This window comes from Mirounga leonina, unplaced genomic scaffold (assembly GCF_011800145.1).
Source record: "Mirounga leonina isolate KUSES-001 unplaced genomic scaffold, KU_Mleo_1.0 Mir_150, whole genome shotgun sequence".
NCBI lineage: Eukaryota > Metazoa > Chordata > Mammalia > Carnivora > Phocidae > Mirounga > Mirounga leonina.
The window spans coordinates 2,621,756-2,693,844 of NW_023270374.1; the positions used below are offsets into that span (position 1 = coordinate 2,621,756).

The following is a 72,089-nucleotide window of genomic DNA, read 5'->3' on the forward strand; positions in this document are numbered from 1 at the left end:
AAAAGAAAGTGATTATTTGTAGAAAAGCATAAGTGATTTTAAGCATGTGCACATATCCACACACATCTGTGCACACACACACATCTTGGATTCTAGTTTGGCTTCTGCTGCTAACTGGATGTTTCAGCTTGGTCAAATTATTTAATCGTTCTGGATCTGGTTTTTTGCCTTTGTGAAATGAGGGGTCAGAGCAAATGACCTCTAGGTTCCTTGCAGCTGGAGTGTGAAAATGACTGTTCACAAATGGCTTTGCATGGATATTTTCAGAGTAGACTTTAATGATGCACATAAGTGTATGTCTGCGTCTATGTGCTCTTTGAGCATTTCTGAATAAAATCTTTTATTCTAAACATTTTTCCACATGTACCCCCGTGTATGTGCATTTGTTTATAAATTACAGTTATGCACTACTGTCATTTCAGTATGAAGATTTCGTAAAGTTTTGTTTTTGCCTTATTTTTTAGTTAGAAAATGACACCGTCACTGACTTGGACTCCCTGCTGGGTGACCCCATTGCTGTTGACATCTTCCTGATGTCCCAAAGCGGTGCCCAGTGTTCCCCTTGTTGAATGTTGAGGGACGAGGGTTTGGTAAAGGCAGTGACTTTAAAATTATAACCAAAGAGTATGCCCAATTCTGTCACATACTCTTGAGCATAAAGACCAACTTGGGTTGGCTCTGCTGGCCTTTCCAAACCTGTCCTGCCCGCAGATCATGAGGACCACCTCGTATGGCTGCCATCTGTGACTCTGTCCATCCTGGTGAGGCAGCTTTCCAGTGGGCGTGCTCATGGCTAGAGTGGCAGGAATGACTGAAGATCATATGATAGTGTTTACAGCCCCTTTCCATCCTCTTTTGACCCAATTTTTTCTCCTGAATTAAGGAGTCAGAAATGAAAGAGTTCTCCAAAATTCTCCAGATGCCTCGCTTTAAACATGGGAGAGAAATTAACGGTTGAAGTCACAGATAACGTCCAGGAGCTACAAAGTATTAGCAGACCTGTGTGGTTGTGGGTTTGTATTAATTTGGGGATCTTGACTGACAAGTTACAGGGCAGGGACCCCACATTCCAGTAACATCCGGGAAAGGTGGGGGATTTCCACTCTCCAGGGCTTTGGAGCAATCCCTCAAAACTCTGGACTCTTAACTACCATGAAGCCCCTCGGCCCTCTTCTGACGGTCCCTGTAGCCAGCTTTGTGAGCTGAGAGCCTGGGCCACCTCCTTCCGTCTTAACACAACACAGTTTAAAACCTGTTCATATTTTGCTACTTCTCCTCTCATGCATCGTGAAGTTAGATCTTACTAACATCTTACCTGGGTATCACTGAAGACAGGCTCTGAAAGTGAGACAGGACATTATCTGTGACTTCAACCTTCCCTAAAGTTTTAAAATCACCATCATCTTTGTGATAACCCAGCATTCCTGCTTCCTAATTTAGTAATCTTTCAGAAAGGAGATTCTTAACAAGTGATGTTTGACAAGAGGACAATTATGCAGAGTGAATGCCTTGCTATTTAGAGCAGCGCCAGTCCCCAGGGGCCAACAGGGGCCAGCTCATTCACACTGAGCCCCACAGCCCCTGGCTCACACAGCCGCTTCTGCCGGGGGGACAATGATGAAGTTCGTAAGCCACAGGACACATGCGGTTTGCAGTGTATCTGATAAGCCCTGTCCCCACTTGGCACCACAGCTTCTGTTTGATGGCTTAGGGGGTCCACAGGCAGCAGAACCCTGGGGCCCCCGCAAGGCCAAGTTGGCCCCCCGCAGACAAACTGAAAGCCATGTATTGTGTGTGCTCTAAATAATCACTGACAAGCAAGGCCCACACAGTTTCCTGGTCCTTGATTCTAATTGAATGAGCAATTTGACGAGCTTCCTGCAATCCCTCTCTGTACCAGCAGAACACCCTCGACTTCCATATTAGGCTTGAACTGGAGCCCCTGGGCTGAAGGGCAGCTGTACTTTCCCACTCTGATCTGCAGGGCTTGAACTAACGGTGGCCTCGCACTAAGATTCAATCATTCCACCCTTAGGTGTGTCTACTCCTGCAACCCAGCACCAAACAGGCTCAGCCCTTAAAGGTCGTCTGCCTCACATGCTACTCCTTCTCTTTCCAACCAGATTTCCAGCACTGTGTGCCTCATTCTCAGTGAGCCGGAGCCTGCACTGGCTCCCACTTGCTTGTGAGAGCAGATTGTCAAATCTGGGGGAATCGTGCAAGCTGCTTATTAAATACGGCCGTTAATAAAATAAACTATGTAAACATCAATAAATAAATTGTATTGAAACAAAGGTAACCATTGTTTCAAACTTACCAGTGTCTGATTATTCTTACAACAATCTGTGTGCTGCAGGTTATTCAGCACCTGAAGGGTGAAAACGCTCTATGATAGTGTATCCTCACATACCTTCCCTGTCCCTGTTCGGTGTCATTTGGCACACAGAAACCAGCCACAGTAGAAGTATTTACACCACAGACAGAGGCAAATGCTACAAGTAAGGGCTTTTTTTTTTTTTCCTGGAGAGGAGGTGCTTAGTCATTTAGCAGGACCCCACCGTGAGGATGTTCCCAGGTCATTGCTATGCCGTATAGAGCCCTGCACAGCGCTGGGCACTTGGAGGACATTCCCCAACAACGTTCTGTAGAGAAGCTCCTCTGAAGCTTCTCTGAAATCTCTTACCTTGGGAGAACTTGCTGGGTGTCTCTGAGGACAGGACCAAGCCAAGGTACTTGCAGATCCATCTCCATCTATGTGGTCACCTGCGTGGTGATCCTTCCACTTGTCCCCAGCCCTGCCTCCCCGTCCCACGTTGCTGGGCTTTGTGCTCCACGAGTCATGGGCCAGGTGGCTTAAGAGGCAAAGGGCCTGGAGTTCAAAGCCTGCCTCGGTCATGATCTTGGTGCAGGCCCCTGGTTGCTGTGTACCCCAGTCTCTTCATCTGTTAAGGGGACGATCTTAGGGCTCCCTTTCCAGGGTTGTCATGAAGCTAAAAAGACATAAAAAGAAATGATCAGAGTAGTCATGACTGGTCTTATAATTGCCCTGGCCTGACACCCTGGCCCCCCTCAACGGAGCTGCCTTAACCTGTCTGAGTAGGCCTTATGTGGCTTCCAGGTGTGATGGGATGCTGGAGGTGTGCAAGCCCGGGGGTCTAGCCACATACAGCACACTGCAGGGGCATCCAAGGTACACCTCAGCAGGCCTGGATCATATCAGAGGTAAAAGTTACTGTTTGGTCACAAAGCTGGGAGGGCAGAGTGCCAATCCAAATGTCCTGTGGACACTCACATTGCGAGCCACAGGCTGACTGGGCCAGCCTCCACCCCTCGAGGGCTCTGGAGCCAAATCAGCACAAAGACCCTCATTCTGCATTCTTTCCCTGCCCTCCACCCCCCGCCCCGGCCCTGGCCTCACCTCGCAGCCACCCACCTCCGTGGCCATCCATCCAGGCCTCTGGTCATTTCTATCCACAGCGAGCTGATAGGTAATCGAGCACGTCAGTCAGCACTCAGCTTCTAAAGCCAAGCAAACATAACATTTCCCAAACACCTTTTTACTTTAACAAAAGCACCCTTCATGCTGAACTGAGAGTCTGCAGAGATGCACTCAGCTCTCTGACAGGCCGTTATCAGAGTCAGGACGATTGCATGATGCCGAAACTGAGGAGTTCCAAGGAGGCTAGGAAGGGAGAGAAACATTTCACTGTCATCACCTAATTCCGCACGACAGCCGTGAGTCGATCTCTCCTCATCTCGTGTAATGAACGTGTTCCGGTGCTGTTGGCCACGTACATTTGTCTCTTCAGAGCAAATCTGATTTCTCTGCTCATTTTCTTTTTTTTTTTTTTAATTTTTTTATTCTTATATTATCCCCATACATTGCATCATTAATTTTAGATGTAGTGTTCCATGATTTATTGTTTGTGCATAACACCCAGTGCTCCATGCAGAACGTGCCCTCCTCAATACCCACCACCAGGCTAACCCATCCTCCCACCCCCCTCCCCTCTAGAACCCTGTTTGTTTTTCAGAGTCCATCGTCTCTCATGGTTCGTCTACCCCTCCGATTTCCCCCCCTTCATTCTCCCCCTCCTGCTACCTTCTTTTTCTTCTTTATTTTTTTTCTTAACATATATTGCATTATTTGTTTCAGAGGTACATATCTGAAATTCAACAGTCTTGCACAATTCACAGCGCTTACCAGAGCACATACCCTCCCCAGTGTCTATCACCCAGTCACCCCATCCCTCCCACCCCACCCCCCACGCCAGCAACCCTCAGTTTGTTTCCTGTGATTAAGAATTCCTCATATCAGTGAGGTCATATGATACATGTCTTTCTCTGTTTGACTTATTTCACTCAACATAAGACCCTCCAGTTCCATCCACGTCATTGCAAATGGCAAGATCTCATTCCTTTTGATGGCTGCATAATATTCCATTGTATATATATACCAATTCTTCTTTATCCATTCATCTGTCGATGGACATCTTGCCTCTTTCCACAGTTTGGCTATTATGGACATTGCTGCTATAAACATTGGGGTGAACATACCCTTTCGGATCCCTACTTTTGTATCTTTGGGGTAAATACCCAGTAGTGCAATTGCTGGATCATATGGTAGCTCTATTTTCAACGTTTTGAGGAACCTCCATACAGTTTTCCAGAGTGGCTGCACCAGCTTGCATTCCCACCAACAGTGTAGGAGGGCTCCCCTTTCTCCGCATCCCCGCCAACATCTGTCGTTTCCTGACTGGTTAATTTTAGCCATTCTGACTGGTGTGAGGTGGTATCTCATTGAGGTTTTGATTTGGAATTCCCTGATGCTGAGCGATATTGAGCACTTTTTCATGTGTCTGTTGGCCATTTGGATGTCTTCTTTGGGAAAATGTCTGTTCATGTCTTCTGCCCATTTCTTGATTGGATTCTTTGTTCTTTGGGTGTTGAGTTTGATGAGTTCTTTATAGATTTTGGATACCAGCCCTTTATCTGATATGTCATTTGCAAATATCTTCTCCCATTCTGTTGGTTGTCTTTTGGTTTTGTTGACTGTTTCCTTTGCTTTGCAAAAGCTTTTTATCTTGATGAAGTCCCAATAGTTCATTTTTGCCCTTGCTTCCCTTGCCTTTGGCGATGTTTCTAGGAAGAAGTTGCTGCGGCTGAGGTCCAAGAGGTTGCTGCCTGTGTTCTCCTTTAGGATTTGGATGGATTCCTGTCTCACATTGAGGTCTTTCAACCATTTGGAGTCTATTTTTCTGTGTGGTGTAAGGAAATGGTCCAGTTTCATTCTTCTGCATGTGGCTATCTAATTTTCCCAACACCATTTGTTGAAGAGACTTTTTTTTCCATTGGACATTCTTTCCTGCTTTGTCGAAGATTAGTTGACCATAGAGTTGAGGGTCCATTTCTGGGCTCTCTATTCTGTTCCATTGATCTATGTGTCTGTTTTTGTGCCAGTACCATACTGTCTTGATGATGACAGCTTTGAAATAGAGCTGGAAGTCTGGAATTGTGATGCCGCCAGCTTTGATTTTCTTTTTCAACATTCCTCTGGCTATGCGGGGTCCTTTCTGGTTCCATACAAATTTTAGGATTATTTGTTCCATTTCTTTGAAAAAAGTGGATGGTATTTTGATGGGGATTGCATTGAAAGTGTAGATTGCTCTAGGTAGCATTGACATCTTCACAATATTTGTTCTTCCAATCCATGAGCATGGAACGTTTTTCCATTTCTTTGTGTCTTCCTCAATTTCTTTCATGAGTATTTTATAGTGTTCTGAGTACAGATCCTTTGCCTCTTTGGTTAGATTTATTCCTAGGTATCTTATGGTTTTGGGTGCAATTGTAAATGGGATCGACTCCTTAATTTCTCTTTCTTCTGTCTTACTGTTGGTGTATAGGAATGCCACTGACTTCTGTGCATTGATTTTATATCCTGCCGCTTGACTGAATTCCTGTATGAGTTCTAGCAGTTTTGGGGTGGAGTCTTTGGGGTTTTCCACATAAAGTATCATATCATCTGCAAAGAGTGAGAATTGACTTCTTCTTTGCCGATTTGGATGCCTTTGATTTCTTTTTGTTTTCTGATTGCTGTGGCTAGGCCTTCCAATACTATGTTGAATAGCAGTTGTGATAGTGGACATCCCTGCCGCGTTTCTGACCTTAGGGGGAAAGCGCTCAGTTTTTCCCCATTGAGAATGATATTCGCTGTAGGTTTTTCATAGATGGCTTTTATCATATTGAGGTATGTACCCTCTATGCCTATAGTCTGAAGAGTTTTGATCAAGAAAGGATACTGTACTTTGTCAAATGCTTTTTCTGCAACTATTGAGAGGATCATATGATTCTTGTTCTTTCTTTTGTTAATGTATTGTATCACGTTGATTGATTTGCGGATGTTGAACCAACCTTGCAGCCCAGGGATAAATCCCACTTGGTCGTGGTGAATAATCCTTTTAATGTACTGTTGGATCCTATTGGCTAGTATTTTGGTGAGAATTTTTGCATCCATGTTCATCAGGGATATTGGTCTGTAATTCTCCTTTTTGATGGGGTCTTTGTCTGGTTTTGGGATCAAGGTAATGCTGGCCTCATAAAATGAGTTTGGAAGTTTTCCTTCCATTTCTATTGTTTGGAACAGTTTCAGAAGAATAGGTATTAATTCTTCTTGAAATGTTTGGTAGAATTCCCCTGGGAAGCCATCTGGCCCTGGGCTTTTGTTTGTTAGGAGATTTTTGATGACTGCTTCAATTTCCTTAGTGGTTATAGGTCTGTTCAGGTTTTCTATTTCTTCCTGGTTTAGTTTTGGTAGTTGATATATCTCTAGGAATGCAGCCATTTCTTCCAGGTTAATCTAATTTGCTGGCATAGAGTTGCTCATAATATGTTCTTATAATTGTTTGTATTTCTTTGGTGTTGGTTGTGCTCTCTCCTCTTTCATTCATGATTTTATGGATTTGGGTCATTTCTCTTCTCTTTTTGATAAGTCTGGCCAGGGGTTTATCAATCTTGTTCATTCTTTCAAAGAACCAGCTCCTAGTTTGTTGATCTATTCTACTGTTCTTTTGGTTTCCTATTTCATTGATTTCTGCTCTGATCTTTATTATTTCTCTTCTCCTGCTGGGTTTAGGCTTTATTTGCTGTTCCTTCTCCAGCTCCTTTAGGGGTAGGGTTAGGTTGTGTACTTGAGACCTTTCTTGTTTCTTGAGAAAGGCTTGTATTGCTATATACTTTCCTCTTAGGACTGCCTTTGCTCTATCCCAAAGATTTTGAATATTTGTGTTTTCATTTTCATTGGTTTACATGTATTTTTTTAATTCTTCTTTAATTTCCTGGTTGACCTATTCATTCTTCAGTAGGATGCTCTTTAGCCTCCATGTATTTGAGTTCTTTCTGACTTTCCTCTTGTGATTGAGTTCTAGTTTCAAAGCATTGTGGTCTGAAAATAGACAGGGAATGATCCCAAACTTTTGGTACCAGTTGAGACCTGATTTATGACCTAGGACGTGATCTATTCTGGAGAATGTTCCATGGGCCCTAGAGAAGAATGTATTCCATTGCTTTGGGATGGAATGTTCTGAATATGTCTGTGAAGTCCATTTGGTCCAATGTGTCATTTAAAGTCTTTATTTCCTTGTTGATCTTTTGCTTAGACGATCTGTCCATTTCAGTGAGGGAGGTGTTAAAATCCCCCACTATTATTGTTTTGTTGTCGATGTGTTTCTTTGCTTTTGTTATTAATTGCCTTATATAATTGGCTGCTCCCATGTTCGGGGCATAGATATTTACAATTGTTAGATCTTCTTGTTGTATAGACCCTTTAAGTAGGATATAATGTCCTTCCTCATCTCTTATTATAGTCTTTGGTTTAAAATCTAATTTGTCTGATAGAAGGATTGCCACCCCAGCTTTCTTTTGGTGTCCATTAGCATGGTAAATGGTTTTCCACCCCCTCACTTTCAATCTGGGGGTGTCTTTGGTTCTAAAATGAGTCTCTTGCAGACAGCATATTGATGGGTCTTGTTTTTTAATCCAGTCTGATAGCCTGTGTCTTTTGATTGGGGCATTTAGCCCATTTACATTCAGGGTAACTATTGAAAGATAGGAATTTAGTGCCATTGTATTGCCTGTTGACTGTTACTGTATATTGTCTGTGTTCCTTTCTGGTGTATGTTGCTTTTAGGCTCTCTCTTTGCTTAGAGGACCCCTTTCAAGATTTCTTGTAGGGCTGGTTTTGTGTTTGCAAATTCCTTTAGTTTTTGTTTGTCCTGGAAGCTTCTTATCTCTCCTTCAATTTTCAATGACAGCCTAGCTGGATATAGTATTCTTGGCTGCATATTTTTCTCATTTAGTGCTCTGAATATATCCTGCCAGTCCTTTCTGGCCTGCCAGGTCTCTGTGGATAGGTCCATTTCCAATCTAATGTTTCTACCATTGTAGGTTACATATCTCTTCTCCCAAGCTGCTTTCAGGATTTTCTCTTTGTCGCTGAGACTCGTAAGTTTTACTATTAGATGTCGGGGTGTTGACCTATTTTTATTGATTTTGAGGGGGGTTCTCTGTGCCTCCTGGATCTTAATGCCTGTTTCCTTCCCCAAATTAGGGAAGTTCTCTGCTATAATTTGCTCCATTATACCTTATGCCCCTCTCTCTCTTTCTTCTTCTGGGATCCCAATTATTCTAATGTTGTTTTGTCTTATAGTATCGCTTATCTCTCAAATTCTGCCCTCGTGATCCAGTAGTTGTTTATCTCTCTTTTTCTCAGCTTTTTTATTTTCCATCATTTGGTCTTCTATATCACTGATTCTCTCTTCTGCCTCATTTATCCTAGCAGTTAGTGCCCCCATATTTAATTGCACCTCATTAATAGCCTTTTTGATTTCATCTTGGTTAGATTTTAGTTCTTTTACTTCTCCAGAAAGGGTTTCTCTAATAACTTCCATGCTTTTCTCAAGCCCAGCTAGTATCTTTAAAGTGATGATTCTGAACTCTAGATCTGACATCGTATAATGTCCGTATTGAGTAGGTCCCTGGCAGTCGGTACTACCTCTTGTTCTTTTTGTTGAGGTGATTTTTTCCATCTTGTCATTTTGTGCAGAGGAGAATAGATTAATGAGAGAACAAAATGCTAGCAGAGTAACAACGTCCCCAGAAAATATATTCTAAACAGATCAGAAAAGACCTGAAGCAGTGGGAAAAGAAAGGGAAAGACAGAAAAAAGAAAAAGAAAAAAAAAAGGAAAAAAAGATAAAGATAAAAACAAACAAAAACAGAACAAAACAAAACAACAACAACAAAAAACCAGAATGTGATCAAATATGATCAGGCTGGTATATAGATCAGTGCCACACACTAGATTTTGGGTGTGTTTTGGTCTGTTAGAAGAAAGTGCCTCTGAAAATCTTAAAGAAAGAAAAACTTATATATATACAAAAATAAGGGTTGATATGATGAAGGGATGGAATATGACTGTAAAGATGGAAATTATAAAAAATTTTATAGAAGGAATTGATAAGTTGTTTGAAAAAAGATAGAAGAGAATTAAAAAAAGAGAAAAAAAGGAAGAGAATGTGATCAGGTAGGGGAGTAGAAAAAAAACCATATACTAGAGATTTAGGGTATATTTTGATCTGTTAGAAGAAACTATCTCAAATTTTTAAAGGGAGAACAACTTATATATATATGCCAAAAATATGGGTAACTACTGTGAAGGGATAGAATATGACTCTAAAAATGAAAAATAAAAATGTTTTTTAAAAAAGGGATTGATAAGATGTTGGTTGAAAAAGGGAAAAAGAAAAATTAAAAAAAAAAAAAAAGAAAGAAAAAAAGACAGTTAAACAAAAGAAATTAACGTTGAAAGACTAAAGAATCATGGTAAAAAAGCCATGAATTCTATGTGTAATATTCCCCTAGCGCTGGAGTTCTGCCGTCTCATTGATCGGTAAACTTGGTCTTGGCTGGCTGTTCTCGCTGATCTTCTGGGGAGGGGCCTGTTGCCGTGGTTTCCAAATGTCTCTGCCGGAGGCGGAATTGCCCTGCCCTTGCCCCCTCCTGGCTAAGTAATCTGCTCGGGTTTGCTCTCTGGGGCTTTTGTTCCCTGCGAGCTTTCCGTACAGCTTTGGAGACGGAGAGTGAAAATGGCGACCTCCCAATCTCCGCCCCAGAGGAGCTGAGAACTTGGGGCCCTGCTCCTCAGTGAGCCCCCAGAGAAAAGCCGTCAGTCACTCCCGTCTCCCCGGTCTCCAGCCGTACTCTGTGCTCACCCCGCCTGTGACCGCGCGTTTCTGTCTCCGGCACTCGACCCTGTGTGCAGTCTCCAAACCCAGCAGATCCCTGCGGTGCGCTCCCACGCCACTCCTCCCAGGGGAGGAAGGTGAGTCTCCCTGGATCTGCCACTTGTTGGGTCCCTGCTGGAGGAGCAGTGGCCCGACTATGCCGCGGGTCACAGTTTATGGCAACCCCGAGCTGAGAGTCCGCGCCTGGGCTCTGCCTCTGCAGCCGGCTTCCCTGCTCCGATACCTGGGAGCTCTGCTGCACTTAGGCACCCCCGGTCTTTCTGTGACCCCAAGGGTCCTGAGACCACACTGTCCCGCGAGGGTTCCACCCCCCGCTTAGCCACTGGAGTGACGTCCCTCAGCGGAGCAGACTTTTAAAAGTTCCGATTTTGTGCTCCTCGGCTCTATCACTTGCCAGAAGCGGCCTACGGAGGCCCCTCCCCCGCCGTCTATCCTCCCGAATATCCCCTCGGATTCACTTCTCCGCACGTCCTACCTTCCAGAAAGTGGTCGCTTTTCTGATGAGAGAGTTGTTGCTCTTTTCTTCGATCTCCTGTTGAGTTTGTTGGTTTGATCCCTATCCAGCTGAATTCCTGAGAGGAGATGAAATCCAGGTCTCCTACTCCTCTGCCATCTTGCTCTGCCCCGCTCTGCTCATTTTCTATGTTAACGTGTAGGAGAGAGTTTTCATGGAAAGAAACGATTAGTCCCTTAAACTCTAGTCTCAAAAGACTGTGCCTTTGCCAATTTTTCCCTTGCAATTCTAACTTTTTATTTTGGACATTTTCAAACACATATGGAAGTCAAGGGAATAATTTAATAATAATCAGTAGCATAGTGACCTTCATGTGTCCATCACCTGGCTTCAGTAACTGCACGGCTAGTCCCATTTTGTCTGCACCCCGCCCATCAAATCCCAGGCAGGGCCATAGCTTGCCTACAATATTTTAGGAAATATCTCTAGGGGATAAAGAAACTAAAAATATATTGCCTAATAGCAATAACATACCTTAAAAAAGGATAATCATCATCAAACATCCAATTAAGGTCCTATTACCTTAATATTCTTATGACTGATGTCTAGGACTTGTTTGAATTAGGACCCAAATAAAGTGCAAAATAGCCATTGGTTGATATGTCTCTTAAGCCTCCTTTACTCTATAGGATCCCCCCTACTTCCTCTCTATCTCTTTCTCTCCCCCTTCCCCCATCCCCACCCCTGCCAGTTAAAGAAGCTAGTTATTTGTCTTGTAGAGCTTTTTATAGTCTGAATTGTGCTGATTGCATCTCTGTGGTGTTTTTACCATGTCCTCCTAATCCTGTGTATTGTCTTTACATTAATGGTTAGATCTAGAAGCCTGCTCAGCTTCAGGAATGGGTTTGTTGGTTGGTTGATTTGCAAAGCCATGTCGTGAGAGGGGAGGAGTACTTCTCTCAGGAGGCACAGACTGTCCACTGGTCTCTCTTTTTTGCTCCGTTAGCAGCCATTGATGATCATTGCCATTACTCAATCAGGGGGACAGACAAATATTGGTATTTTAATTCTATTGTTATTGTCTAGTTTATTAGCTGGAATATTTTCAATAAAAAGAAAATTGGCTTCATCCACTATTGTGTTGCCATAGGTACAGCTCTTCTAGGAAAGGCAGGACCAATGCTTTCTTCTGTCCTTTTATTCACTTCTTCCTTCCTTCCTTCCTTCCTTCCTTCCTTCCTTCCTTCCTTCCTCCCTCCCTCCCTCCCTCCCTCCCTCCCTCCCTCCCTCTCTCCCTCCCTCCCTTCTTCCTTCTTTTCTTTTTTCTTTCTTTCTTTCTTTCTTTCTTTCTTTTTCTTTATTTCTTTCTTTTTCTTTCTTTCTTTTCTCCTTCTCCTTCTCCTTTTAAAGGAGGTATTTCTCTAGAAATCTCCAAAGGTAGAAGTATCAGTTTCTATTGCTGGGTAACAACTGACCACCAACTTAACAGCTTACAGCAACCTGCTTTCAGTACCTCCAGTTTCTGTGGGTCAGGAACTCAGAATATGTCTGAGCAGCAGGTCCTCTGCTCAGAGTCTCACCAGGCTGCAGTCAAGGATTGGTTGGGGCTGTGGTCTCATCAGACGCTTGGCTGTGGAAGGACCTGCCTCCCAGCTCACTCAAAATGTTGGCAGAACCCATTTCCAGGGGTTAGAAGACTGAGGGCCTGGCTCCAGGGAGAGGCAACTATGGAGTCACCCTAGAGCCTGTCCACCAGTGTCTAATAATTTTGGTTTTCAGTTTGTGTTGAGTATCATTATGAACTTAGGTACCTAAACATTTTTGATGTTTCATCTGTGCTTACTTTTTGATTAAAGAATTCTTTGTTACCTGGTGCAATCTTCTTCCTTTTACCTTACCTTTTACCTTACTTCAAAAACAGATTTTTGTCCCCAAAACTTGTCCCCCACCACCTCCCTCTGGATGTGACATAAGCACTGTGGATGGTGCTATCTCTCTGCATTTCCCTGGAATGGTTCGTAACCTGCTTCCATTAGAATCACCTAAGGTGCTAATTAGAAGGGCAGGCATCCCCACTCTGACCCCCAAGAGTCAGCTCTTGTAAGTCTGGGGTGGAGGCCAGGCATCTGCTTCTTGCAGGAGCCACCCAGTCATTCTGATTCAGGCTAATATTTGAGAACCTCTGACAGAATAATCCCCAGTGTGAACATTCCTAAATGTTAGTCAGGAGGTTATGAAAAACATGTGACTGTTTTGTTGATATTTGTATCTTCAGTTCCACCAAAAAGACATGACCTTAGCTAGATCTAGTAGAATACTTATCTAATCAACCTTTCCTTTAGGAAGTTAACTCATGGGAGGTAGAACTAGTTTACTGTGAAATATCTTGGGGAGAAATGTGTCAGTTGTCACCTGCTAGCCTTCTCTCACACATAACTTCTGCTGTAAGCAGAAGAAAATGCATACTTTCTGCTAAGACTAGGTGTTGAATTCCACCATCAGAGAAAATCTCTGGTGAAGTCATTTTAAGAAAGGGAACAACAAGGCCAGAACGAGCCGTGCGATGGAGAGGGACCAGTGCTGCACTACAGATGGACCAAATCACGGCCCGAATCACTCTGAGAACTCCTGTCAGGGTGGAGGGGTTTGCCAGACTCAGTCTGGTCATTCCTCTGGAAGCAGTCTGTAAAGCTTCATCATTCTGTTAAGCATTGCAATTATGTGTGCTATGGTTTCCAGGAGTCAAAAAGTAGCTTCGGCTGATTGCCAAGGGCAATTGTCTCCTCTCCCGGCAGGGTGTCAGTCTCCTTACTCACAAAGCGGTGCCGTCTCAGAAAGCCTTGAAACCACTGGGGAGTTCACAAGCCAACGGGACTTCCAGAGCTGGGCACACACACCTGTGGATAAAGCACTGTCAACGTGGGCAGGGTCAGCCAGCTTGGGCCAGGTTGGCAGGCAGGGCACTGGGGCTTCTGAAAGCCCTGGAAGCTTCTCTGTGCTCCCTGTACCTACTGTTCGCACCCCCACAGCTCCCAGTCTGCCCCTGAGATGTTGGGGCCTGAAGCAAGAGCACGATGAGAGACCTGTTTACTGCAGATTTAAATATTTAAAATTCTGAAGCCAAGCCAATAAACTGTTAAATAAAACACAATTTATCTGCTATCTTGAAAAATATACCTGCCTAATGGCCTAGAAGCCCTGGAAGTCTGAAGTTAGGGCTCTCAGACTCCTCCACCTCCTGGTGGAACATGGCAGCTGGGGCAAAGTTCCTCCTTTGGCCCATGGCCGCCTCTCTGCTCCTCCTGCCTAGCTGTCTTGCACCTCGAGGAGTCTCATGTGCACATGCATGATAACCCAGCCTGCCTATGTGGGCAAACCTATCCCACAAACACCCTACAAACATCCAAGGCCACACTTTGGGGTCAGGGTGCACACACCAAGGGCTGTTCCTTCCACAGGAGGACAGACCAGCCAGGAAAGAGCCCACCTAGCACTGGACATGTCAGGGATCCAGAGTGTGGTCTAGAGGCAGGGCTCACAGGTTCTGGGTGGATGCAGCCCTTAACTGTAGACTCCTTGTTCTTTGGGGAGACAGATAGCCAAAGCACAGCCCCCTAATTTGTGGGGCCCAGGACATAAAGGTATAAGGGTGAGCTTTATGAGCCTTACTTCTCAAAAATGAGTCAGGGAACAGGATCCTACCAGGCTGGCCATCACTCAGCTTGGCTGAGGGGGTCAACTTTGTGAATAAGAGCAGAACCTTTCATCGAGGCAGTGTGCCTCCAAGATGTGAGGCCATCATTCCTGCACGATCTGGAGCTTTTCTACAATTTCCGGTGCTTAGGTTCTTTGAGTTTCTTTCTCACATCTGTAAATGGTGGGAATAATCCCCCCCTTTCATTATTCAGACGAAAGGATATAATGAGACCCTTTTAGCACAATGCCTGGCATGGAAGTTACAAACATCAGTAGCTTAAAAAAAAGTAGGAGGTGAAGTCTCCATCAGGGCAGAGGGGTAATGCTCTGGAAAGGGCTGGTCCCTGGGGAACCACCACCTGCCAAGAGTGGAAGGCATGTCTTCATTTGCTGGGGAAAGGAAGCAGCAGAAAGGGTTACCGGTAGGTGACCCCTGTGGGAGCTGGAGCCTCGTCCTGCTGGGGAACCTGGGAGTGGGTTGGTGCACACACCTCAGAGCTTTCCTGCTGGAGGGCCAAGCGAGCCAAGGTTATCACCGGCTGATGCCTTGGCACTTCTGGCCTGCCCTGAGCACAGAGGGGCTGGCGCATGCAGTTGGAGGTCAGGATGGCATGCGGTGAGGGAAAGTCGGGGGCATGAGGAGGGGCCCTGGCAGGATCGGCTACTCCACTGTCTTGTAGCAGTGATCCAGCCATCTGAGAAGAAACTTCCCTTTCTTGTGACGGAAAACACCTTTAACTCTCAGCTAGACTATTAGTCTATAAGTGGAACAAGTTCCCTGCTCTTCTGTGATGTTTAGAGGCCTGCTGACAGGCTTGATGTGGGGAGAGACGAGCACTTTCCTGCAACGTCCTCCTGAGTTAAGTCCCTGGGGCATTTCTTATGTGCTGAGGGAACAGAGGGCGCGTGAGCTACAACCTCAGACTCTATCACTGGCTGGCCCTGAACCTCTCTGATCCTCAGTTCCTTGGTTATGAATGTGCGGAAAATACGGTTGACCTTTGAACAACATGGATTTGAACTGCATGGGCACACTTATAAAAGGATTTTTTTGATAAAAACAATACAATATTAAAAATGCATTTTCTTATCCTCATGCTTCTCTTTACATTTTCTTTCCTCTAGCTTGCTTTACTGTAAGAATACAGTGTATGATACATACAACATACAAAGTATGTGTTAATTGACTGTTATGTCATCAGTAAGGCTTCCAGTCAACAACAGGCTATTAGTAGTTATGTTTTGGATTATACGTGGATTATCCACGTGGGTAAGTTATATGTGGATTTTCCAACTATGCAGGGCATCATTGCCCCTAGCCCCTGTGCTATTCAAAGGTCAGCTGTAATGACTTAATATGTTTATTGTTGCTTAAGGAGATGTGAGCCCAAGAGAAGTTTCCATAGGGGAGGGGGTTTGCCTGCATGTGTACAAAGTTCAGGCCCAGGAAGTTCACTTCCTCTTTACTGTGTCTCTCTCCGCAGCCCACTTCTTCAAAGGTTCTGCCACATGCAACTCAAAATGTCATGGGACCAAGTCCCAGGGAGTGTGAGAGTAATATTTGGGAAGTAATGTTTGGGAGTTGTGATAGAATCAAAGATATCTGCCTTTTAGCCCCCACAACCTGTGAGTATCTTATGCTACATGGCAAGGGGAGATGAAGATTGCAGATGGATTTAAGGTTGCTGGTCAGCTGATCTTGAGATGGGGAGATATTTTGGATTATTCAGAAGGCCCAATGTGATCAAAAAGGTCCTTGTAAGTGAGGGAAGGAGGTAGGAAGTGAGGGAAGGAGGTAGGAGGCTGTCAGAATGAGGCAGCATGGGAAACACTCAAACCTCCAGTGTTGGCTGGGAAGACAGAAGGGGTCATGAACCAACGAATACAGGCAGCCTCTAGAAACTGGGAAAGGCAAGGAGATGGTTGTCCCAGGAGTCTCTAGGAGACACAGTCCTGCTGTCACCTGGATTTTAACCGCATGAGTCCTGTTTCAGACTTCTGAACTCCAACACTGTAAGATAACATATCTGTGTTATCTTGAGCAACTAAGTGGGTGTTTATTTGTTACAGTAGCCCTAGGGAGCTAATACAATGGTCTTTCTTTTAAAGATACTAGAATAATGGCAACTGTGTCCAGCTCCCCTCTTTAAAGCCAATGAAAAACAATAAGAAAAATGAATATCAGGAAACTCCATCTTCGAAGAAACTAAAGTACAAAGAACTCCAAAGCACAAGGTTGGAGACTAAATCACCAGCTATCAAATTCAGTGAAACACTCTGTGTGTGTGTGTGTGTGTGTGTATGCCAAAGGGAAGCGGTAAGCAAATAAAAACACTACTTTTTTTAAAAAAATAAAAAATGATGGCTACAATTAAAATAACATGGGTATTATCCAACTTATGCTGACTGCACATGTCTGTATGAGTAGATACCTAAACAGATTATGAAGGGGAAGCCACCAAATTATTAATAGAATGAAGGGGGGGAAATCAGAGGTGGAGACGAACCATGAGAGATGATGGACTCTGAAAAACAAACTGAGGGTTCTAGAGGGGAGGGGGATGGGAGGATGGGTTAGCCTGGTGATGGGTATTAAAGAGGGCATGTTCTGCATGGAGCACTGGGTGTTATACGCAAACAATGAATCATGGAACACTACATCAAAAACTAATGATGTAATGTGTGGTGATTAACATAACAATAAAAATTAAAAAAATTATCTGCAGTTTTTACATACAAAAAAAAACCCCAACAAAACTATTTTTTTTAAAGATTTTATTTATTTATTTGACAGAGAGATAGAGAGAGAACACAAGTAGGCAGAGGGAGAGGGAGAAGCAGGCTCCCCGCAGAGCAGGGAGCCCGATGCGGGACTCGATCCCAGGACCCTGGGATCATGACCTGAGCCGAAGGCAGCCGCTTAACTGACTGAGCCACCCAGGCGCCCAACAAAACTATTTTTATAACAAGGAAATAAAAGGGAAGCACAAAGCACAAAAGTAAAAATGAGATGAAGAACTAACACAAAAAGCAGATGAAAATAAAGTAATTTTGAAAGTATATTTTGTTTAAAACCATGTAAGCAAAATAGAATGGATGTTACCCTGGAAACATTCAGTATCTGCATTTTTCCCTATCTAGGAAAAAATACTTGTGACTTCAGAAGAAATAGAATATTTAAATAGACAAATTACCATGGAACAGTTGAGAATGTTACTGATAGTCTGTACCCCCCACCAAGGTCCAGATAATTTTTATGAAATGTGATGAAACCCTCAAATTGAAGTAATGGATAATTCCAATGTCATTTTAAATGTTCTAGGTTGATAAAAAGAGAGAGCCTCATAATTATTTTTATTTAGCACATATGATGCTAAGTCCTGAGAAAACACAAAAATAAAACAATAAACTAATCTTTTTATGATTATTAATGGAAACATTGTAAGTGAAAGACTAGCAGATATAGTCCAGGAATACATTAAAGAAACAAGAAACTCCACCATGTAGGGTTCCTCCGTGAAATGCGAGTGTGGGCCAAGTTAGGAAGTCAATTGCCATTCATACGACTTTATGTCAGACTCAGCAGAGCCTGAGGTGGGGATTCTTACGCAGGTGCTTTATCAGGGGAGCTGTTGGGAGAAAGCTTTAAGGGGCAGGAGCAGGTGGGGAGACCCAGAGTGAATAGGAGTTTCCTCTGGAGTTCAGCTTTGGTCTGATCTGCAGGGGGCTCTGGAGGGTGATTTGCACCCCTCCGCCTGCTCCAGCTGGAGGCCAGGGTTCTGATTATCTGTAACCAGTTCCAGCCCAGTGTGACTGTGGGCTGTGTCCACCTCCAGGGGATCTGTGGGAAAAGGGCCCTGTGGTCTCAGGGCAATTCTCGGAGAGGTGGCACCTGTGAGCCCGTAGCAGCCTGCACTCCCAGCAGCTAGCAGATGGGTGCACCCAGCTTGAATGCAGATCTCAAGTGGGGGGTCAGGAGTGGGGGCTCCACCTGCATCTCTTACCAAGTCAAAAGAGAAAAGACATACAATCCTTTCCATAGAGGTCAGCAAGGCATTCAATGAAATTCAACAAATTTCTGATTTTAAAAATCAACTGAATAAGATTAGATATTTGCTTCCACAACATGATAAAACTGTTGGTGATAAAAATGCATGCTTCGTGGTGAAATGCTAGTAACATTCCCATACAAGCCTCAAATATGTCAACTAATGTCACATCATAGAATGTATCTTGAGGTGCTATTTAGTGCAATTAACATAGGAGAAGTACTGACTTCAAAAATAGAGAGGGTGAATTATTAGGTTTGCAGACAGAATGTATTATGCATGAAAGAACAAAGAGAACTGAAAAATTATTTTAAATAATGGGCAGTTCAGTCAAGTGCCTAGCTACAAATTTAATTTGCAAAAATCAGTGACTTTTTAAAAACTGAAACCAGTCAGACAATAAAATGGAAAAAAAAATATTCCATTTATGTTAGCAATAAAAAAAAAAAAGATTTAAAAAACACCGAAGAATAAAAATTACTTCTCTTGACAAAAACTTAAAACACCAAAGAGAAAAAAAAAATTAAGGCTATGACTACATGGAAAGATAATCTGTCTTCTGGGATTGAAAATCCTCACATGATCAACTTGAAACTCTTCTCCAATTGATCTATATGTGTATGGTTGTCTAGACAAAAATAGAAAGATAGTTCAGTTTCAACTAGATAAGCTGGTTTTTATCTATAAGGAGATCCTAGAAAAAAGGAAGAGTGAGGGAAATAAAAGGATCAAGTGGAGATTTAGGCACATAAAACTCAGATGTAAGCGTCACAGACTACAGAAGCATAAGCGATGTGGTGCTATGATGTATGAATAGACACAGGAGCCAAGGAAGACAACTGAGTGCAGAGGATACCTGAATAATATCAGAGCTTCATTTATGATAAAATGGAATTTCAAATAAATACAGCAGGAAGATTTGGTCAGTAAATGAAATTAATGAAATCTGGAATAACATTAAATGAAATCTCGTAACTTTCCATGTAGCAAAATATACTCCGGATGTAGCAACAACAACAAAAAGTTAGGTATAAAGTTAAACTGTGAACGACTGGAACAGGTAATCATTCTCTTATAGGTGTGGGATGGGAAAGGCTCTGTCCACACAAAATACAGATTCAGAAGCCATAAAGGACATAGGTAAAAAATTTAATTAGATTAAAAAATAGAGTTCTCTGGAAATAAAAATAACACCATAAATGAAGTCAAAAGGCAAATGGCAAACTGAGAAAAAAAATGCAGACATGTACACACACACACACACACACATCTCACAAAGGGTTAACTTTAGAGATATGTATTACATTTCAGTAAAAAAAACCCAAAAAAAACTTACCAAAATCTTAATAGGAGAATAAACTCCCTCCATCTACGCCCACCCCTCCAAAGAAATCAGTTTGCAGGGTCTGGTTAATGGCATGAGCTATGACTAAATTATTGAACACAGACTTGAATAAAAGTGCCAGAGCTGTAGGAGCTGATAAGGGACAATCTCCAAGGCATATTTCTAAGTGACAAAGTGTGCGCACGACAGGACTGCACATATATGGCTATGTTTCTATTTGAAGAGAAAACTGTGGAAGGATGTACTGGGAACTCTCCCTACTGGGAGCCTCTGGGAGGAAGCCTGAGCTCTGGAAGAGGAAGGCAACTAATTTCATTGTATTCTTGTAAATAGGGCTAGAATTTCAAATCACATACATATGTTCACATCCAATTTTTAAAACTCAGTAATTTTTCAGAAAGTCTGTGGGAAACACAGTGGCCACCAGCAGTTGCCCCACGCTGCCAACAGGACCCACACCGTCAGAGGAAGGTGGCCCCCGAAGGAGCCCAGTGTGAGCTGGTGAGGCCAAAGGAGGCCCTCGCATCAAACCGGAGCCATGCTGGCAGGCGCCTCTGGAAGGCCCCTCCAGCTCTCTGTCCTCTGAGCCGCGTCAGAGCAAGTTCACAGGAAACCGAGTCCCTGGTTACTCCCCACAGATCTGGCCTTGGGGGCGGCTTCTGGAAATCCTGCCATGGGCATTAGCCTTCCTGCTGGTGAGAAGGCAGACTTCTTGGGTCCCAGGGTAGGTGAGCAGCTTCCAGGAAGGAGAGAAAATGGCAGGAGCAACCCCCTAGCAGGTGAAGGACTCACGGTGGACACACAGGGCAGCCAGCTAGCTGCGTCCTGAGCGGGAGGCTGAGCTCCACTCTCAGGACTGAGGTCCGGTGTCTGCCCAGGACCTCGTCGGTTCTTCCCCTGCAACCTGGAGTGTGCAATGCCCTGGTCAGGCACCTGAGTGGAAAGAATGTAAGTTAGTCTCTCTGCTTCCACCCCCATTTTTACTCCAAAGATGGGGCCTTTCTTCCAAATCTGTAGATACTGTTTCTCATCCTGGAGAAGACAGGTGTCTAAGCACAGCCTTTTCCCTGGTCAAAACCACATTATCCTTTAAAACCTAGTTTAGATCTAAGGTCTCCAAGACTTTTCTTGACACGCCTCCTTCCTATCTTCTCCCAGACTCTAGTTATATTGAAGTCAGGGGTAGGAGGAGGGCCTCTGGGGAATTTTAAAGACATCATGACCCAGACATAAGTAGATGCAGGGCTGGTCCCATGCAAAATGAGGAAGGAGCCAAAAGGTGTGCCACTTACCTGTCCTCTGCCTTCTGCTGGGAGGAAAGGCCCCTGGAGCTCAGAGCATCAGGGAGTTGGTAACTTGCTAAGGAAGGCCCAGTGAGAAAGATGAGTACCGAGCAGCATGCCTCTATGGTGATGCCTTTCAGATAATTCAGACAGAGGATTCAGAGTGGTGGGGCTTTCACCTCTGTTAAGTCATGTACAACAAAATCCAGAAACCACCCACATCTCGTCAATAGCAGAATAGATTTAAAAATCGTGGCGTAGGGGCGCCTGGGTGGCTCAGTCATTAAGCGTCTGCCTTCGGCTCAGGTCATGATCCCAGGGTCCTGGGATTGAGCCCCACATTGGGCTCCCTGCTCATCAGGAAGACTGCTTCTCCTTCTCCACTCCCCCTGCTTGTGTTCCTGCTCTCGCTCTTTCTGTCAAATAAATAAATAAAATCTTTAGAAAAAAAAATCCTGGCGTTATTCACCCAGGGGGACACTTAGCAAGGAAATGAAGACAGGCCATCTAGAACCACATGCAGTGTGGGGGAATCTCACCAAAAACGCTGGGCAAAGAAGCCAGAGACAAAGGAGCACAGTTCGACGTGATTCCATAGATGAAACTGCCCACACTGATCATCTACGCTATCAGGGTCAAGAGAGATCACCCTTGAGGATGATAGTGTTTGAAGGGGTGCTGGGGATCCCAGGGCATAGGGATGTTCTTTTTCTTTACCTGAAGTGGGTTTGGTGAGTGAGTCCAGCTGCTGAAAACCCAACAGGCTCCTGAGTTATGATATGTATTCTTTCCTACAGGTAAATTATGCTTCAAGAAAAGGTGATAGTGTATGAAGGAAGGTACCCATTCTACCCTCCCAGGAAGCATCTCACCCATTCCATCCCCTACCCCCCACTGCAAAATTCACCCAGTACTTGTCTGAGTGGGGTTGGCACTGTGGATAGGAAAAACGGTGCTGATGTCATAGGCTTTCCTTGTTATTTTAGCTCGCCTTTCATTATTTTTTGTTCTTGCTTTAAATGAGCTCTTTTTTTTAAACTTCCTTCCTGGCATTTGAGTCATTTCCCAAGGTTTTTGTCTGCTTCAGATAAGGAACTTAATACCCAAGATGGATTGTAAGTTCTACACTTTGTTTCTCCAAGGGCCTTCTACCCAGATATAGGCATGAGTTTGGGAGAAAATCAGGTAGGAAATCAACAAGTGGAATTTGCAGCAGGGCAGGATTTTGTGTATGATCAACTTCATGGAATCTCCTGATATAGACAAAGAATCATGCTGTGTAGAGATGAAAGCTCACTTTTCATGACATGAAGGATCCTGTGACTCAGGGAAGGTACTTTCAATCTGCCCCCCATTTTCCAGCAATCCCAAGGGAAACATGAGTGCTTGGAGCTCCCAGAGCCAGTGAGGGCCAGACCTGGAGGAAGTCCTGGGTTTCTTGCCCCAGTGGTGCCTTCCTTTCCTGATCCACAATCCCAGTGTCAGCCTGGAATGGAATCTACATGAATGAATATACCCTCTGGTACGATGAGAAAAATCTCATGAGCTGGCATGATGGAGAAAAATCTCATGAGCTGGCATGATGGAGAAAAATCTCATGAGCTGGCATAATGGAGAAAATGAGACAGTTATTCCTTTACCATTGTTTGGTGATGGATAAAAAAACCACACCCCATTCCTAGCTTTTCCCCACTATAATCTAAGGATTCCTGACAGTGTGGGATGTCCAAGCTGGCTTTCAATTTCCCTTTCCTGGCCCTCTGACCCTTGTCTGGCCGTCTACTGTCCCAGATTTCCTCTCCTGTAAGAGAGGTCCATTCCTGAGCTCGTTAAGAGTTACCCGCGCTCCACTGCTGGTGGATATGCTATGTGAATTGCAAAAATGTCATATAGATGTAAGAGGTCGGTATGGTGGAGGTCAGCAAACCATGGCCTGTGGACCAAATCCTGCCCACTGCCTGTTTTTATAAATAAAGTTTTATCAGAACACAGCCACGCCCATTTGCTTACATATTATAACTGCTTTCGAGCTACAAAGACAGAACTAAGCAGTTGTAACAGAGTCCGCATGGCCTGCAAAGCTAAAAATTTTCATTATCTGGCCCTTTATAAGAACCATTGGTGACCCCTGATATTATCATGATAGCTGAGTTATTTGTCTGTATTGTGTTAACATTTTAACAGAACCTTATGGAGATCATGGCAGCACAGGTGGGGCTGTTTTGCTGACAGCTGGGGCATCCTCATCGAATAATGGAGGTGACATTTCTCACTGGTCCTTCAGTGGCCCTCGAACACACTTTTGATGGCTTCCTGCACTTCCCATGCATGGGGTGGTCCCCTTCCTTCCCAGGGCCTGTAGCTTTGGTCTACCACAAAGCTTTGGGGCACCAGGAGACTAACTCTGGTCTTGGTTCAGAGACAGTGGTGGATGTTGGCGGGCCTGCGTGAGTGGATGTGGCTTCCCTGCAGCTAACAGGTGATGGGGCAACTTCCACCCAGGTTTTATGCATGTGTGAAGAAACATGTGCCCAAGACCCTCTCCTTTTTTTTTTTTTTTTAAACTTTTTATTTTGAGATCCTTGTGTATTGACATACGGTTTGTAAGAAATAGCACAGGGAGATCCCATGTTCCTTTTACTCAGTCTTCCCAACGGTAACATCTTGGAGAACTATAATACAATATCACAACTGGGATACTGACAGCGACGCAGTCAAGACACAGAGCATTTCCATCACCACAAGGACACCTTCTTGTCCTTTTATAACCACATCAACTTGCCTCCCACTCCACCTCAACCCTGGCAACCAAAATTTTATCTCTTATTGCTAAAATTTCATCATTTCAGAATTATTATATACATGGAACCGTACAGCATGTGACTTTGGGGACTGGCTTTTCTCCTTTGGCATTATTTTCTGGAGGTTGACATGTGAGCCAATAGTTCTTTTTTTTTTTTTTTTTTTAAAGATTTTATTTACTCATTTGAGAGAGAATGAGATAGAGAGAGCATGAGAGGGGGGAGGGTCAGAGGGAGAAGTAGACTCCCTGCCGAACAGGGAGCCCGATGCGGGACTTAATCCTGGGACTCCAGGATCACGACCTGAGCCGAAGGCAGTCGCTTAACCAACTGAGCCACCCAGGCACCCGAGCCAATAGTTCTTACCTTGATATTACGGAGTTGTATTCATGGTAATGATGGACCACAGTTTATTTAAGGACATTTGAGTTCCTACTGGTTTGGGACTATTATGAATAAATCTGCTATAGACATCTGTGTACAGGTTATTGTGTGAACATGGAATTAATACAGCAGAGTCTCAGAGAGGTTAGACTCAGACAGGTAGAAGGGCTCTGGCTGTGGGTGCCCTTTCCTGATAGTCTCCATAGACCTGTGGATCATCAGGTTGAAATGGATAATAAACCACCCCTGACGGATGTTCACCTGAGTGCCACCCTTTTGCCAACCTCAGGTCTATATTAGAATTTTGCCTTCTCTGTAACTCCTGAATCCATCATCACTCGTGGTGCCATCATTAAACTTGTCCCACCATCACTCCTGGTCTCAGCACCTTTCCTGCTCCCACCAGACTCCTCCAGACCCCTCAGCCCTTCTGGTCACATCCTCATTCTTGGTCCCCTCATCTCTTCTGGTCCCATTCTCACTCCTAGTCCCATTGTCCCCCCTTTTCCTACCGTACTCCTACTCCCATCATCAATCCTGGCTTCTCTGTCACCCCTGGTCCCATCATGACCCCTGGTCCCATCATCCCTCCTGGTTCCACCATCAATCCTAGTCCCATCATCACTCTTGGCTCCTCTGTGATTCCTGGGTGCATCATCCCTCCTGGTTCCACCATCAATCCTAGTTCTGTCACCAATCCTGGCTCCTCTGTCATTCCTGGGTACATCATCACCTCATTCCCCATCACTCCTGGTCCCACCATCAATCCCGGTCTCACCATCAATGGTAAACTCCTGATTCTACCATCAATCCTAGCCCCATCATCACTCCTAGTTCTTCCATTGTTCTTGGGTACATTATCACTCTTGGTCCCACCATTACTCCTGGCTCATCTGTCATTCCTGGATGCGTCATTTATCCTGGTCCCACCATTACTCCTAGACCCATCATCAGTCCTGGTCTCACTGTCACCTTCCTGGCCTTACCATCACTTCCAGCTCTTCCTTCATTTCTGGGTGCACCATCACTCCTGGTCCCATCATCGTCCTGGATCCCATTATCACTCCTGGTCCCATCATCATCTCTGGTCTCACTATCACTCTTGCTCCCATCATCATTCCTGGATCCTCTGTCATTCTTAGTTCTTCCATCACTCTTGGCTCCACCATCACTCCTGGTCCCAACATCACTCTTGGTCCCATTATCACTCCCCAGTGCATCATCATTCCTGGGTGCATCATCATACCTGATGCCATCATCACTCCTGGTCCCACCATCACTTCTGGTCCCATCATTCTTGGGACCAGTCACTCTTGGGTGCAACATCACACCTGGCTGTATCATCACTTTTAGCTACTTCATCAGTCTTGGATTGTCCATTGTTTCTGGCTCCTGGCTCCTCCATCATTACTCCTGGCCCCTCCATCACTCCTCCAAGTTGGTCTTGGGTGTAGCATTCCAGCTCAGAGAGGATTGCCATTACTCATCTTAACATGTGATCTTGGGAGGGCCTCCCTCCCTTGCCGGTGAGTAAGAGGATTAATGAGATAAAGTGTAAGAAAGTCCTTTGAACTCTCAGTTATCATAGATCTGTGCTCTGCTCAGATGTCCTGTGGCTCAGCCTAAGGGCTCTGTGCATGACAGTGCACACACATATCCAGGCAAATGTTAGCTGGTAGTAAAAAAGTTTCCACTGGAGCTATAGTTATGCTCTTCTCTGAAGGTGAGACCACAGCTCTGTTCAGTGAGTATGTATGTTGAATACTTGGACTCTTCCAGCCTTGTGTTTCTCAATGCTGTGTGGGTGGGTCTGGGGGAGTGTGTGTGTGTGTGTGTGTATGTGTGTGTGTGAAAGAGAGAGAGAGAGAGGGAGGGAGAGGGGACACCCAGCCCAGGCCTCACCCACAGTGAGTCTGATTTACTTGGCCCAGCCTGGGGCTTGGCACTGCAGTTTGTCACACTCCCACGGTGATTCTCATATGTGACTGACAATGAGCCTCATGTCCAGTGTCACCACAGGAGCCAGGAGAAGTGGTGCTTGGTGGGTTCCAATCCCTGGTCTTCCTCCTGGTGCAGGTTCACTGGCAGCCTTAGGGATGCACTTCGTCTCTGCCCTGCCCTTCCTGCTTTTGAAGGTAAGAATATTCAAGCTGAACACTGCACATCAGAGAGACTTTGCTTCAAATGGGGATGCTTTAAAGGATGATGAAAACTGAGTGTGACCCGATTGCTTTCTTCTTGCTGTTCCCATTTCTGTGCTTGTTCTAATCATCACCTTTGTGTTGCTGTTATTCCTTTAAAAGCATTTTGCAGTGTATTTCAGACAGTGGGCTTTAATGTTTTGCAAAAAGACACACAAAGAGAAGGAAAGTCAAGAAGGAACACTTGAGTGGTGGACCTTGAAAATAATATCTCAATGGCAACCCTACTTGAGAACTTTAAGGACCCTGTTGTTAACAAAAGAAGGAAAGCACAATGGGATCCTTGGTGTGTCCTCCGGGATTCAAATGCCCATGCCCTCAGGATGGTGGAGATGGAGAAAGGGTTTTGACACAAACAGAAGGGGTCTGCTGAGCAATGGTGAAGGCCAGTGTAAGGCAGGCATGGATTGTTTTTCATTCCCTTTCATGAATGGAGGAACTATAAGCAGAAGGGGCCAGAGGCCAGCCCAGCAAACCCTCCTCCGTTGTTTTTAAATTTGAACATTCCTCTTTCTGAACTGTAAATACCTCAGACAAATTGGCAATGTGCATCCCAAATGTCCATTGGATTTCCCAGCTGAACAGGCCTTCCCCTGCTTGATCTTCCTTCCCTCCATACTCATCCTGGGGATTCCTCAGTTCATTCAACAAATAGTTACTGACCACATACTCCTTGTAGCAGGCACCAGGGACCAGGGATGGCAAGAAAGACAAGTTTCCAGCTCTGATGGGTTTGCAGTTACTGGAGGGAGACACTGTGTCCCACATGCCTATGTGAAGTTACAAATGTATGAAGTTCCAGGAAGAAGAGGTGCAATGTGGGGAGACTTGCTCTGAGAGCAAATAACAGGGAGTTTGGATCTACTCTGAGAAGATGGGCACAGCTCCACCAACACCTAAAGAAGTTAAAAGGTTAACTAGTTAACTCGTTTACGTGTGTATAGGCATGTCTACATGTGTGTGTATCAGAGTATGTGTATGTGTATATGTGTGTGTATAGGAGTGTGTGTCTATAGGCATGTGTGTATTGTGAGTAGGAATGTGTGTGGCTGTGTGCATAAGAGTGTGTGCATACGTGTGTATATGTGTATGTGTAGAGGAGTATTTGTGTGTATAGGTATGTGTATAGGAATACATGTTTGTGTGTGTATAAGTGTGTATAGGAGTGCATATTTGTGTGTGTATAGATATGTGTGTAGATGAGTTTGTAAACACCTGTATAGGAGTATATGTATGTGAATATGTGTAAGTGTGTATAGGCGTGTGGGTATGTGTATATAGGGGTGCATGTACGTGTGTGTGTATAGGGGTGTATGTGTAGGTGTGCATGCATGTAAGTGTGTGTGTGTGTGTGTAAGCAGGCCAGTGTACATAGCTTGCAGATGCCCTGTGGGAGGACCCTGTAGCCCCCCATAGGGTTGCGTCCGGAGAGCACAGAGATGGGAATAGAAGGGAGAAAAGTACCAGACCTAACCAGACCATGTTAGGATTTTGGTTTTTCTCCCAAGAGCAGTGGGAAGCCTCAGCAGGGTTTTATTGTGGCGGATGTGTGTGGCGGGGGAAGAAAGGACCAAATTTATACTTTAAAGTGATTTCCCCTTCCAGCATGAGCGTGAGAGGCAGGAGTGGAGATAGCATCCCCCCAGGAGCCCAGTGCAGAGGTCCCCAGAGTGGTGGTGGAGATGCAGCACAGGAAGTGACTGGGCAGGGAGAAGGCCAGTCTGGGCTCGATGACATCTATAAGAGGTCGGGGGAGGTAGGAGGTAAAGATGCCCCTGCATGTCCTGGATAAATGTGTGCTTCATGGGGATGGGCAGAAAGTGAACATGACTTTGGTCTTGGTGACCCAGAGCAGTCCAGGTGAGAAGTAGGTAGCTAAGTCAGTAATGGGTGTTTGGGTGGCTGAGGTCATGCAGGGGAGAGTGAAACATGGAGGGACAGGGACCCAGGAGGATGGCCACCAGGGGAAGAATCTTAGAGGATGTGGACTACCTGGTGTCCTTGACCAGAGGATTCTGACCAGAAGGAAGGACACCGGAAGGAAAGTCAGAAGGTCGAGTAACTGAGGACTGACATGGGCAGACACCACAGAGGTCCGACCTTTGTGAGAGCAGCTTCAGGACATCAAAGAGGCAGAAAAGAGAGAAGTGAGAAAGGTGGGGAGGCAGAGGTGACACACGCCACTGTGAGGAGCATGGCGGTGGCAGGAGGTGAGAATGGTATTGGTAGAGCAGGGATGAGCTGTCCTGCAGGCACATTTTCACAGCAAGTCCCAGGCAGGTGCAAGGACCTGGTGAAGCCAGCCTCGACTGCGGCTGACTCAGCCTTCCCAGGCAGGGCAGGGCGTTCCATGGAGCTGAGATGTCAACCTCTGCTCTGTGCCTTTACGAATCAGTTTGCTACATTACAGGGAGAAGAAATCAACCGTAAACCTCAGGCGGAGCAGGTCACCCACATCCTTTATGACCCTATATTGATCTCTTGAATGACACAGTTTCCTAGTAAAGCAAATTACTGCCCTTCCGCACCCTTACCACCTCTAGCTTGAAACGTTGAGTCGAATGGAAATACATTTGTTTCATTGAATTCTATGGAACCAGCTGGTTTTGCAAAGTGACCACCGAACTCCTGCAAAGAAGTCACCATTGAAAATTATCATCTGTCTGGGGGGCTCCAAGATGAATCGCTAGCACACACCGAAGTCACTTCTGCCTTTTTGACACAAGAGCTGAAAGAAACAAAACACACTTGCTGAATCCCCCCTCAGGTGAGGTGCAGGTAGCCCCTGGGGGTTCCGGACTTAACCTTTGTAGGAAATCATGAGGGACTGCCCCTGCTTTGTGTGATGTGACATCATCGTGTTTCATCCCAAACAGGCTCCAGTCCTGCTTCCAGTGTGGATCTGAGGTGGCTTCTGCATGTTGGAACCTGCAGCAGTCTGGTGTGTCAGCTTTCTCTCGGCCACCCACTTCATTCCCCTGCGAAACTGGAAGGTGATGGCAGGTGCAGGCCCAGGTCTCCGGCCAGCTCAGGCATGTGTGCCGCGGCCCCCTCTGTGCCATCCACTGCTCCCTGCTGTCGTCGCTGGACCCCAAGGTGCCTGAAGGCTGTTGGAGCATGGACAGCCAGACCACAGCTGGTCTTTCCAAATGTGTCTTTGCGGCTGTTCCATGCCACCATCCGGATTATTGGCAGGTATAAGCAGCCACCTCCCTCACTGTCAGCCCCTGGCAGGGGAGGGCCTATTTTCTTTTTTATTTATTTTTATTTTTTTAATTTAATTTTATTATGTTATGCTAATCACCATACATTACATCATTAGTTTTAGATGTAGTGTTCCATGATTCAATGTTTGTGTATAACACCCAGTGCTCCATGCAGAACGTGCCCTCTTTGATACCCATCACCAGGCTAAATCCCGCCACCCCTCTCCCCTAGAACCCTCAGTGTGTTTTTCAGAGTCCATAGTCTCTCATGGTTCATCTCCCCCTCCGATCTCCCCCCTTCATTCTTCCCTTCCTGCTATCATCTTTTTTTTTTAACATATAATGTATTATTTGTTTCAAAGGTACAGGTCTATGATTCAACAGTCTTACATAATTCACAGCACTCACCATAGCCCATACCCTCCCCAGTGTCTATCACCCAGCAACCCCATCCCTCCCACCTCCCACCTATTTTCCATGAGAAATAGCCCAATGAGAATACTTTTCTCTCTTCCAATATGGGTGAGGGAAATAGTTTGACCCCTAGAACTGTTGTGTGGGGATGTTCTTTGAAAAACAGACCCGGGAAAAGCTTGAAAGTCTTCCGGGTCAGCTTTTGTCCCACAGGCTAAAGTCTTTAGGACTCAAAAATATGGAATGAATGCTTTTGGCTGCAAGTGATAGCCAAAGTATAAGTTGTTCAAACCATCAAAAATGCTTATCATTCTATCCGACAAGGCTCAGGTGGGGTGATTTCAGGGTTGGCTAATGCAGCAATTCAGTGATGCCTTTGAGGTCCCAGTTTCCTAGTTGTCTCTTGGTTTCTGCTTTCGCAGCCATGCCAGCTTGTCCTGACCCCAGCAGCTTTGTAAAGCAGCACTCAAGAGGACAGGACGACCCTCTCACGTCTCTGTTTGAGGGCCAGCGCCTAGCACTCTCCCTCGCACCACATGCACAGCCTGTGGCATGTGTCTGCCCAGGTTCCAGTGTTGGCCAGGGAGATGCGCACGTCGTCAGCTCGGACCTGTCCAGGTTTACCCACTAGATAGAGGAATCTCCCAGCACCTCCTGAAGCTTATTGCCAAAAGATACACAACTGAGTTCCTCTCTGGAATAGCAAGAGAGCATCCATTGGAGAGGCATCAAGGAGTCATAAGATGCTGTCAGTAGAAGGACTTCCCACACCCTACTTCAGAGAGAGAGAAGGACACACAGAATTCTGGATAGAGCCCGGGTAACTTTCAGCTGAAGAATGATCCTGGTTTTAGGCGGAAGACGGGTGGGCTACCGGGATGCTACTTAGTGGAGCTGAGGTGGTGGACACTGGGGCCAGCACAGCAGCCCCTGTGAGCCTGGTGTCGCCACTGGTTGCCATGTCGGCAAGAGGCCAGCTTTGCTACACACCCTGATTTGTCAGAAGCAGCCAGAAATCCACATCTTTATGCAAAATCTTACACTCCTTAGATATTGAGAATTAATTCAAAATTTTAAAAACACTGTGTGACTGTAATAAAAAATGTCCAGGAGCTGGACCTAGCCTGGGACCGACAGTTCTCATTCTGGTAAAGAGCCTCACGTCTAGAAGCTGTTACGAGGTTTTGCCATGACTGATTGTCACCAACTGGGAGTGGCACTTCCCACTTGAGAGACACCGAATATTACAGCACTGTTATATTCTCCCGGGCTTGGGGATCCAGCCACGTTCCAACTTTTTTCTAGGAAGAACTGGGAAAAGGAGATGAGACAAGCCAGGATGCTCATAGGAGGTAGGCTGGGATGGGTCCTGCCAACAGGAATGTTTCCCTTGCCATGTTGGAGAAAGGTAGGGCGTGAGCCATGTGATTCATAGTTTCAGATGGAAACTAGACACAATCCAGAACGTTTATGAGAAAAGCAGCAGGGTGATGAAACTTCGCCACCGGTGAAATATAATTAGGCAAACTGAGTGCAAGCATGGGCAGCTAATTACGTTATGGGCAGCCATGATGGTGGAATTCTCTGCACATCGTGGGCCATCTCTACTTTGACTCTTGTAAGTGTTAACAGGATTTGGTGCTGGTATTGGGGTATCAACCAGGTCTTCTTGTCCAGGACAATGCAGTCGTGGATGGAATGCCTGATTAATAAGGACTTTTCTCTGTCATCGTGCCCTGGGTGCCCACTCGCACCCACAGCCTCACCATGTCACTGACCACAGTGGCCAGCACCTGTCTGTGTTACCTGGAGGCGTCCCCTGGCCACCGGGGCCGTGGCACAGCTGTGTCCCTACCCTGTCCTGTTTGCCCTGCTTTCCCTCCCCCCAGACCCCTGCAGCAGGCTGTCGGGCTTCCCTGGGTCCAGTGCGGTGCTATGGAGCATGGCGCGACCACTGGCCTGTGTGTGGAGGCTGCTTCCAGAACCAACTAGAGCAGAAATAATCCTAAAACTGTCACGTGGGGAATGTGAGACTCTATCCACGTGGCTGATGATGGCAACTGTTGGTAAAGCACTGACTGCCAAAAGTTTTACTAAGTCATCTCATTTAATCCACATGCTTCTACATTAGGAAGCTGAGGCCCAGGGAGGACAGATGCTTGCAAAGTCACATGGCTAGGAAGTGTCACATTTATTAGCAATCACAGCTACAGGAGGTGGGAATTATTATTCCCGTTTGTACTAAATCGCTTGAGTTTGAGGATGCCAACTGCAACCAGGCAACAGCTCTGACCTAGGAAGATGAGGCCCGACTTTTCTGTGTGTTCCTGGAGCAGGGCACACGGCTCCCCTGCAGCCCAGGCTCCCTGCTGCAGAGGGCGGTCTAGCACCTGCCTGCCGGGTCCTGGGCACGGGCCTGGACCTCCCTGGTACCTGCAGGTTCTCAATGGATGCTTGAGTCGCCTGCTTCTCTAGATCTAGTCTATCCTTCTAGGAAAGCCCCAAGATTCCCCACTCAGCCTCCCGAAGGCAATAAAATTCTATCTATTCAACCTACATGACCTCCTTTCAAACAACTATTGTGTTACTGTTCTTATTTCATGGAGAATCAAAACTTGGCAAGTCAGGCCAAATAGATCATTTGTATTTCTATAAAATTATATTGTCTAAATAGGGCCAAATTGCTATGACAGCTTATTGGAACCACCGAGACTGCTGTAAATGCCAAACGGACCCTGCAAATCGCCCAGCTCAGCCACGGAAGCATGATTCGCAACCTTCTATTTCATGCCCAGAGCTGTTGCTGGAGATGAAAAGTGTAAAAAGACCCTGCCAAAAAGCACAATTCGTCTTTGTGATTTATCTCTTTCCAAATGCTGACAAGCGGCCTTTGCTTCTCAAAGCCAGTTGCCAGGAGGTAAATACCAGTTAACCTTAAAAACAACATGCAGCCCAGTCAAGTTTTCTATAAATATTGTGCATGATAAATTATGTTAGGAGACTGTTTACAAAATGTGGAAAAATCAATAATGCTCTAAAGAAGAATGTTTAATCAGCCAAGGAGCCAAACAAGACTTGAAGGCAGGGGAGTCTGAAAAAGAAAACCTCCGAATCTCTGCCAAATGCAACTGGGTGTTTTTGTCCTTTTTAGCTTTTCTTCAGTGGGGATGGGTGTGGAGGCGTGGTGCCTGATTTTTTTCTGTTTCCTTGCAAATCTAGTAACAGGGACTCTTACTTCCTGAGGGTCTGCTCTGCCTTAGCCCCCAAAGGAAGTGCGTACAGCTATTGTCTCTGTAAATTTAATGCTCACAACATGATGGCATCGTGACTCATATTTTCACCGTTTCACAGACGAGGAAACCAACATCTCTGGAGGCTAGGTGGGTCCAATCCCAAAGCCAGCAAATGCCTGAACCGAGGCTCTAACTTCAGTTGTAGAGGGAGAGTCTGGGTTGTCTCAGTTCCTCAGCCTCCCGGTGTGATGGTAGCTCACCTCCTGCCAGGCGCTGTTCTGAGTGCTGGAGGTGTGAACTCATTTAGTCTCCACAAAGTCCCTGGAGACCTGCAGTTGCATTGTCTCCCACTGCAGTAGAGGAAACAGTCACAGATTGTTGTGCTACACAATGAGGAACAGAGTGATTGAGCAGCTTGACTAAGGTCACACAGCTGCTAAGTGACAGAGTGGGATTTGAACGGAGGGTGGATGTGTTCTATCTCTTGAAAGCAAAAAAAGTTGGATGATCTATAAGCCGCCCCCTGGTTCATCACAACAAGTGCCCTTCTTAATGCCCATCACCCAGCTACCCCATCCTCCCACCCACCGCCCCTCCAGCAACCCTTAGTTTGTTTTCTACAGTTAAGAGTCTCTTATGGTTTGTCTCCCCCTCTGTTTTTATCTTATTTTTCCTTCCCTTCCCCTATGTTCTTCTGTTTTGTTTCTTAAATTCCACGTATGAGTGAAATCATTCGGTATTTGTCTTTCTTTGACTTATTTTGCTTAGCATAATACCTTCTAGCTCCATCCACATTGTTGCAAATGGCAAGATTTCGTTCTTTTTGATCGTTGAGGAATAGTCCATTATATATATATTAGCAATATATATATATATATATACATATATATATATATATACATATATATATATATACATATATATATATATGTGTATATATATATATATATATACACATACATACCTATACATCACATCTTCTTCATCCACTCATCAGTCGATGGACATTTGGGCTCTTTCGATAATGTGACTATTGTTGATAGTGCTGCTATAAATATTGGGGTGCATGTGCCCCTTGGAATCAGCATTTTTGTACCCTTTGGATTAATACCTAGTCGTGCAATTGCTGAATTGTAGGGTAGCTCTATTTTTAACTTCTTGGGAACCTCCATACTGTTTTCCAGAGTGGCTGCACCAGCTTGCATTCCCACCAACAGTGTAGGAGGGTTCCCCTTTCTCCGCATCCTCGCCAACATCTGTTGTTTCCTGAGTTGTTAATTTTACCCATTCTGACAGGTATGAGGTGGTACCTCACTGTGGTTTTGACTTGTATTTTCCTGATGCCGAATGATGTTGAGCATCTTTTCATGTGTCTGTTGGCCATTTGGATATCTTCTTTGGAAAAGTGTCTATTCATGTCTTCTGCCCATTTCTTGACTGGATTTTTTGGTTTTTGGGTGTTAAGTTTGGTAAGTTCTTTATAGATTTTGGATACTAACCCTTTATCTGATATGTCATTTGCAAATATCTTCTCCCATTCCGTAGGCAGCTTTTTAGTTTTGTTGATTGTTTCCTTTGCTATGCAGAAGGTTTTTATCTTGATGAAGTCCCAGTAGTTTGTTTTTGCTTTTGTTTCCTTTGCCTCTGGTGATGTGTCTAGTAAGAAGTTGCTAGGGCCGAGGTCAAGAGATTGTTGCCTGTGTTCTCCTCTAGGATTTTGATAGATTCCTGTCTTACATTTAGGTCTTTCATCCATTTTGAATTTATTTTTGTGTATAGTGTAAGAAAGTGGTCTAGTTTCATTCTTCTGTGTGTGGCTGTCCAGGTTTCCCAGCACCATTCATTGAAGAGATTGTCTTTTTTCCACTAGATATTCTCTCCTGCTTTGTGGATGATTAATTGACCATAGAGTTGAGGGTCCATTTCTAGGTTTTCTATTCTGTTCCATGGATCTATATGTCTGTTTTTGTGCCAGTACCATACTGTCTTGATAATTACAGCTTCGTAATATAACTCAAAGTCCAAAATTATGATGCTTCCCACTTTGCTTTTCTTTTTCAACATTACTTTGCCTATTTGGAGTCTTTTCTGAATCCATACAAATTTTAAAATTGTTTGTTCTAGCTTGGTGAAAAATGCTGGTGTTATTTTGATAGGGATTGCATTGAATGTGTAGATTGCTTTGTGTAGTATAGATATTTTAACAATATTTGTTAAATATTTGCTTCATATAGAAGTAAATTTTTAGACAATTTAAAAAGAAAGCTCAGTACTCATTGATAAATGAGTACAGAATAAAAGTAGACAGTTTGGGGTCATGGCTCAGGGCTTACACCATGCTAATAGGATTATGATTGTTCTAGAACATTTAATGTGACTTGCATTAAAAAATCTGCCAAGGAAAGCTCTCTGGTCTCCCCGCTGCTGATTCCTGTTTTTTAACTATCAATCTTCAGAGAGGTTTGATAAAATCTATGTTCTAAGTAAAAGGTGATAACTTGTCATCCAAGGAGGAACTCAGTACATGAGGTTCAGAATTTCCTCCAAGTCAGCATCCAAACAATTTCCAATACTTTGTGAACTCAGCTAAATCCCACCTGGTAAAAGTAAGCTCTACTTCTTCCGCTGAGCTCACAAAACATCATGCCCCCAAACCCACCCCCTAAATGCTTGTGCCACCTCCTTATGGGTGGAAGAGGACAGCAGAATCCCTGGAGCTAGAGACCTCAGGCCATCAGGTCCTGCGAGAGTTAACTCAGCCAAGCTCAGCCAGTGGTGACTGAAGGATCAAGGATCAGAGTGGAAGTCAGAAATTGGGAGGCACAAGGGGAGGGGAGATAATCAATAGAGAAACTGCGCTGTATTTAACAGTCATTGGGTCAGTATGAGGCCAACTGCACCCATGTGGTTTAGACAGCTGGTTTGGTTCCTTCTGCTGCACCGTGAGGGCAGCAGTGGTCTCTGGTCCTGCTCTCTCACTGGTCTGCTTTCTCTCCAGTTCCAGAAGAGGGAAAGATATGTAATTACATGAGTTCACTGTTGTTGACACTAGATTAAGAAAGGCATCCAGAGGCGCTGGTTCCCATGTCCTTATTTACAGATGAAGGGGAGGAAGAACAAGGCTTAGATAACCAGGTTACTGGAGATAATGAAGTAGGATCCATAAATTTAAGAGCTGGGAGCTTCTTGCACTGTACATGGTCTTTCTTGCCATTGGTGCTTTACAATATTCCCTGGGTTAATGAATGAATAAACTCAGCACATTTCCTTGCTTCATTTTCTTCTTTATGATGTCAACACTTGGCTAAGTGAAGAGGAGTTGATTTGGAAGTTCCCACGTGAAAGATGAAGAGCTGCCAGCAAAAGAATACCCTGACAAAGATCTGGGGGTCAGACTGGTTCATAAGCTGTAAGTCACTCATTCAGCCCACCTCCTTAAGCACCAACCAAGCAGGATGCTGGGTGAATCCTGCATGATCACACCAGTTAATTGAGGAATCTAGCTCTGGGCTACACAGACAGGAGGCTAAATCAGGAGGAAGATTCTGTGCTATGAGTGTATGCCAGGTTGTACAGCAAATCAAGGCCAACATCATCAGATTGAGTTTATAAAATGTTAAGAAGTCGCTGGCCTGTAAATAAAGCTTTAGAAATGCAGCTTCTTCTCCCAGGAAGAAGTCAACACTGACCCTCTCACCAAGGCTAAATATTCACCTAGCTACAGTGTCCTGTAGCCAGGACTCCAGCCTTCCCAGGATCCCTTGAACCTGGCTACTTCCCCAGTTTTCCAAGGGGGTGAATTCAGAGTCCTAAGGAAGCAGGGAGATCCTCAGCCCCAAGAGGCAGACTCTCTCCAATTGTTCTCTGGTCCAGCCCCATTTCTCTACCTCCAGTGAACACAGCCTTCCAGGATCCCCAACCCTTGCTGGTATAAGCAGAGAGCGATGAAGTCCTTCTGCATACTTCCCATGTCCTCCACTCTTACTCCACCAATGCCAAGAACATCCTGTTCTAGACCCATATCATTTCCTGAATCTGCTGTCCCTAATCCAGGGGACCAGCCCAGCTCAAGTCACTGTCATCTGTGCCTGCAAACCTGCAGTTGCCTGCTGAGTGACTCCCCCATACTACTGGGGCCCTTTAGCCTGCTCTCCAATCCTCTACATGCAGTCTCAGCAGGTTGGCCCCTGGGTGTTTCCCCATGGATTTCAGAACAAAACCCTAAATCTTTATTGTTTGGGCTCACAGAGCTCCTCTTTCCCTGGGTCTTCCCTCCCATTTTTCAGGCTCCAGTCTCATGGTCTGTCCTTCACACCCTTATAAAGGTCACAACCCTCACACCACAGGGCCTCTGTCTGTGCTGTTCCCTCATATGGAAATCATTCTCCTTCTTAACTATTCCTCCTTTAGATTCCAGCTTTGTTGGCATTCTCCATCAGAGGAGCCAGTCCTACTGCTCATGTCCCAACCAGGGCAGTACCTCTGCTGACACCCTCAACTTCTCCCTGTGGTATCTATCATAGCTACAACTGTCCAACATGTTCAAATCTGTCCACTCTAACAGACTTCAAGGGTCATGAAGGCAGGAGTTCCCTCCTTTAATCCCAGTGCCTAGCCCAGTGCATGGTAGAGACTTAAATAACATTGACTGGCTGGCTTGCTGGCTGATTGACTGGCTGGATGAATGGATAAATGCATGGATAGATAGGTGAGTGGGTGGATAGATGGATGGGTGAATGGACGGATGGATGGATGGATGGAGGGATGGATGGGTGGATGGATGGAGAGGTGAGTGGGTGGTTAGATGGATGAGTGGATAGATGAATAGATGGATGGATGGATGGGTGGATGGATGGATGGGTGGATGGATGGATGGATGGAGAGGTGAGTGGGTGGATAGATGGCACCAAAGAGCACAGGGGGATGCTAGGGGTTCTGAGAGAGGATTCCTGGACTATCTCAAATATCTTATTAAAATAAGAAGAACATAAAGGACACCTCTGAAGGGTCTCCAACTAGAGTCTGAGATGGGCACCTTATGCCTTGGGGAGGCTGAAAACTAGTGAGTTCATAACCCCCATGACACCCTAACTCAAATCTCTGTGGAGGGCCGATGTAGCAGACATGGGTGCCATGCCCATAGCCCCTTGGTAGCTGCCGGCCATTGTCCTCCTGCGTGTTCCTTCTGGTGAACTAGGTTCTCACTGTCAGCCCAGAGTATCAAGAATTTGCCGCTTCCAATAGGAGGGTAGCTGGAAGAGAGCTGCCACAGCCCTGTCTCCTTGGCTCAGAAAACTGAGAGTATTCCCTCGGGACCATGCTCCAGGAGCCTCAGTGTTACTGCGCACTCAGGTACCCTCTGTTGGTTTCCCCCATTCCTGTCTGACTTCTCCTCTCGAATAAATGACTTGTCTCAAATCTGTGTCTCAGGGTCTACTTCTGGGGGAAGACAGTTCCGATGACTAACACATCTGCGACTTCAGGAAAAGCACCCTTTGCTTCAAGGGCCTTTGATGAGCTGCTGGGAGGAAGGGGCCTGCTGTGGCCGGGATTCTCAGAACTCCGGCCCTTCCTGCTAACCCTGAGCCGGGGGAGTCGGGAATGCAAGTCCAGGGCCATGAGGCCAGAAACATTTTCCTCTTTTCTTTCTGATGCTTTTTGTGACACTGCCACCTCATAACACAGTATTTGCACTGTGAAACCCTGAAAACTGCCAAATTCCATCCCATTTGGTTTAATACTCTTTAGGAGCTTGGCATTGTGTTAGACAATCCGTCATTCCCACGGCCCAGTTCCTATTTAAAAATTGCCCATCTATTTAAAGTTCACGATGAGGGGATAAAAGAAAAAAGACTTCCAAAGCCAAAGGGAACATGAGATAGGCAGAAGAAAAATCCAGTTTGCTTCTAAAAAAGGCTGAAAATTATAACCATCCGTGGCCTCATGTCTCAAGTCTGAGAATTTTTTTTTTCCTTCTGATTGTTTGCAAACCAAAGTGGAATTTTATTATGGGTTACTAAGTGAGCTTTTTCAAGTTCCTAGTCCCCCAAAGTCTCCACTCACTCTGTAGCTTGCCATTTAAGTTCGTCCTGCAGATGGGAAAGACAAGGGAGCCCAAATAAAGCGGCGGGCGTCTCTGAGCTGGAACTGCCTGCCCCTCACGCTGCTACATTTCCCCAGAGATTAGCCAGAGACCCAGCGCAGCCGTCTGACCTCTTCTATGAACAACAAAACCGTGATGAAGGCGACAGGAGTCAGAACACTATTCACTGCAGGAAGCCCCAGTATCCGGTAAGAAGTAAGAAGTACAACAGTACAGGATGCGCCTTGGGTCAGGGGGATGTGAAAGCCCTCAGTCTTTGTGTTCCTCCCTGGGCCAGAGCGTCTGCGTCTGAGCCCTCGGTTCTCCTCGGAGCTCAGCTCGCCTGCGGCTGTCACCGCAGGGCCACCAGCCTCCCGCCGGGAGGGACGCGGCGCCATCATGGCCACCTGCGCTGGGCTGCCGCTGCTGCTGCTGCTGAGGCTGCTTCTGGGCCAGCCCCGGGCAGGGGCCGGCGCTCACAGGGAGGCCGCGGTGTGCGCGGGCAGGGCCTGCTACACTGCGCACTGGGGCAAGCTGAGTGCGGCCGAGGCCCAGCTTCACTGCAGCAGGAACGGCGGCAACCTGGCCACGGTGAGGACTGAGGAGGAGGCCCGGCACACCCAGCGAGCCCTCACCCAGCTCCTGGAGTCGGAGGCGCCCCTGGCAGCTCGGATGGGCAAGTTCTGGATCGGGCTCCAGCGCGAGAAGGCCAAGTGCTTGGACCCCAGCCTGCCGCTGAAAGGCTTCAGCTGGGTGGGCGGTGGGGAGGACACGCTTTACACCAACTGGAACAAGGAGGTCAGGAGCTCTTGCATCTCCAGGCGCTGTGTGTCCCTGCTGCTCTATCTGTCCCAGCTGTCCCATGCCAGCCACCTCCCCAAGTGGTCCGAGGGCCCCTGCGGGAGCCCGGGCTCTCCGGGAAGCAACATCGAGGGCTTTGTGTGCAAGTTCAGTTTCAAAGGCATGTGCCAGCCTCTGGCTCTGGGGGGCCCAGGCCGGGTGAACTACACGACCCCGTTCAATGCCACCAGCTCTTCCCTGGAGGCCGTGCCCTTCGGCTCTGCGGCTACTGTGGTCTGTGGGGCCGGGGAAGCTGGTCAGGAGGATTACTTCATGTGCAGGGAGAAGGCCCCCGATGTGTTCGACTGGGGCAGCTCGGGCCCCCTCTGCATCAGCCCCCAGTATGGGTGCAGCTTCAACAACGGGGGCTGCCAGCAGGACTGCTTCGAGGGGGGCGACGGCTCCTTCCGCTGCGGCTGCCGGCCGGGCTTCCGGCTGCTCGACGACCTGGTGACCTGTGCCTCCCGGGACCCTTGCAGCTCCAGCCCGTGCCGGGGGGCAGCCACCTGTGTCCCGGCACCCCACGGGAAGAATTACACATGCCGCTGCCCCCAGGGCTACCAGCTGGACTCAAGTCAGCGGGACTGCGTGGACATGGACGAGTGCCAGGACTCCCCCTGCCCGCAGGCCTGTGTCAACGCCCCTGGGGGCTTCCGCTGTGAGTGCTGGGTGGGCTACGAGCCCGGCGGCCCCGGGGAGGGGACCTGTCGGGATGTGGACGAGTGTGTCCCGGGCCGCTCGCCCTGCGCCCAGGAGTGCACCAACACCGACGGCTCCTTCTACTGCTCCTGCGAGAAGGGCTATGTTCTGGCTGGGGCGGAAGGCACCGAGTGCCAGGACGTGGATGAGTGTGCGGACACGGAGAACAGCCTTTGTGATAGCTTGTGCCTCAACACGCAGGGCTCCTTCCGCTGCGGCTGCCTGCCGGGCTGGGAGCTGGGCCTGGACGGGGTCTCGTGCACCCCGGGCCCCACATCCCTGGCCCCACTGTCTGGGCCTCCCCAGGGGGAGGATGCAGGAGATAGAGAGGGGAAACTCGTGCATTCTGCCACAATGTCCAGGCCCACCAGGGACCCTGAGGGCACCTCCAAGGAGGCACCCACCGCAAAGGGACCCTCCCTCCCACACAACGCCCCCGTCACCCTGGCCGCACCCCACATGCCGGCTCCCAGTGGGCCCCCTGGTGTCTGGATGGAGCCCAGCACCCATCACCCCATGGTCACCCCTGGCCGTCGGGAGAATACAGAGGAGGATTTCACCGCCAAACAAAGCGATGAGGGCACCGACGGACAAAAGCTGCTGTTGTTCTACATCCTGGGCACCGTGGTGGCCATCTTACTCTTACTGGCTCTGGCTCTAGGGCTACTGGTCTACCGCAAGCGGCGAGCAAAGAGAGAGAAGGAGAAGGAGAAAAAGCCCCAGAACGCAGCTGACAGCTACTCCTGGGCTCCAGAGTGAGCTGAGAGCAGGGCTTTGGAGAATCAGTACAGGTAAAGGAGGCCTCAGGTCACCCAGAGGGGGTGGGAGGGTGGGCAGTTGCGGGGAGGTGGGAGGGCAAGGACCGGCACACAAAGCAGGCGGAGTACAAGGGGCAGGTGTTGTCCAGGCTGTCAGCCCAGGGGCACTCACTAAGGGCTGTCGCCCTGCCGGGGACATAGAGCACGTGGGCCTCTCCTGGGGTCTAGATGTGCTCGGCGGGTCACAGCAGCTTCCAATGCTGTCCTGGTTGTTTTCTGTAGTCCGACGCCGGGGACGGACTGCTGAAGGTGAAACGGCCCCAGAGACACTGACAATTGGCTACCACCATCCTCAGAGCTTTACACACCCCGTCGGAGGGCGGGGGGGCACATCCTTCCAAAAGACTGGACTGGAATCTTAGCAAACAGTTGTAAACATTCTTAAAGGCCTGGCCACTTGGAATATACAGGTATTTTCTACGTGTGTGTGGTATTCTTGAAGTGGATGCAATGGGTTGGGATGTCATTTTGGGAATTTTGTGAATATTAACAATTCTCACTCACTTATCTTGTCAAATTCAAATGTGACTGATTTCATGTCTGCCGCTGGTTCTGGATCAAGGGCTTACAAGTCAGGTGCTAATGGAACTCCTTTTGAACTGCTTCTCTGCTCACTGGAATCATCTAAGAAGAAAGGGTGGTCTGCTAATGCTAATTAGGATTGGAATGTTTCGTTCCTCTTGGTAGAACAGAGACTAAATCAATTGTTAAATTACGTAAGAAGCTTTTTTTTTTTTTTTTTTTTTGGTCAAAAGGAACATATTCAGGACTGGAAACATCTCTTTACATTTGCGTTCATGCATTTTCCCATCACAAGCCCTGCTGAGCTTTATAGTTGGAGTCCTGCAGAAAGACCAGAGTACACTGATCTGTTTAGGTAGCAAGGATGCTGGAAGTTTAGAAATTGCATTTCCTAGTTCTTAGTGTCTCTAATAGTCTTGGGTTTATTTGCAAGTGAAGTCTGGAAAGTGTGGGAGAAGTATAAAGTGAGTTGAAAGCTTTTTTGAAAGCACGTACTCCAAAGAGCTTGAGAGAGAAACCTGGGGTTTGTTCCACAAATACTTGAATCAATCCATCTAAATGCACTTGCATTAACACACACTGACTATTGATGAGGTGAACGCACACAAGGATAAAAGCTGGAGACATCTCGTCTCTGGGTGAGTGCAGCCCCGAGACACCTCCCATGCCACCTGCCTTCCCTGCGTGCTGTTCTGGATTTAAATGCTCTGATCCTAGATGGACGGAGCCCTGAGAAGTCTCTCATTCTGATTATTAAGGCTGTGTGAGGGGGATGAGCTGCTGAGTCTTGAAAGCCGGCATCGTAAGGCATCTTAACCTAGCTCACAGCTGGTATTGCTTCTTGAGAACACGATCCTGTCTTGTGGCTGTCGCTTGCAAGAAAGGGACCGGGCAGGCAGGACGCTGTCCCCTTTCTGCTTGAAGAACGTTTGTCACATTTTTCTCTATTTCTTAAAAAAAGTGGGGGAGATGGGAGGGAGAGAAAAAAAGAGAATAGCTCAAATCTTTTGCAACCACAAAAACCACTCAAAGCAATTTTAATTTATTTTTAAATGCTCACTTGCAAAGGTTTCCCTTCCCTATGTAGTGGTGGAGAGTACTCTCTCCCCACGCAGTTCTGCCTGGGTCACTGGAAAGCAGCTCGGGGATTCACCAACGGTCAGAGCTGTTAAAAACTGCCTGACTAGCACCGGGAGACCTCAGGTCATCTGCAGGCTTGTTGCTGTCACCTTGTAGAACAGAACGGGAGTGTGTTTTCTTCTAGGGATTCCAAAACCTGCCTGTCAGAACCAGGGTGCCCTACTGTTTCTGGTTTTGCCTTAGAAACACATCTGTCCCAGAGGCGGACACCTGGGGCACGAGGAGCTGCCAGGTGCACGGCCCTCAGAGTTAAATAAATACACTTTAGATATTTTTGAAATGTAGATGCTATATTTCAGGGGTTTTGTTTTGTTTTGTTTTGTTTTTAAGGAAATGGGTAACTGAAGGAGTGGGTGTAAGGAAAGATGAAGGTTTTGGAGGACTTAGCACAGTATTTGGAACTTCTGCTTTTTAAAGACCTCAGTTGAAATACTGGTGCTTAACACCCAAGGAGGCAAAGGTTGTATCCACTGGCCATAGGACCCTTGGCCATCTGTTGTGTGGGAACCAACCATGCCACTATTCAGATGATTTTAAAGAGTTGGCCAGATGCGTTGCTGACAATATCGGCACTTACATGAAATAAATGCAAATTCAACAGCTTTAGCTCCAGGCTTTTACGATTCTACCTTGTCACTAGAAGGAAGGAGACATTCCTGTTCTAGGCTTCCCCTAAGCCCCTCTGGGGACCTGTGGGACCTTGTACTGGCTGAGGTCCCCAAGTGTGCCCGCTCATTTTTAGAGTCGGATTCCTTCTTCGGTGCTTCTATGTTTGAATCCCTCCGTGGGTAAAACGCCCTATCCCGACAGCATGAAGACCACAGATTCCCACTGTGAAACATGCAAGGGGAGAAATGGGCTGATATACCTCTGTCATTTTGTCTGAGGGATGTGAATCCTTGTTTGGGGAGATGGGGGCCCACGGCAGTGGATACACAAATGCCCACTGGCTGCGTGGCCATTGGCCAACAATCCTTTTATCCAGAAGCTCCCCAGGTGCCTGGGCCATGACACAGCCTGAGAAATGGAAGGGATGGAGCATGGGAGAGGTAGGCTCTGCCATGTACAGACTCCTCCAATGGTGTCCCTGGGCTGGGCAGGGGCATACCAGGCACCGTTCTGTCCCTGAGCTGCCGAGCAGCAGAATGGCCAGGGCGATAGGGAAAGCGAGACAGCTTCACTTGGCAGCGAGCTCTAAGACAATGGAGACTTTTGTCCAAATAGAATTTCCCATACTTCAATAATTCTAGGATGCACTTAGAAAAACTGTATTCAGAACAAACCCACTCCGTCCTGTCCCCTCCCTCCAAGGTGGATCATTGAAGGGGAGGATGCAGCCCACTATGCCCCTTCCTGAATTTCAGGGATGCTCCCTGCTCTTTGCTCTTGTTCATTTGCACAGTGATGCAGAGCAAGCCCCGCCCCAGAATCTGAGGAGTGTATAAAGCAAAGGTGGGGCAATTATCCGAAAATGCCTTGAGAGTGGCGGACCCGGTGGGGCTTTTTGTAGGGTGCACCCACCGCTGCTCAACACTGTGGCTGGTGTCCCTTTGGTTCACCCTCATGCCTGATTATCATAACCGTGATATCTGGTGCTACACAGCCGCATGGTGTTTTCTGGGCAGCATAAAGTGAGTGACTCAAGTGGGTTTCTTCTTAAGGACAGGAGAGATGCAGGCTAACACCCTCCCTGTGATTAGGCAAAAAGATGGAATAAAAAGTTAAACACGTATGCGAACGTGTTTATGTACATAGTATAGGAAGAACTAAGTTGGAAATGAATCTCTCTCCCTGAAACACACATGTGCGTGTTGCTATTCTTACGTTCCATTCAGGAGCCCCTGTTTGAACACATCCTGATAGGACCTGGAGTTTTATCACCGAAAAACCTTTGGAGAATATGGACGTGATCACTAGCTAATTTTATTCCAGCCCTCTTTCCCACAAATATTCCTGTGAAAACTAAGAGAACAGAGGCAAGATTTGACCTAAAAAATGTACTACATTCAAAATAATGCAGTTTTTAAAAGCAAATATAGGACAGCCTTTTCCTATTATTTTTCTCCTTAGCTTCTCCATTGTCTGGATCAGGAAAACAGGAAAGCATGGCTTTCTAGCAGCTGCAAAATGGTGTAATGTCCTCTCCATATTTCCATCACCTTAAACAATAGATTTAGCATGGGAATCTGAGATATGATCCCTGAAAACATCTATCCCTATCTGCTGCAAAACCTACTGCTATGTCTGTGTGGTTTGTGGTGTTTGTCAACCAAAAAAAAAAAAAAAAAAAAGCTGATAATCAAAATTCTCCATGTATTCTATAATCAAATACCATATTCTGTTCCAGATTCCTGAAACTAATGCTCACTGAAGTGCTGTAAAAAAAATGAATTGTGTTTTGACCTGTTCTCGGAGATCATGCCCATCTATTTTAGGAAGAAACTCTGGAAATTCTGTCTTACATTGTTCCTCTTATCTGCAAGGGGGCAAGCATTTCCTTTCTGCACATTTTGCCCACCGTTCTTCCAGGCTGGGTACTTTACTCATATTTGGCTGAAGCTTGAATTAGGTCATTCACAAGGCCTTGTTTTGTGATACTTGATGTGACTGTAAATGTCAATCATCACTGCACGAGAGCTAGATGAGAATGTAAGTATTTTTAAATCTGTGGATTTGAAAGGTGGTCCACTAATTCTGCCATTGTGGGATTTCTCTGTAGGGCTTCTTTCTGTCCTGGGCACAACTGTTTCCCAGGGCGGGGAGGACAGGCTTGGCCGCTGCATCGGCCTTACGACTCTGAGAAACCAAGAGGCATCTCAGGTCCGCCTCAATGAGTAGCCTGCTTGTTGTCCTTTGTGTTTTATGTCACATGCCTAACCTAATAAACTCTGGAATGCATTTGTTGTCAATTTGTTTTAATACATTTCATAACAACTCTAAATACATGGCAGAACTTGAATTCATGGTCATTAAACATAACCGTTTCCCTCCTCAAAGAGTTGCTTAAAGAAGTACCTTGTCTGCCCCATTTCTGCATCTTTACCTACTGGTAGTGACACTAAGTCCAGGGCACCTAGGTTGGGACGAGGCCCTGTCCACGGGGCAAGGACATTCCGAGGGACTGGGCTGCACTGTGTCCTGTGTCCCAGCTGCTGAACCCAGCCAGGCTGGACTCAATGCTTCCAGATTTGTCTTCTGGTCTGAGTCTACTCCCCCATGCCTCTCTGCCCGTTTAATTCCCTGCATCGTTTTAATTGCATGGGGGGCACCTGGTGCAGGATTAAACATGTCCAATTGGTGTGATGTGGAAACACCGTTCTGTAATTATCATAGGACCACTTGTCGCCACTTTGTCAGCAAAGCCTTTTCCGTTCGTTTAGCTAATTACACAGGCAGACCACATCCCTCATTGCTTGGCTGCGCGAATCTCACTGTGCCTGGAGGCCCGGGCAGCAGGTGGTCTGATTTGAGTCAGCCTGCCTCTCAGACTGCGTGCCTGGTGAGAACAGGGCCTGGGGAGGAGAAAGTGCCCTGCTGTCATGCTAAGGGACAAGACACTTCCGATAACCATTCATTGCTTACGGTTAAATAAAGCTGATCCTTTTAGCAGTCCAGTCACTAACGAAATACATTTGGAAATTCTATCTTAATATGAACAGCCATGGCTGCCTCCCAACACACACACACACACACACACACACACACACACACACCACAATTTTAACAGGCTTCTCTTTCATATTGAAAAACCTGAGGCCAGTGTTTCCTAATTAAGGAAAAGCCCATGAACAAAATTGCCAAATTTAAACTCCTCTTGGTGACTTTTGCTACCTGCTAACTAAAATAACAAATATTAGATACATCTTTCAAATATGAATCATTTACAAAGAAATTCAATTCATAGAGTTATATTTACTGCTCAATAAAAAGTCCATTTGTAGCAGACATGTAGATTAAAATACAAGACTCACCTGCCATGGAGTTTAACACAAATCAAACGAACATATCAAGTTTTCAGCTGACTTCTAAATATATTCAGTAAGCGGAGACAGGGCACAGATAATAAACCTGCAAACTCGAAGCCTCAATTAGCCCTTCACAGCTTCCCTAGGCCCCCCAGGTCATCTGTTGCAGAGGAAATGATGGACAGGTAAGTGGTGAAAAGGTGAGCAAAGTGCAGTGAAGAAATGAAAGAGCAGGATAACCCCTGAGGCTGGCAACCACCCCCGGGGAGCCTGACTTGACAGAATGCTCTTCACGGGGCTGCACATGCAGGTCCTCACCTGAGCCTCCTGGCACCCAAACCGCGGCACCATGAGCTGCTTCCCCACCCCGCCCCCGAAATCTTTTTGCTGGGGTTTTATGTGAAGTCTGTCATCATTGACTTGGATGTTGATCTTCTCCTGTGGTTGAAAACTGGTCCATAGAATTCAACTGTACAGTAGGAAGGAAGAAGGAAGGAAGGAAGGAAGGAAGGAAGGAAGGAAGGAAGGAAGGAAGGAAGGAAGAAGGAAGCAGGGAAGGAAAGCAGGAAGGGAGGAGGACAGAGAGAGAGAGGAAGGAATGGAAGAAAGGAAAGACGAAATGGAAGAAACACAGAGAGAAAAAGGAGGGGAAGGAGACAGAAGAAGGAAGAGAGAGAGAGAGAGAGAGAGAGAAGAGGGGGGTGGAGGATGACTCAGATGTGGCCAAGGTCATTGGGTCGCCATTCATGCATCTCAGCTTTAGTTTGAGATGCTCAGGGGCCATTTGTCCTCACTGCCATCTGTAACTTCCTGGACCTCGCTTACAGAAGACAGACCTCTATTTCTGCTGAACTTGGCTGAGGACCAACACGCTCTGTATCATGCTCTTGCAACCTCTTCCTGCAAAGCACTGCTTATCTCTTCCACTTCATGTTTTATGCCTGTCCACATAATTCATAGCATAACGTCCTAAACTGGGTCAGTACCTTCTGTGCTGTAGAGATCCTTCTACTTTCAAACATCACACGAAAATAATGAAATTTGTGAGGTAGAAGCAAATAATTGTGTCTTCCTTTCCCCAAAAGGTTATATTACAAATCAGGTGTTTCACTTCCTTGTCAAAACAATCATCTGCACCCCCAAGTAGCTGACGCCTGGGTATCTGAGCCCACCTTCTCTGGTCATGGCGAGTGTGTTGCATGCAGGCTCTGGCTCATCCATGGACTTTGTCCAAATTGTTGTCTCTCACGGTGATGAGGCTTTGCTGACCCCCTCGTATTTCTATCGCTTTTGCTTTCTACTTAAAACTGTATGGTTAAGGGATTGATGTGTATTTGGCAGATCCTTTACCAACATGAAATAGAACTTTCTGAACATGTTCATATCATATTTTGTCAAACTACTGTAACTGATATACCTGATTAATTGGTTGCATTTGATGAATGCTTTTTAATTTTTAAACACTTAAAATATTTTCAGCTTCCTCTTGTCTCCTTGTTTTTCTCTTGCAAAAAACAAAGCTGGATTTCACTATCTTTCCCCCCTCCCCTTTTATCCAATCAAAAGATTGTCTTTTATTTATTTTTTTGATTTTATTATGTTATGTTAGTCACCATACAATACATCATTGGTTTTTGATGTGGTGATCCACGATCCATTGTTTTCGTATAACCACCCAGTGCTCCATGCAGTACGTGCCCTCCTTAATACCCATCATTGGTCTTTTAATGGGAGATCTAACCTATTCACAGTTACTGAGATTACTAGTAAATTTGCAGTGGCTTATTTTGTATATTCTATTTATCATGTTTTCTTGGTGCTTCTATTCTCTCTTTATCTGTCTCTCTTTCTCCCTCTTTATCAATTATTGGCTTGCTTGACATTTTTTTGTCTACTTTTCCCCTTAATAGTATGGAACTCTGTAAAAACTGCTTGTATTCTTTTTTTTAAAATTTTTTTATTGTTATATTAAACACCATACATTACATCATTAGTTTTTGATGTAGTGAGTATTCCACAATTCATTGTTTGTATATAACACCCAGTGCTCCATGCAGAATGTGCCCTCTTTAATACCCATCACCAGGTTAACCCATCCTCCTACACCCCTCCCCTCTAGAACCCTCAGATTGTTTTTCAGAGTCCATCGTCTCTCATGGTTCATCTCCCCCTCCGATTCCCTGCCCACTTCATTCTTCCCCTCCTGCTATCTTCTTCTTTTTTTTTTTTTAACATATATTGTATTGTTTCAGAGGTACAGATCTGTGATTCAACAGTCTTGCACAAATCACAGCGCTCACCATAGCCCATACCCGCCCCAATGTCTATCACTCAGCCACCCCATCCCTCCCACCCACCACCACTCCAGGAACCCTCAGTTTGTTTCCTGTGATTAAGAATTCCTCATATCAGTGAGATCATATGATACATGTCTTTCTCTGATTGACTTATTTCGCTCAGCATAACACCCTCTAGTTCCATCCAAGTCGTTGCAAATAGCAAGCTCTCATTCCTTTTGATGGCCGCATAATATTCCATTGTGTGTGTGTGTGTGTGTGTGTGTGTGTGTGTGTGTATACCACATCTTCTTTAACCATTCATCTGTTGATGGACATCTTGGCTCTTTCCACAGTTTGGCTATTGTGGACATTGCTGCTATAAACATCAGGATGCACGTACCCCTTCGGATCCCTACATTTGTATCTTTGGTGTAAATACCCAGTAGTGTAATTGCTGGATCATTCCCACCAACAGTGTAGGAGGGTTCCCTTTTCTCCCCATCCCCGCCAAAATCTGTCGTTTCCTGACTGGTTAATTTTAGCCATTCTGACTGGTGTGAGGTGGTATCTCATTGAGGTTTTGATTTGGATTTCCCTGATGCCCAGCGATGTTGAGCACTTTTTCTTTTTTCTTTTTTTTTTTTTTAAGATTTTATTTATTTATTTGAGAGAGTGAGAATGAGAGAGAGAGAGAGCATATGAGAGGGAGGAGGGTCAGAGGGAGAAGCAGACTCCCTGCTGAGCAGGAAGCCCGATGCGGAACTCGATCCTGGGACTCCAGGATCATTACCTGAGCCAAAGGCAGTCGCTTAACCAACTGAGTCACCCAGGCACCCCTGTTGAGCACTTTTTCATGTGTCTGTGGCCATTTGGATGTCTTCTTTGGAAAAATGTCTGTTCATGTCTTCTGCCCATTTCTTGATTGGATCATTTGTTCTTTGGGTGTTGAGTTTGATGAGTTCTTTATAGATTTTGGATACTAGCCCTTTATCTGATATGTCATTTGCAAATATCTTCTTCCATTCTGTCGGTTGTCTTTTGGTTTTGTTGACTGTTTCTTTTGCTGTTCAAAAGCTTTTTATCTTGATGAAGTCCCAATATTCATTTTTGCCCTTGCTTCCCTTGCCTTTGGCGATGTTTCAAGGAAGAAGTTGCTGCAGCTGAGGTCGAAGAGGTGGCTGCCTGTGTTCTCCTTTAGGATTTTGATGGACTCCTGTCTCACATTTAGGTCTTTCAACCATTTTGAGCCTATTTTTGTGTGTGTAAGGAAATGGTCTAGTTTCATTCTTCTGCATGTGGCTGTCCAATTTTCTCAAACCCATTTGTTGAAGAGACTGTCTTTTTTCCATTGGACATTCTTTCCTGCTTTGTCAAAGATGAGTTGACCATAGAGTTGAAGGTCCATTTCTGGGCTCTCTATTCTGTTCCATTGATCTATGTGTCTGTTTTTGTGCCAGTACCATACTGTCTTGATGATCACAGCTTTTTAATAGAGCTTGAAGTCCGGAATTGTGATGCCGCCAGCTTTGCTTTTCTTTTTCAACATTCCTCTGGCTATTAGGGGTCTTTTCTGATTCCGTACAAATTTTAGGATTATTTGTTCCATTTCTTTGAAAAAAGTGGATGGTATTTTGATGGGGATTGCATTGAATGTGTAGATTGCTCTAGGTAACATTGACATCTTCACAATATTTGTTCTTCCAATCCATGAGCATGGAATGTTTTTCCATTTCTTTGTGTCTTCCTCAATTTCTTTCATGAGTATTTTATAGTGTTCTGAGTACAGATCCTTTGCCTCTTTGGTTATATTTATTCCTAGGTATCTTGTGGTTTTGGGTGCAATTGTAAATGGGATTGACTCCTTAATTTCTCTTTCTTCTGTCTTGTTGTTGGTGTATAGGAATGCCACTGATTTCTTTGCATTGATTTTACATCCTGCCACTTGACTGAATTCCTGTATGAGTTCTAGCAGTTTTGGGGTCGAGTCTTTTGGGTTTTCCACATAAAGTATCATATCATCTGCAAAGAGTGAGAGTTTGACTTCTTCTTTGCCAATTTGGATGCCTTTGATTTCTTTTTGTTGACTGATTGCTGTGGCTAGGACTTCTAATACTATGTTGAATAGCAGTGGTGATAGTGGACATCTCTGCCATGTTCCTGACCTTAGGGGGAAAGCTCTCAGTTTTTCCCCATTGAGAATGATATTTGCTGTGGGTTTTTCATAGATGGCTTTTAAGATATTGAGGTATGTACCTTCTATCCCTATACTCTGAAGGGTTTTGATCAAGAAAGGATACTGTACTTTGTCAAATGCTTTTTCTGCATCTATTGAGAGGATCATATGATTCTTGTTCTTTCTTTTGTTAATGTATTGTATCACGTTGGTTGATTTGCGGATGTTGAACCAACCTTGCAGCCCAAGGATAAATCCCACTTGGTATGGTGAATAATCCTTTTAATGTACTGTTGGATCCTATTGGCTAGTATTTTGGTGAGAATTTCCATCCATGTTCATTAAGGATATTGGTCTGTAATTCTCCTTTTTCATGGTGTCTTTGTCTGGTTTTGGGATCAAGGTAATGGTGGCCTCATAAAATGAGTTTGGAAGTTTTCCAAAAAGAAGAGGATTTTTAAGAAAAAGAAAAAAAGGGAGAGAATGTGATCAGGCAGGAGACTAGAACAAAGACATACACTAGAAATTTAGGGTATATTTTGATCTGTTAGGAGAAACTGTATCTCAAAATTTTAAAGAGAGAACAACTTATATATATATATGCCAAAAATATGGGTAACTACTATGAAGGGATAGAATATGACTCTAAAAATGAAAAATAAAAATGTTTTTTAAAGGAGGGATTGATAAGATGTTGGCTGAAAAAGGGAAAAAGAAAAATTCAAAAAAAAAAAGGACAGTTAAAAAAAACATTAACTTTGAAAGACTAAAGAATCATGGTAAAAAAGCCATGCATTCTATGTGCAGTATTCCCCTAGTGCTGGAGTTCTGCCGTTCTCATTGATCGGTAAACTTGGTCTTGGCTGGCTGTTGTCGCTGATCTTCTGGGGGAGGCGCCTGTTGCCGTGGTTCCCAAATGTCTTTGCCGGAGGCGGAATTGCCCTGCCCTTGCCCGGTCCAGGCTAAGTAATCTGCTCGGGTTTGCTCCCGGAAGCTTCTGTTCCCTGCAAGCTTTCCCTACAGCTTTGGAGGCCGAGAGTGAAAATGGCGGCTTCCCAATCTCCTCCCCGGAGGAGCCGAGAACTCGGGACTCTGCTCCTCAGTGAGCCCCCAGAGAAAAGCAGTCAATCACTCCCGTCTCCCCCGTCTCCAGCCACACTCTGTGCTCACCCGGCCTGTGACGGAGCATTTCTATCTCTGGCTCCTGACCCCGTGTGGAGTCTCCAAACCCAGCAAATCCCTGCGGTGTGCTCCCGTGCCACTCCTCCTGGGGGAGGATGGGGAGTCTCCCCAGATCTGCCGCTTTTTGGGTCTCTGCTGGAGGAGCAGTGGCCCAGCTGTGCCCCAGATCATGGTTAATGGCAACCCCGAGCTGAGAGCCTGGTCCTCGGCTCCGTCTCTGCAGCCGGCTTCCCCACTCCCATACCTGGGAGCTCTGCTGCACTCAGGCACCCCCGGTCTTTCTGTGACCCTGAGGGTCCTGAGACCACACTGTCCTACGAGGGTTCCACCCCCCGCTTAGCCACTGGAGCGATGACCCTCAGTGGAGCAGACTTTTAAAAGTTCCGATTTTGTGCTCCGCTGCTCTATCACTTGCCAGAAGCGGCCAACGGAGGCCCCGTCCCCCGCTGTCTATCCTCCCAAATATCGCCCTGGATTCACTTCTCTGCATGTCCTACCTTCCAGAAAGTGGTCGCTTTTCTGTTCAGAGTGTTGCTGCTATTCTTTTCTTTGATCTCCTGTTGAGTTCGTAGGTGTTCAGAATGGTTTGATCCCTATCCAGCCAAATTCCTGGGACCAGATGAAATCCGGGTATCCTACTCCTCCGCCATCTTGCTCCGCCCCCCAGAACTGCTTGTATTCTTCAAACACTTCATCTTAATTTTTGCCTCACATACTTAAACCTGTACTTCCCCATCAATATCTATGTTAATTCATAACTATGTCCTTCTCCCTGAAAAAAAAAATGACAAGAACGGTGATTTCTTCTCTCTTCTTCTCAAACAACACCAACCCCCAACACCGTCACTCACCTTGATTACATCTGAATTTTAGTGTTCGATTTCTATACATTTTTTTTTTATCAATGCCTATTTAGATACTATGAATTTTACATGATCCTCTTCTCCGTTCCCCCTCCCCTAATTCCCAGTGCTTTTGGATTTCAGGAGAGTGGAGCTAAATACCAAGTGTTTTTGTTGTTTGGTTTTTGTCTTTTTCTGAGGAGGTCATCATCAAAGCATAAATTTTTGCTGCATCCTTGCATGATTGGAAATACTTCTTTTCCCTATTGAAAGATGGCTTATGTGGGTAATGATTTTTGTAATATACAGATCTTCCTTGACTTATAGTAGGATTGTGTCCCACTAGAGCCATTGTAAGTTAAAAATATTGTAAGTTAAAAATGCATTTAATACACCTAACCTGACTGATGAGGGGGATTGGAGCAATATAACAGGCAAGGTAAGCCAACGCCACTCCCGGGTGGTCCTGTTTGCACTTTTAATGTCTGTAACCTCTCTCTCCCCCACCAGCAGCCTGAGACCATCAACTGCCCCTCCACACTCTGCTCTCTCTGACCCTGTCCAGCTCAGGGTGCTGTCCATACTCAGGCCTTCACTATGGCTCCCCTGGACTGTTACCATCATGTCTGCCTGGCCTCCAAGCTCCTTCCAATCTAGATCCCAGAAGCAGAGCTGAAGACAAGTATTCCAAAGCAAGTACTTTATTGGGAAGTACGAGAAATGGTGATAGAGTCTTGTAACCTTGGAAATTCTAGGAAATGTTGCAAAACACAGCAGATCATTCCACCTGTGGGACAGGGGATCCAGGATGTTTATACAACAATTCCCATCTATAATTGATAAAGGGCTGCTCCCAAGGTTGGTGATGAGTAATTCCTCGCACTTCCAGACAGCCCAACATGTGGGCAGAGGGGCTAGGGAAGCCATCAGGTACAGGGACAGGGACACAGGCGGATAGGATTTGACCCCACTCATGGTGAAAAGCCTAAGGGCTGTGGGCTGAGCACAGATGGCATCCTCATCTGTCCTTACACCCAGATGAGGCACCCCTTCCTTCCTCCACAGCTCATGGCCCGATTTCCTCAGGAGGAAGCTGGGCTCCGAGGAAGGGGTTCTCTTTCTGGATTGCTATAATCCTAATCACTTAGTTTCTCAAGTGCTGGCTCAGAGGCTACATGCCTATGTATTCCTAAGAGATGATAAGGTGCTAGAGGGCAGGGACTGCGTCTGATACCATGCTTCACACAGTGCTTTACACATAGTTGAATAGCAAATATTCAATATCTTTTTTAAAGATTTTATTTATTTTTAGAGAGAGAGTGCATGTGGGAGGAGGGGCAGAGGGAAAGAAAGAGAATCTCAAGCAGATTCCCCACTGAGTGAGGAGCCTGACAAGGGGCACAATCCCACGACCCTGAGATCATGTCCTGAGCTGAAATCAAAAGTCGGATGCTTAACCGACTGAGCCACCCAAGTCCCCCAAGTCGCAAATATTTTTTAAATTAAAGACCAACTGAATATGTTATTTCATATGTTATATTGTTAAAGTCATGTATGGGAAACCAATCATTTAACTTTTACTACTTACCAGATATGGAAGTAGTATTTATTGAGAAACAGGCACTATTACTATTCTCACTTTATAGATAAGGAAGTTGACAAACTTGCCCATGGTCACACAGCTGCCAGCTAATGAAGTAGGGGTGGAATCTTGCAGTGTCAGTCTTAATCACTGAGTTTCCCTGACCCCCATTAAAGTGGAGGGGAGGTGCAATTCAAAGAGTGCCAACCAGCAACAAGTTAGACTGGTTGTCCTCTCAACCTGTTCAAGATAGGAAAGGTGAAGCATTAAACAATGGTGGGTAGTTTTAATAATATCTTATGTCCAAATGAACATACTAAAGCTTATGTACACCCCCAACACACACAGACACACACAGACATACACACACACACATACATACATATACACACATACACACACACACACAGGTCCTGGGTCTGGAATTGCTCAAAAGCTGCCTGCCATCCCCAGAGAGATTGTGGCAGCTGCACCCCACCTGCAGATCCCACAACCACATCCTCATTGATCCCCAGAGGGTCATCCCTATTCTGTTTTGAACAAGCTGACATGTTTGTGTGTTGACCTGAAAACCATCCAGATATTCTTCAGCAGGTGAATGGGTAAAGATTGAGGTTTACCCTTACAGTGGGATATTCCTTATCAAGAAAAGAAGATATCTTTTGATACATGCAGTGACATGGGTGAATTTCAAAAGTATTATATTTTGCAAAGTAAACCAGACATAAGAGTACACACCTTGCATGATTCCATGTCTGTGAAATTCTAGACTGGGTAACACTATTCTATTGTCTGAGAAAGTAGATCAGTGGTTATATGAGAGTGGGGGTAAGGATTGACCACAAAGGACCTTGAGGGACCCTCATGGAGAAAAATATTCTGTCTTGATTGGGTGGTGGTTACATGAGTGTTGGTATTTGTCAAAACTCATTAAACCATACATGTAAAATGGGTACATTTTATTGTACATAAATGATACCTCATTAAATTGATTGTATTTTGTATTTTATATTTATTTTTTATTTTAATTCCACTATACTTAACACACAGTGTTATATTCATTTCAGGTGTACAGTATAGTGATTCATCAATTCTAGACATTACTCAGTGCTCATCATGCTAAGTGTACTCTTAATCCCCTTCACCTATTTCCCCCATTCCCATCCCTCCCCTCTGGAAACCACCATTAACTTGATTTTAAACTCCTGCTTAGTGATGTTATAGATGAAATAAAGGTTTACACGTTGTGATCTGTATTTTTTATGGAACAGGGAGCCATGACTGAGTTGGATTTCGTTAGTTCAGAGGAAATAAAAAGTGAATGACCCTAAAGTTAGCCTGGTAGTGTACAAATTTTCTCCATTGTCTGTATCTTCTTGCTTAGCTTGGGGAGGTACCCCTTGGGCAACCAATCCTCTCTCTACCTCCCTCCAGGGCAGCACAGGAATTACTAATCCCCTTCATTTTGCTGACCTCCATCAAAATATCCAATAACATCATGAAGAAAGGGGCTCCCTGTCTGTTCCCTGCCTCTCTCCCACACAGAGTATGGACTTTTAAAATTCACATTATTGGGTTATTTCTTTTACCACTCGCTGCCCTCCTGCAAATCATCTGACTACATTTCCTTCTTCAAGATGGTCAAGTCAAACCCTACCCTTTGGCTTTAAACCATGCACTTTTAGGGAAGCAGCTTTTTACTATGGAAACAACCTATTGTGTCATTAAAATTCATAAATAAAAACAACCTTTGAAAAACTCTTGGCTACTGCAGATGCCACATTGGAAGTGAAGCCAGTGTCGGCAGTAAAGTCATAGCCTTTCATTAAGAGGCTTTTTTCCATTGCACAGAGGAGACCAGATGCCCAGAATGACTTCTTCAATCCTCGCAGAGACTGGATTTGATGCTTAATGGTTGGTGGCTGAAATTAAATGTTATTTGTTAACTTCAGCTGCATGTTGAAGGTCTTCAACATGAGGCATTTATCCTTTTAGAGCATAGGAAAAGATAATTCATTTGGGCCTTGTTATTTCAAAATTTGAAGTCACAAGGTCTGGAATCAACTCATGGGTTAGCTGAACAAACAAGAAAACAAACTGAAAATTAATAAATAAATAAAGGTTTACTGGGGAAATGAGGTTCATGAGAGATGTTCAGCTGTAGCCTGCTAAAAATTCATCTCCTGGGGGACTTATCTCAATGCTTACATGTATTTGTGGAAAATAGATATGAATTATAAATAATTCTTACATGAATGTAAATGAATCAATATCTGGTCTGGGCATTTGATTCTGGTTCTACTTGTATGTGAGGTGAACTTGTAATATTTAGCCGTGAATTTGCCTGCATGTAATAAAGCCTGGTTAACATGATGCTTATTTTTCTCCATCGCCAGAGTTCAGAGGTGGGGGCTCTGGCTCTGCTCTCGGGGTCCTTCTATCTTTCTGGTCCTTCATCACCAGCCTGTGACTTTCATCCTCATGCGTATGGCATGGCCCACCAGGGCAGTCCCTTTTTTTTCTTTTTTAAAACATTGAAGTAAGAATTTACTTAAGAACTTATATACAGAGAAAGGTACCAATCCCAGTGATACAATCTGATGAGCCTTGAAAAACATATACACTGCATAACTGCCTCTCCAATCAAGACACAGAACATGCCACCACCTGGCACGTTTCCTGAGCTCCCTTCCAGTCTGTTCTTACCCCAGAGATAAGCACCCTTCTGCTTTCTACCACAATGGATTTGGTTTGCCTGTTCTAGAAACTCATATTGATGGAATACGAGTTTATTGGGTTGAGGCCTATCGTTTTGTTATTTGTTTTCTGCCTCTCTTATCTGTGTGTTTGTCTTTCTTCTTCTCTTTTCTTGTTTTATTTTAGGTTGATCAAGTATTCTTTTTTTTTTAAATTATTAGACTTTTTTTTTTTCTGAGCAGTTTTAGGGTTATGGAAGAATTGAGCTGAAAGTACAAAGAGTTCCCATATAATCTCTCAATACTTAACCCCACAATTTCCCTATTATTAACATTTTGCATTGGTGTGGTACCTTTGTACACTTGATAAGCCAATATTGATACATAATTGTTAACCAAAGTCCATAGTTTACATTAAAGTTCACTCTTTTCGTTGTGCATTCTATGGGCTTTGAAAAATGTGTAATGACATGTATCCATCAATACAGTATCACTGCCCTAAAATTCCCTGTGCTCTACCTGTCCCCCTCTCCCTCCCCCTGCCCCTGAACCCCTGACAACCACTGATCTTTCACTGTCTCTGTAGTTTTGTTTTTTCTCAAATGTCCTATAGATGAAATCACACAGTATGTAGATTTTCAAGACTGGCTTAGCAATATGCATTTAAAGTTCCTCCATGTCTTTTCATGGCTTGATAGCTCATTTCTTTTTAGCACTGAATCCTATTCTATTGTCCAGATGTACCACCATCTTGTTTACATATTCACCTATCTTAGGACATCTTGGTTGCTTCCAAGTTTTGGCAATTGTCAATAAAATACAAACTTTTGCATGCAGGTGTTTGTGTGGACATAAATTTTCAACTCATTTGGGTAAATACCTAGGAATGTGCTTACGGGGCCATACGATAAGAATATGCTTTGTTAAAAACTGCCAAACTGGATTCCAAAGTGACTGTATCATTTTACATTCCCACCAGCAATGAATAAGAGCTCTTGTTGCTCCATAGCCTCTCCTGCACTTGCTGTTGTCAGTGCTCTGGATTTTGGCCATTCTAATAGCTGTGCGGTGCTGTCTCATTGTTACTTTAATTTACATTTCCTTGACGACATGATGTGGAACATCTTTTCATTTGCTTATTTGCTATCTGTATATCTTCTCTGATGAAGTGTATGTTCAGGTCTTTTGCCCATTTTTAAAAATGTTGCTTGTAGTCTTAGTGTTGAGTTTTAAAAGTTCTCTGTATATTTTGGATAGCATTCCTCTATCAGATATTTGTTTTGCAAATATCTTCTCCCAGGATGTGGCTTGTCTTTCCATTCTCTTAACAGAAGTTTTTAAGTATATTTTACTATTGCATTTTTATTTTTCTATTGAGGGTCAGGAGCTCAGTTGAGCTGGAAAGAGAGAGAGATAGCCAGGCAGAGAGACAGAGAGAGAGAGAGAGAGAAACTGTCAGATGTTGGAGTAGCTGATTGAAACAACAATAAGCCAAAATGAAGGAAACAATGAAGCCTTTAATCACTTCATGAGACAGTCCCTGTAAGCCAGAGTCTAAAACTAGAGAAAGTGCTGAACCTCTTTTTCATTTTTTTCCCATGGAAAGTGTACTGCTAAAGGGTCAGCTGGATCAGCACAGGCATGGAAGAGGTCTCAGTATGGATGAAGCCCTGAACAAAAGGCTCCAGCAGTTTTATGAGTTCTGAGGTGGGGAGAGGTGGAGAGGTGGAAGGCTAGGAGTGGGCGGAGTCAGAGTGAGGAAAAGTCTTCAAGGCTCCCCTTGGCCCTCAGCCCCACTGGTACGGAAACCTCAGCAGAGGTGCCTGGAAACATCTCTGTCCAGGGCCACAGGTAAAGAGGCCTGGGAATAAAGATGCCCAGGGTGAGGAGTGCAAATATGCAAGGAGCACGTCTAGCCTGGGGACCCTGAGTCCTGACTGTACCTCCCTTTGGAGACTGCTGTGCACTAGCCATGCCCCAAGTCCACTGTGGGGCTGGGCAGCTTCCCCCATGACACCTGTTAGCTAAGTCTTTGCAATTACCTGTGGTCAAGCCTGAAAGTCACACACATTTTGGCAGGGAGCCAGACTTCTCACTGGGTGTTTACTGATAATCCCTTTGTATTATTTAGTTGTTGCTTTAGAAATTATATCTAATCGACTTGTTTAGGCTTAATACTGGACCACTTTGTATAAAATAACAAAGAACTTGAAACAGTATAATTCCATTAAACCTGTCTTTTGTATTATTTTTGTCACATATTTTATATTTACAGAATTTGTAATTCCTATGATATGTCATAGTTTTTGCTTTAAAGAGCCAGTTGTTTTTGAGAGAACTGAGTAAATGTCATCTTTTATACTTATTCACATATTTACCATTTTAGGGGTTTTGGGTTTCTTTTTGGAGGTCCGGATTTCCATCTGGTGTCATTTCCCATCACCTGAGAGCTTCCTTTACTACCAGTACCGCGCACATCTGCGGGCACTGAATTACCTTAGTTTTCTTTTATCTGAAAATGTGTTTATTTCTCTTTCATCCTTGAAGAATATTTTATCCAGACATAATATTTTGTGTCGACAGTGGCTTTTTTGTTTGTTTGTTTTAGTACTTTAAAGATATCGTCCCATTGTCTTCTAGTTTGCATTGTTTCTGATAAGAGATCAGTTTGTTTTTTCTCTAGCTACTTTTAAGACATTCTCCTTATTGTTGCTTTTCATCAATTTGACTATAAGAAATGTAGTTATGGTTTTGCCTGTACTTATGTGCTGGGGGCTCACTAAAATTCTTGGACCTGTAAAATCTTAACAAAATTTTGGAAATTTGGGAAATATCAAATACTTCGTTGTTACATTCTCTTTCTTCTCTGCATCTAAGACTCCAGTTATATACTACTGAAGCTTTGTTTATTCATTCTGAAACTAAGTATCTTTCTGTTCTTCAGACTTATTAATTTCTACTGAGCTATATTCAAGTTCATAAGTTCACTGACCTATTTCCCTACCGTTTCCCATATGCTTTCAAGTTCATAATGTAAAGTTTTCATTTCAGATATTGTACTTTTCAGTATTAGAATTTCCATTTTTTTTTACAGTTCCCATTTCTTTGCTGAGATCGTTTATTCAGTAAGAATATCTTTTTCATTAGCTCTTTGAATGTGCTTATAATAGTTTCTTTAAAGTCTTTATCTGTTAATTACACTACTTGATTCATTTCAACACCTGTTTCTAATTTTTTTTTAATTATGGGTCATTTTTTTCCTATTTCTTTCAATGTCTAGTGTTTTAAATTGTATGGTGGACTTTGACACACCTTGGAGGCTCTAGTTTGTATAATCTTCCTCTGTTTTGTGAATTTGACTTTTGTTCTACCAGGCTGTTAAATTCCTGGTTGATTATATAGAATTCGTGAAGACTTGGTTTTATGCTTTATTAAGGCATGTATCTTTTATTGTTTTTCCCCTTAACTGTAGAGTAAATTCCTTTTTTTCTGGGACATAAAAGTCACATAAGGTGTGGCTTTTGGGGGGATTTCAGTGAAAAGCCCACGTGTTTATCAAGCCTTCCTAACTTGGTGGGACTTAAACTTTAAACTCTGTCTTCCCTGTGGTGGTCAGTGGCAGACATGCACGCTCAGCCCTCTGTCATCATCTGTTAATTTCCACCGGGTTTCTTGGATTCTCCCTTATGCATGTATTTCAGGGGGTTAGTCAAAACTTTAAGTGTTGCTTACATTTAGATGACTTGGGGGCTCTTCCCTGTGGCTTCCTGTTTTCTAAGATTACCCTCTTAATTTCCAGCTGTGCAAACCCTGAACTCCATCCTTTGACACTTCTAGTCAGTGATACTAGGACTGTCTGCAAGTGTTTTAGTTACCCCACACTCTGTGAATTGAGTGTGTGTTCAGGGAAAATATGAATAAACATAGATCTCATCCAAATAATTTCCTCCTTTAAAGGGTTAAGTCCCTGCAGTTTCTGCCTGATTTCAGTCACTCCCCGGTGCCTTCAAATGGCTGTTTTTCATATTTTGTCCAAAATTATTACTACTGTTTATTTACTTATTTTTACCAGAACCAGATCCTAAGCTTGTCATTTTTGAAGGGACCGTCCAGGTCGCTCACCGTGCAGTGTTTTTATATTCTGTTGGCTAGAATTGGACAACATGACCATCTCTAGCCTAAGCATTGGAAGGAGGATTAGAAAGTAGGGCTTATGGATTGGGAAGGGGGAGTGGTCACAGAGTGTCTGCAACATTACCATTTAAAACATTCTGTAGTTGGTTATCTTCAGACTCACCTTCTTTTCTCTCCCAACAAGACAAGCACATGTTCCTATAGTTCATCTAAATAATGAAGTGCTGACACAGTAATTTTAAATTAAAACTGAAGATTAGTCCACAAGTTTTGTATGACCTTGACGTATAGATTCTTAAAGATGATCCTATATCCTCATAAGCTTCAAGTTTTTCGGGCTATAGATCTTCATAACAATTCCCTGGCCAACAAGGTCTGGGCAGCAATGTTAATAGCAGTATAATTGCTGACAACAGCATAAATGGCAACATCCATTTTCTTTGTAACAAGTTCTCGACACTTCCCACCCATCTTCCTGGTTCTACTGTCCATCCTGGGTGTCCATGGGCCAGATCCAGGGATTCAGAGTGACACTGACTGCGTCATCCAGATTGTGTCCTCTAACTCTAAGATATGGCTTTTATCCTCACTTTGGGAGGGAAGGGGAACTGACAGGTCATAGCAATCATGAAAACAGGGCGAAGAGTAGTAATGATTGCTTGGGCTCATCCTATGTGCCTAGCGTTGTGCTAAATGCCTTGTTTCATTAGGCACTAGGCACTATGAATTATGCTTGATTTACAGGTGGAGAAATTAAAGCTTAATGACATTTAAGCAATCTGTCCAATGTCATGAGCATCAGAAGATTTAAACTGAAGCCTGTCTGACTCCTCAGAACCTTGCTCTTATTAAAACCATGTCAGTCCCTAAATGTTGATGAAAGAATAGCACAAGGAGACACATTTCTGGTTCTGTTTATTTCACTAGGTAGAGTGTACACTGTATCATTCAAGAAGATGATATCTTTTCACCCCAGATCAAAAAAAAAAAAAGGAAAGCAAAGAAAGTTTGACCTTTTAAGAGTTTTATTTTACTATGAGTAAAATCTATTAAGAGCTAGTTTAGGACAGAGGAGTAGATGGAGGGCTGTGTGGAAAGGGGCTGGGGGAAGGTAAGGGTGGGTGGGTGCATGGTGTGGGGCTGGGGGAAGGTAAGGGTGGGTGGGTGCATGGTGTGTGTGTGTATGTGTGTGTGTGTGTACATGCATGTGCATCTCAGGACATTGGCTGCAAAACAAGTCTTACAGATTGATACATACCAATCAGTGGATCTTTAAATTCATGCCAGTTGCTAAGTGAAATGGAATCTTGTATCCAAGGTGGCTGTTGAGAGCTCAGTAAGCTAACTGGTCCCCCTCTGCCAATGTGACCATCTGTCTCTGATTGAATGGGACTTCCTATGCTGCCTCTTCCTTCATATCCCATTCTTCAGTTTGGGTATTGCCAGCAACATCTGTCTCTGCCACCTGGATCCCCACGAGAGTCTCCCAGGATCTGTTAGCATCCAAGGCCTCAGCAACTCTTCTCATCACTGGGAGGGTCCTAGGACTTGGACAATTGGTAAGTGATACCAAAGGATGGAAGGTAAGCAATTTATAAATACTGTAAAATGTAGCTGAGAAAACCATTAAACATCTTCTCCTGGACAGGTTCTGAGACACGTCACTAGAGGTGGTTTTCATCCTCAACAGCAGAAAGGAGGAACCTGTAGCCCAGAGAGAGCACAGTGAGGGCCAAGAGTCAGCACTAGGATGGGGCTGAGGAGGGTGTGCACCAGACCTTGCTGGGGCCCAGGCCTAGCTCTTTGCCTGCACCTGTCCACAATGAAGACACCAGGCAGCTCACCTCCAGATTTTGCTCGTTCCATGTGTTCATCTGTTTGCAATGAAATGAAGGACTGGTGGGGGAGGGCAGGCTGAGGACCCAGGAATATTCTAAGAATTCAATAAAGCAAAAGTCCTCAGAGGTCTAGATTCAGTACCTTTTAAAATCCTTCCTGTATGTTTGTGGCTCTTGGAGGCATTATATTCTGAAGTCTACTAACACCATCGCAAATTTAATTTCTGAAAAAATTAGATAAGAGTTTGCAATGGTATGAGGCATTTACTATTAAAAACAGTCCCAAGCTAAACCCTCATACACTGTTGGTGGGAATGCAAACTGGTGCAGCCACTGTGGGAAACAGTATGGAGATTCTTCTAAAAATTAAAAATAGAATTACCATACGATCCAGTAATTCCGCTACTTGGTATTTACCCAAAGAGAATGAAAACACTAATTAGAAAAGATATATGTACTCTTCTGTTTATTGCAGCATCATTTATAATAATCAAGATAGGGAAGCAACTCAAGTGTCCACTGATAGATGAATAGATAAAGATGTGATATAGGGTGCCTGGGTGGCTCAGTTGGTTAAGTGACTGCCTTCGGCTCAGGTCATGATCCTGGAGTCCCGGGATCGAGTCCCGCATTGGGCTCCCTGCTCGGCAGGGAGTCTGCTTCTCCCTCTGACCCTCCTCCCTCTCATGCTCTCTGTCTCAAATAAATAAATAAAATCTTTAAAAAAAAAAAAGATGTGATATATACATACAATGGAATTTCATTCAGCTATAAAAAACAATAAGATCTTGTCATTCCCCAAATCATGGATATACCTAGAGGCTATTATGCTAAATGAAACAAGTCAGACATAGAAAGACAAATACCATATGATTTCACTCATATGGGAAATCTAAAAAAACAAAACAAAGAAGTAAACAAACAAAAAGCAGAAACAGACTCAAATACAGAGAGCTATGTGATGGCTGCCGGAGAGGAGGGACTTGGGGGGATGGGCAAAATGGGGGAAGGGGAGAGGGAGGTACAGGCTTCCAGGTACAGTCCATTCCAGGAATGGACTGAATAAGCCATGGGGATGAAAGGTACAGCATAGGGAACATAGTCAATGGTACTGTAATAATGTATGGTGACAGATGGTAGCTACACTGGTAGTAAACATAGCATAACATATAGAATTGTCTAATCATTATGCTATACACCTAAAACTACTGTAATCTTGTGTGTTAGCTACACTTCAATAACAAAAGAAAAAGAAAAATGAAAACGAATCTTTTCCTCGACAGAAAATAATCACTCCATAGATGTTTGTGATTTCTTCCTGTGCATAAAATATTGTAATAGGGATGTAAAACTTGGTTGTAGCCTTCAGAGAGCTTACAAATCCTTTGAGAAACATATGTGTCTAGAATAAAAACAAAAATAATAGAATTATTATTATTTTTTTTAATGTTGGAACTTGAGCTAGGGTTTTAAGCTCAACTATTTGAAAAGGTAGGAGCCAAAACAGGCTGAGAAGAAGAGAAGTCATTACTCATTCAGACAAGTGCTATTTATCCTGAGCCTAAAATGTGCTGGTCATTGTGCCCTACATCTAAGCATAAGTAAATAACATGGACATGTGGCCCACTCTATGGAGCAGATAGAGGGAAGAGAAGTAAACAAAATAAATATGTAATCACCACCTATGTGTATACATGTATATGCATATACGCATATTAGTATGTTTACATACATTCAGTGAGGAATAAAATAAGTACATGTGATGGATGAGATGAAGGGAAGGGATGGGGTGGGAGAAATGAAGAGGGCAAGTGGTGGGTGGTGTGGGCACAGTGCTGAGAAAGGTGGGAAAGGTACAGACATGCAAATTGCGAGATGGAGGAGAGTTGTAATGAGGAGCACCTGGCACAGCCGCCCAGGGCAGGGAGGTCTGTGATGTAGAAGCAGAAGGTGGGAGGGGAAAGTTTCTGGGTAGCACTCAGGAATGCTAAAGAAAGGGAGCACACAGTTTAGCTGGAAGGAGGGCATGAAGAAGAAGAAGAGAAAAACAGCCTTGGAAGAGCACACGGGAGCCGATTAGAAGGAACCTCAGAGCTGGTGCAACTTCTCAGACAGGATGGTGTTGGGTGTCAGCCACTGGGCGGTGGACCTTGGCCCTCGCAAGGCTCTTCCCTTGGCTGTCCTTTAACTACTCCCTGACTTGGACAAGGATGCAGTCACAGAAAACCCACTGTGGTTGCTATTGCAGGTGTCATGTGAATGGACATCCCCCCAGTAGTGCCTAAAGCAGATGCTGATTGCAAATCAAGATTGGCATCCATCTTTAAAGGAGCAAGTGAGTTTCCCTCAAGTCAGGGCAAAATGTTCACCCACCCAGATTCCACCACTAATATTGTACTCTAATTGTTTTATCACATGCTTACCCATCTAACCACCCATCAATACATCTTTTTTTTTTTTTTTTTAATTTTATTTATTTGACAGAGAGAGATACAGCGAGAGAGGGAACACAAGCAGGGGGAGTGGGAGAGGGAGAAGCAGGCTTCCCGCGGAGCGGGGAGCCCGATGCAGGGCTCAATCCCAGAACCCTGAGACCATGACCTGAGCCGAAGGCAGACGCTTAACGACTGAGCCACCCAGGCGCCCCCCATCAAAACATCTTATTTTGGGTGCATTTCAAAGTAAGTTTCAGACATCAGTATACTTCCTCCTAAACACGTCAGCACATGCCATTAACTGGAGTCCAGTAATTGTTTATGGCTGTGTTTTTCTTTTGAGGTAAAATTAACATATAATTAAATGTATAAATTTTAGGTGTACCATTCCACGAGTTTTGACAGATGCAGACACGTTTGTAACTCATACCCTTATCAAAGTAAGAAACATGACCATCACCCCAGAAAGTTTCCTCACCCCCCTTCTCAGTCAATTATGACCACTCCCCCAACCCCAGGCTCTCATTAGAGGCAACTGCTCCTCTGATTTTTTTCCCCTACTATTGATTAGTTTTAAAAAGCTTCATGAAAATGGACTCAGAACCTACTCTTTTGTGTAAAACTGTTTTCATTCAGTGCAATTCTTCTGAAATTCATCCCTGCTATTGTGTGTTTACTCCTCGCAATTGCTGAATAGAATTCCATGGAATGGGCACACCACAATTTGTGCATCCATTTAACTGACGAACACCTGAGCTGTTTCTAGTTTGAAGCTGCATTTCACAAGTCTGTCTGAACAGAGCCTTGGCACATCTCAGAGGCAAACCCACACTGTGCATAAGGCTATTCTACACCTCCTTTTAAAGGGATATAAAATGCAAGTGGCAAAATATAGAAAACACATTTTCTTATAATAACATATTTGATGGTGACATTTTTATTACCATGCACCCCGCTGGGCGACATTCCCGTTAACAGAAATTTTCTGTCCGTTCACTAGATTGCTAAAGCAAATAAAATTGCTCTATAAATGAAGGACTGTTATTCTTTACAGTGCTTTCCTGCTTCTGATCACTTCTTTTTGCCATAAACATCGCTCAAGTTCAACAGCACTGTTCTGGACCCACTCTGAAAGTGGAGGAGAAACTGGCATAGCCTCTTACATTTTCTATTTCAGGTTTAATGGGGTCTAAGTTGTGTGCCTTCTTGGAAGATGATGCTTCCATCTTTCAACCGTTTGGCCAGGGAAGGTGACTGTCTTAGAAGTTAAATTAATTGCTGGGTGAGGGGAATTGAAAGTGAGCAATAAATGATGTCCTGGTCAGTGTGGGGGTCACAGATAACCTGGTGGGGTCAGACCACCCACGTCGATGTGTTTGAGGGAGTAGCCATCTAAGCTTTAGTTCTTGAACCAGCTCTGGCTTCTGAAGGAGGCACAGGACAAACCAAATCTGGGAAGGAAACAACTCACACAACCTTTTTATTTCCATTTGTCTTTCTTCTCCTACTTTAAATTCTCCTGCTCCTCATTAAATTAAGAGAAAGAGGAATATGTGGCATTATAAGTAAACTGAACCTTTTAAATTCCGGTTTGGCGGCCCTGACAAAGGCTCAACCTTGACACAGGGTTGGAGTTCTTACAGTTTTTGCTGCTAAATCCAGGCAAGTCTGATTCAGATGACAGAGAAAAGATGTGTGGACGTGGATTTCCCATGCTTGGCTGTGGTGAATGCCAGAGTACAGCTGGCCAAGAAATCCTCTTTGAGGATTTATGACATCGTCTGTGTCATTCATCTGCCCCAGGAATCAGCAGACCGTCTTGTAGTTTTAAGTGTGAAATTTAAGAAATTGAATGAAATTCGGAAATGGAATTATTTTTGAAATGGTATTTTTAAGAACAAACAGGTTAGGTAGGAAAGAGATGGATGGTGTTTTTAAATATGTCATTTATAAGCCCCTAAAGGTTTCATAAAACACAATCCAAATACTATGTTTGCCATATTTGACCCATGTCCTAGATCAGAAATGTTAGGGCAATTGTGTCATTTGGGCAAAATGATTTTTTGCCTTGGTTTTATTATCAACCCTTTATTATCTTTGGATCTACAGCCTCAGTCTGGGGGGCCCAGTACAATCACAAGTTCCTTAAAAAATGGAAGAGGAAGACAGAAGAGTCAGAGAAAGAGATACAACAACCAAAGCAGAGGTCAGAGAGTGAGAGAGATTGGCAGGTGTTATTCTGTTGGCTTTGAAGATGGAGTGGACCATGGGACAGGAAATGTAGGCAACTTCCAAAACATGGAAGGTTCTCCCCTAGATTCTCCAGAAGGAATACAGCCCTACTAACACCTTGATTTTGAACTTCTCACCTCCAGAACCATTAACATAATAAATGTGTCTTGTTTTAAACCACTAATCTGTGGTAGTTGGCTACAACAGGAATAAGAAACTAACATACTCTCTCACATACTAAGCTACTCACTACAAATTATAAATATTTCCAAGGTTTTTTTAATGTAGCTTTGTTCCAGAATGTAGTAGTGACAGAGTGTTCACTAAAGAGTGATTAATAATAGTGCATGAAAAGTAGTGTCTGAACTAGTACAAATGGTTCCCATTTGCTAACCTTGTATGAACTAATTCATGGTATGGAAGCTCCTGTGCAGCAGACCACACTGAGCTAGTTAAGGAACCAAAGGTGAAAAGGGCTTGTTTCTGTCTTGGATGTGGGGGGTTCAGAATATGGAGAGATGTAAAGCATAGGCTCACAGCTTACTGGAAACCACATAATGGAGGATTCCAAGGGGATCAGCCTCGGCAAGGTCAACTCAATATTTATGGTTCTATCTGGGAGCCGTGGGGAAGCTTTGTGGCCTTGAACTTGAAGGATGGAACAGTATTTCTCTGTTTGCAGTTCAAAGCCTCTGGTCCTTTTAATTCGCCCTTCTCTTCTCCAACTTTTTAAACACTCCTGCTGCTTCTTTCTCCCTCTTCCTTCGTACTCAGCAGCCTCTCTTTCACCCACAAGAGTTGTGCAACAGTGATAAATACATCTATAATGGGGTAAAATGGGGTAAAAATTAGTGCTGGGCCCACTCCCCACCATTGCCCCTTACTAAAGTGCTACTTTAGTTGTTGGATTTTTACCTTTTTGTCTGCATATCTTCTTTGAATTAGGGAAAACTCTATGAGCAAGGTCTGCATCATCTGGGATTTCTCTTTTTAATATGTTTAAGGCAGGGGTCAGCAAACTATGACCTGCAGACCCAATCTGACCTGCTGCCTGTTTTTGTAAGGCGCATGAGCTAAAAATGGTTTTTACATGTTTTTGTAGTAAGGAAAAAATCAAAAGAAGAAAAATATTTCATGACATGAGAACATTGTAAAAAAAAATCGAAGTCCACAAATAAAGCTTTATTGGGACACAGCACTTTTATTCACCCTACAGTGGCAGAGACCAAATGGCCTGCAAAACCTAAAATAGTGACTATCAGTCCCTTTAGTTGACCCCTGGCTTAAGGGATATGATCTAATGAACATATAGAAGATACTATTAAATGATAATATTTGACTAAAAATAGGGGTCGGGCCTTGAAGTTTACAGAAATGAGATCAGATAAATGACAATCCAGGAAGCTATACTTGAATTTATTCAGATTTGTACCAGCTAGGCCTATGACTGGCTGCATGTAACAGAAATCCAATTATAGTGGTAGAACCAGAAGAAGACTGATTTATCTCCCCAACAAGAAGTCCAGAGGTTGATAGTCCATAGATGAGGCTACGAATTCTTAATGCTTTTAGCATCTTGGATTCTTTCAATCTTTCTGCTTTTATCCCAGTGCATGACTGTCTGCCTCATAACCATGATACCAGCTGTACCTTCTGTCTTCCTGGCAAAATTCTACAAATTCCAACTTGCTTGGCTTAAAAGTATATCCCTACTACATCATTAGAATAAGACTTGGGATAAATGTTTCCCTGGAGCCAAGAACTGTGTTTGAAGTTTCCATGGACATATTGGCAGAACCAGGACCCAGAGTGGAAAGCCCAGGAAAGGAGATGGGGATAGTGAGGTATGATCAAAGCCTTGGAGGCCACTTCATTCATGTCTCACATGCCACGAGCCAGTGGTTCTCAGTCGTGTGCATCACAATCCCCAGAAATCCATGCTCAAACACAGATGGCTTAACTCCTGGAGTTTCTGTTTCAGAAGGCCTCGGCTGCACCCAGAATCTGCTTTTCTGACAAGTCACAAGGTGATGAATGGTGTTTACAGAGAGAAGATATAATGATGCTGATGGTCTTGGGAGTGCCTTTCCACACATCTAGGGAGGATCACTGAAACTCTAATGGAGGTGAGGGAAGGAGCCTCTCATCTCAATTAGACCATTCAGTTGCCCTGCTGGGTCCTCCTGGGGCATAACCATGCTAGGGAACTTTGGGTGTACCAAAACCCCAGGATCTTGTCAAAGGCAGATTCTGATTCAGAAGGCATGGGATGAAATCAGAGATGCTGTATTCTAACAAGGTTGTAGGTGAGAATGCTAGTCTGGGGATCACATGTTGAGGGACAAGGCTGCAGTCACCTTGGTTGGCAGATTCCCTCCTCTTCCTCAGCCTGCATCACAGCAGGGCCACCCTGTTTCCAACCCTAGATGCCCCCCACTCTGCTAGAGGCAGCAATGCCCAAATATTCTGGGGTAGGCTGTCCATATCTTTGTCAATTCTACTGAGCCTGGGGGACTAACTTATTTGAGTGACATTCTCAACTGCTTGGAAAGCTACTGGGCCAGAAATGGAAATGGCAGCAAACACTTTCTTGAGAATTAGGAAGCCAAATACTTTTTTTTAATCATTATTTTCCCCAGATTCAGAGATTGCTTAATTCTCAACAAAATAACAACTTTTAGATTGCAAGATAAAATATGAAAATGTTGGCCAAGCTCAAGGCCACAGGAAAAGAGCAGAAAGTCTACACACTGTGAGAAAATAGAGTTACAGAGTGTCTCTGTGGCATATTTCAAGTTCTGGATTTACTCTATTTTTCAGCTGTATGCATTTATCTGCTTTCCATAGAACCAGCTGGAGATTTAAATTTGCATCATGAATAATGCTGCCAGAATTCTCCCTTGCATCTGTTGGCTCCGAGGTTCTTCAGTGGCCAGCTGGTCACCAGAAGTGATCATAAAAGTACAACCAGTTCCAAGGAAAAGCATTTTTCTCTATTGCCTGTGGAGTGAGACAAGTAGGCATCCCATGACTTCCCTTTCTGGAGAACACTTTAAGGGACTCTGGAGAGCAGGATCTTGCTAAATGTCCCAAAAGTTCCTTCCAAAGGAGAAGAGACCCCAAAGAGGAATCTATGACAGTGCTTCTCTGGAATCTGGCTTCAGAATGATTCTCAGTCTGGAAAGTATTCCCAGTGATTTGGGTGTGGACTGAATGCTTCCCTGTCTCTCCATGGGTGGGCTGGCTCTCAATGCAGGTGAGTG

At 44.6% G+C, this 72,089-nt stretch overlaps 1 protein-coding gene and 1 long non-coding RNA gene across 2 annotated transcripts in view; both read left to right on the forward strand.

The window, feature by feature from the left end:
* Positions 1–39,572: 39,572 nt before the first annotated feature.
* Positions 39,573–46,366, forward strand: CD93 (CD93 molecule). Its single transcript, XM_035005745.1, has 2 exons — positions 39,573–41,779; positions 42,029–46,366. Exon 1 carries the CDS (start codon positions 39,849–39,851, stop codon positions 41,745–41,747), a length of 1,899 nt encoding a protein of 632 aa, XP_034861636.1. The 5' UTR covers positions 39,573–39,848; the 3' UTR covers positions 41,748–41,779; positions 42,029–46,366.
* Positions 46,367–69,953: 23,587 nt separating this feature from the next.
* Positions 69,954–72,089, forward strand: part of LOC118011181 — a 4,028-nt gene continuing 1,892 nt past the window's right edge. The window contains exons 1-2 of the long non-coding RNA XR_004679420.1: positions 69,954–70,952; positions 71,674–72,089. The exon at positions 71,674–72,089 is cut by the window's right edge and continues 1,892 nt beyond it. This is a non-coding gene — a long non-coding RNA (uncharacterized LOC118011181). The remainder of the gene's footprint in view (positions 70,953–71,673) is intronic.

Bases quoted from the DNA above. Each gene is read 5' to 3' on its own strand.
- CD93 (XM_035005745.1), top strand. From the start codon at position 39,849: ATGGCCACCTGCGCTGGGCTGCCGCTGCTGCTGCTGCTGAGGCTGCTT.